We start from the raw sequence: 72,089 nt of genomic DNA on the forward strand, positions 1-72,089 counted from the left end.
TTAAATGTCTTGGTATGATATCATAATTCAAAACATAATTTCATATGGATAAAATTGCCATAATTTTTCCCCAATTGAGTCCAACTTTAGACAATTCATTTTGCCTGGAGACTTTAAATTTCTGTCCTCAGACCATTTACTTTAGAGGGGAATATTTGGCCTAGAAGAAGAGTGCCAACAAAAGAGATGAAGAAGACACAAGGAGAGGGTAGTAGAAGATGAGACTGAATGAACACAAAGTATAATGACATGTATGTGTGAAAATATGATCATTAAATATTTATTATTGTAAGTTAAAAAATAGTAACAATGGCAATAACAAAAAAAAATTTCACATTGATTCTTCTCTTTAGAGATGCAAATCCTTTTTAAAAGTCCTGCCAGATTTACAAATCAAGTGCTGTGATTTAAGTGAGAAATGTTCCCCATATGCTCAAGTATTTGAACACTTGGTCTGCAGGACGTAGCAGCATTGGAGAGGTTCTGTAACTATCAGGATATGAAGCCCTGCTGAAGGAAGTGTGTTTCTAAGTTGGCTTTGAGGGGTTGTGCTTCCTTCCTCTTCCTGCTGCCTCCACTTCCTGCTTGTGACAGAAATGTGATCAACCAGGATTGGGGATTTAGCTCAGGTTGGTAGAGCGTTTGCCTAGCAAGCACAAGGCCCTGGCTTCAGTCCTCAGCTCTGGAAAACAAACAAACAAACAACAACAACAACAAAAAAAAGAAATGTGATCAACCAGCTTCCTGTTTCAACCACTTGCTACTGTGCCTTTCTGGCCATTATGGACCATAACCCTCAGGAACCATGAGGTCAAATTAACCCATTCTTCCTTATTTGATCTTGAGGAACAATATGCATACCCATGCATGCATATTTTATGGCCAGAGGTAGAATGTTGATTTTAGATATCTTCCTCAATTATGGTCCACCTTATATTTTGAGACAGGAAACTTCACTGAATCTGGAGCCAATTGAGGGCAAGGATAGCTTATCAATGAGACCTCCAGATTCTCTTATTCTGCCTAAACTGCACTGGGACAACAAATATGACCAAAGCCTTGTTTTTAAAGCAAATGCTAGGGATCCAGCCTCTGGTCTTCATGCCTATGCAGCAAAAGCACTTTACCCACTGAGCCATCTCCCCAGGCCTAGGCATACAATTTAAAAGGTCTCAGAAGACCATAGAGAATATGAGGGTCTCTATAGAGAAAGATTAGCAACATACTTTTATATAAGTCTAAGCAGAAGTTTTTCAGGGTTTAGAAAGACAATGGAATGGGTTTTAGTTTTGTTGTTTAACAAACCACTGGCAAATCTGCTTACCTAATAGTTATTTGCTATTTATGGGTCAACTAGGAAGTTCTGTTTGATTTGAATGAGTTAAGCTGGTCTTGCAATGATCCACTCTTGCCTCTATAGTGAGAACTAACAGCAAGTAAAACTTTCATATTAGTTCTTTTACTGTTGCTTTGATGATATCATGATCAGGGAAACTTAAGGAAAAAGTATTTTATTTTGATTCATGTGGTGATATAAATGAAAATGGCCCTCATAGGCTTATAGGAGTGACACTATTAAAGGTGGTGGCCTTTGTGGAGTAGGTGTGGTTTTGTTGGAGAAAGTGTGTCAGTGGGGATGCACTTTGAGTTTTAAGATGTTCAAACCAGGCCCAGTGGCTTATTCTCTCTGCCTGCTGCCTACAGATCAGGATGTAGAACTCTAGACTCCTTCTCCAGCACCATGTCTGCCTGCATGCTGCCATGCTTCCTGCCATGATGACAATGAACTGTAAACAGCCCCAGTTAAATGTTTTCCCTTATAGGTGTTGCTATGGTCATGGTGTCTCATTACACCAAAAGAATCCTAACTAAGATAGTTTACAGTGTTGGGTGGATAAGAGACCATGTTGGCGAAACATTGTAGCTAGAACAGAAAGCTGAGAACCCACAATTTCAGACCTCAAGCACAGAACTGAGGGAGTGAATTCTAAGTGCATAAAGCCTGACCCAAGTGACAGACATACTTCCTCCAACAAAGCAGAATCTTCTATACCTCCAAAAATAGCACTACTCACTAAGGACTAAGTGTTCAAATGACAGTGTGTGTGTGGGGGGGACACATTCTTATTCAAACAACTTTAGTGTTAATCAACAAAAATGGCTTCTACCCATACACAGACTGGGGAAATGAAGACAAATGAAACTACATGGTCTCATTACTCACAAGCTGCATCTGGGTTCGATGACAAGAAATGACTGAATGTCCTGAGGGGAGAAACAATAGCATGCCTGTCTGCTATATACTCTAAACCTAGAATGTTAGCCCAGAATCAAAGGACCTATAAATAAACACCAATTTTTTATGGAAATGAAAATTAAGACAATTTAATACTTTGTATGTTTTTCTCTATTTTTGTTGAAAAAAAATGTATGATATATTCTGATTATAGTTTTCCTCCCCTTAACCCCTCCCAGTTTCTCCTTCCCCCTAACCTCTGCCATCTGGATCCACCCCCTTTCTGGTAAGGTAGATTAGAAAACAACCAGGCTTCTAAGGAGTAATAATAAAATTTAAAAAAATAATATAATTAGATAAGACAAAAACAAACACATTGGAAACAAACACAGAAAAGGAAATGAGCCTGCAAAAAGGCACAGGAATCAGGTATAGACTCAGAGATTCACTAGTTTGCATGCAAGAGTCCCATAAAAACACAAAACCAAAAGCCGTAATGTACTCAAAGGAACTGTAGAGTTAAAAAAAAAGAAACAGAAATTTCTTAATAAAAATTATTGCAGAAAGCTTAGCCACAGAGGACAAAATTACTGATTGTTTTGTAATCAACCACAGTGGTAATAAAAAGAGTCCCAGGGAGATTTTAGAACGGGCCGGCTTTAAAATTAACATCTTGTCAAGAACAGGCAGGATGAATCAGTGAGAAAAGACTCCAGAGTGTAGAGATTAATGAGATATGAGGCTTGGGTGACCTAGCATGGTAGTACAAACTCACAGAGAATAGATGGTGAAGAAGAAATATGTATAACCTTGAAACTGTGGATTATAGAGAGTGTAAAGTTCTCACGAATATTCATTTTAATTCAATTTTATCAAAATATCAATCAAATTCAAATTCATTTTAGCAGAAACTTAGTTCTTCAATTGCTATTTCTTTAAAGTTGGCCAGTTTTATTAAATACCCAGTGAGTTATTGCATGTTAGTTTTGGAAAAAGTCTTTACTTCCATGTAAATCAGCTGTCTAAGTTAACAAATGTGAAAGCAATATATTATTCAGTCATACATAAGCATGGCCTTCTAAACCTGAAGATAAAGAAATGATTCTAGAACCAAGGGGAATGGAGACCAAATTATTCTCAACTGTGTGTTCTGAGAAGAAACGTCAGAGTATGAGTAAAAAGGAAAGTCTACAAGAGTTAAACATTTGAATCTTAGTTATTACCTTCAAGACCTCCTAAGTCTTCAATAACTAATGATCATTTATCTTAAATCACAGCAAGTTGAAAACAAGGGGCACCTTGAAGAAAATTGAGGCATTGAGTAGAAAATATGTTTTAGGTTTTTACATGTGGTTGGATCCTTGTTTGGTGGGTTCCCCCACCACCACCACCCGCCCTCAAGTGCTCACAACTAACTGTAACTCCAATTGCAAATGATAGACAACCTCTTCTGGCCTCCACATACATCCGCACTTTCCCATTCTATACTCACTGCTCACTTCCTTACTTCAGAGCAGGTGGAGAAACTATTACAGTGAACAGAGAAAAGCAATGGAAGATACCCAAAGCAGAACAGGAATTATAGTGATTGTCAAAAAGCATGGTACTGACTGCAGACAGAACATACATTTGTTATGTAAATGAGTAGTAAACAGAGTGCCTCTAGTGAGTGCTTCCTTGTGAGCTCCAACTCATAGATCCAGTAACCGAATCAATCTGGAAATCTTGACATCGCATCCATATCTCCATATTCCTTTTATCTGGGATGATCTTAGAGTGATTAATCAGAGCTCAGCTTAATCAGGTATTCTGATTAATAGTAGATACATAAATTTTGCACATGATTGAATTTCCAAACATTAAAATTCAGTAAATGCATTTGACATTAAGCCTCTACCAAATAAAATATAATTTGTCTGTGTTGAGTCAACAGAGACAATAGTGCAGGGTTATTAAGACAAGTTTCATTGTCTTATTGCTGAACTACACAAGAGCCTGAAACAGTTGAGTTCTATGGATTGCTGAATGCAACATGATAACATGCTTGTATCTAAAAGGGGAATTTTCCTTCCTGCAGCTCCTGCATAGAATGTCATATTTTTGTTTATGAGTTTACAAATTGACAAATGCTCATTTTGGATTGTAAATAAAGACTGAGAGAGAAGAAACCCCCAAGCATTTTGGTAGTTACAACAGATGGTGGTAACCATGTGGGAATGCTTGAGATTCATCTGTAATATTGAGAAAAATAAATGGTTACACAGTGAGGGAACTCTGCTTAACCAAAACCCTGCTAGAATAGACACTAGAATACATCTTCCAGTGTTTTAAAATACTGATGAAATTTTTAGACACTTGGAATTATAAAAGAGTTGATAGAAAGCCCAGAGATCTAGAATAAAACTAAATTCTACTGGTCTTAAAAAAAAGGTAGTGATAAAATGACTCCTAATGATAATCTTCTGTACTCATAGATCAGTGCCTCATTCAGCCATCATCAGAGAAGCTTTCTCCTACAGTGTATGGGAGCAAATGTAGAGACTCACAGCCAGACATCATTCAGAAAGTTAGAGAGACAAAGAGAGACTGGGGAGGGAGACAACAGAGAGAGAGAGAGAGAGAGAGAGAGAGAGAGAGAGAGAGAGAGAGAGAGAGGGGGGAGCACTTGGAACACTCAACTATAAATAGGATGTTTCCATCAAATTCCTCCCCTTGGAGCTCATGGAACCCAACAGAGGAGGAGGCAAAAAGAGTGTCAAAGCTAGTAGGGACAGAGGACACTGGAACAAGGCCTTGTAAATCAACTGAGCAAAGCTCATTCAGACTCACACAGACTGAAGAGGCATGAACGTGGCCTTCATGGGTCTGGACCAGTTCCTCAGGAATGTATATATATAATGATTTTTCAGTTTAGTGTTTTCATGAGGCTCCTGAGTGTGTGAAAGACTGGGTCCCTGACTCTTGTGCCTGCTCTTTGGACTATTTCCTCCTGTTGGGTTGCCATGTCCCACTCTGATATGATAGTTTTTCCTTCCTTTCATTATATTTTACTTGTTGTATTTTGTTGTTATCTCTTAGAAGCCTGTTCTTTTCCAATGAGAGACAGAAAAGGAATGGATCCAGATGGGAGGTGAGGGGAATAGGAACTAAGAGGAGTAGAAAGAGGGAAAATGTAATCAGGATACATTGTATGAGAAAAAAATCTATTTCCAATAAAAGGGAAAAAAAGAAAATACTTTACCAAGATATTTTTCAAAGCAAATATTCTACATATATGATAAATATAGAAATTAGTGATTATTCAGTATGTTATCCACAGGAAAATATATGAAACTAGAATTAATTATATTAAACAAATTAAGTCAGTATTAAACAGACAAATATTGCATGTTTTTTTATGTGTGATTTCTGAGTTTTGTATAGATACATGAAATCATATAAATATATATATATATATATATATATATATATATATATATATATAATGAAAAAATATAAGGAAAGCTGACTGACTAGAGGAATAACAGAACTGATGGGAATGGCAGGAAAGAGAAAAGGGGTGCTAAGTGGTGTGGGAGAGTCTTCTCACTGTGCAATATATATACTCATATGAAAATGTCCTTTTGTGATGCAATACCCTGCACAGTGAATACGTTCAGTGATAAATTGTTCTTGTTTTATTAATTTTATTATTTAAGAATTACTACCACATCCAGAGCGCTTAGTCCAGTCCCATGGGGGCTCCACAGCCACCAGTCCACAGTTCATGGGTTTCCACTAGTGCGGCCAGTCATCTCTGCACGTCCTCCCATCATGATCTCTACGTCCCTTGCCTGCAATATCTCTCCTCTCTCTCATCAATTCGATTCCCAGCCTGGTGCCTGGCCGTGGATCTCTGTATCTGCCTCCATCAGTCACTGGCCAAAGGCTCTATGATGACAGCTAGGTTATTTGCTAGGCTGGTCACCAGAGTAGACCAGTCCAGGCACCCTCTGGAGCATTGCCAACAGACCAAGGTGGGGTCAATCTTGTGGATTCCTGAGAGCCTTCCCAGTACCTTGCCTCTTCCTATTCTCATGATGTCCTCATCTATCATGGTATCTCCCTCCCTGCCCTCCCACTCTGTCCCTGTTCTACCTTGACCCTCCCATTTCCCAATGTTCTCATCTCCCACTCCTCACCCTCTGCCACCCCTCCACACACATACCCAGTCCACTCGTGTAGATCTCATTCACTTCTCCTTCACAGGGCCATCCATGTGTCCCTCCTAGGGTCTTTCCCTGTTAGCTAGCCTCTCTGGAGTTGTGGGTTGCAGTCTGGCCATCCTTTCTCTCACATTTAGTATCCACTTATGAGTAAGTACATACTATGTTTGCCCTTCTGAGTCTGGGTTACCTCACTCAAGATGACATTTTCTAGATCCATCCATTTGCCTGCAAATTTCATGATATCATTGTTTTTTACTGCTGAGTAGTACTCCATTGGGTATATATGCCATATTTTCTTTATCCATTCTTCAGTTGAGGGGCATCCAGGTTGTTTTCAGGTTCTTGCTACTACGAATAATGCTGATATGAACATAGTTGAGCACGTGTCCTTGTGGGAAGATTGAGCATTCCTTGGGTATATGCCCAAGAGTGGTATAACTGGGTCTTGAGGAAGACTTATTCCCAATTTTCTGAGAAACTGCCATACTGATTTCCAGAGTGGTTGTACAAGTTTGCATTCCCACCAACAGTAGAGGAGTGTTCCCCTTGCTCCACATCCTCTCCAACATAAGCTGTCTTCAGTGTTTTTGATCTTAGCCATTCTGACAGGTGTAAGATGGTATCTCAGAGTTGTTTTGATTTGCATTTCCCTGATGACTAAGGATGTTGAGCAATTCCTTAAATGCCTTTCAGCCATTTGAGATTCTTCTGTTGAGAATTCTCTGCTAAACTCTCTGGATACTGAAGACAGTTGTTTGCCTCGAACTGTTTAGGGGACACCCAGGCAGGGGGATCGGGATCTGTCCCTGGTCTATGGGCAGGCTTCTGAAACCCGGTGCCTGTGATATGACACCTTGCACAGCCTTGGGGCAGTGGGAAGGGGCTTTGACATGCCTGGGCTTAGTGTGCTGGGCTCTGCTGACTTCCCATGGGAAACCTCAATTTTGGGGATGTGGGGATGCGGAATGGCTTGGGAAAGAAGGGTGGGGGTGGGAGGAGGGAGGAGGGAGGAGAGAGGAGGGAGGAGGGGTGATCTGTGGATAATATGTGGAATGAGTAGAAAAATTTCTTAATAACGAAAAAAGATATATAAAAAAAAGAACTACTACCATTACAAGGAGCCTACTAAATTAAGTAGAAATAAATCATGAATATATACATAAAAGTATCACCAAATGTCTTTCATTAGACCTTATTTTATTTATTAATGGACTTATTGTTTCCACCTCTAGTTTTGTAACAATAAACAAGGTATAAGTATTTGCATAAGTACTACCAATAATTCAACTTGCTATCTTTTTTTCACATAAAATACTTCTGTTCCTCCAAGGTTTTTTGTTTTTTGTTTTTTGTTGTTGTTTGTTTTTTTAATGTCCGTGAGAAACACCTTTTTGTTGTACAATGCAAAATATGCCAGTTTTATCATTAATACATTAATCTGACCAATTGCTTTTGACCCTATGTTCTGTGTATATATTGAGTTCCCATTGCTGTAGGGGCAAGATTAATACTATCTATTCCAATATATGCAGTTGCAAAAAGTATGTGACTATGATAGAAATTAAGAGACAGTAAAAAATGTATTTGTAGTGTTGACATATGTCATATTACACAAACATGGTAAAATCTCACACTAGGAACTGAAGATCAAAACACAAACAATTCAAGAATATCACTATGATTTACTTTAAGATATACAAGGACAAAAGACGTTAGTCCTCTTCATGATCAGAAATCATTGAGAAGTCTCTCATATCCTAAATCACTGTGAAGTAAGAAAAGCTGCCACATCCATAAAGGCAATAGAAAATAGCAAATAAAGGTCCACTCACTAAAAGCCATTGCTCTTAACTCTCAATATTGAATTATTTGATAATCTGAACTGGAAAATTGGTTAAGACACAATAACTAATGGTTCCAAAAGTTTCTTTCTCAAATATCAATCTGAATACTACCTCCATACCTGAACACTTAAGTACTTAAATGGTACTAAAGAAAAGAGAAAAATACCTTTGTTATTACCCAGGCCCAAAATTGAGCTCAGCTTTTTCAATAGGCTATGTTAGTGTGGGAAAAGGCCTGAAGTCATCATACTCTCTCAACTCTTAATTCAGAGTAATTTTGCAGATATAACAGAGTCCAGCAGTTGCTCTTACTGCAATGAAATCAGGTGAGCCTTGATAGTGGGAAGGAGGAGTTACAGAATTCTCTACATATGACAGTGGAAATCCTATTGAGCAAAATAAATATAAACCATGTCCATCATAACAGAAAGTTTGCATGATACACCAAAAAACAGGTACGTAGCCTCTCCTAAAGTTTGTACAACAGATTCATTCCCAACAAAAAACAAACAGGTTTAATGGATATTGGCATATTTAAATGTCACCTAAGTATTTGCCATATGAAATGATAAAACATTATTTACACCCCATCTCGGTGAATTGTGAGTTAGCAAAATTTCCAGAATTGAGTCATGTATGTCTTTTAAAATAATGAAAGGTAAATTATCTATTGTTTAAGCCAAGATCATTATGTAGAACTATTTTTGCTAATATATTCACATTATATTATCAAATAAGCAATAAAAAATATATTATCTATAAGCAATAATCTCAGTATTAAGTTTCAACCTCTGAACATACCTGATAATCACACATTATAGATACAGAGGTGTGCATATGCCTATGTTTTTGTGGCCTCTGCCTTTTATTCAGGTGATAAAAATACATATGTTAGTGTATATGTACATTATTTACACATCTAACTTGACTAATGGATATACCTATATAACATCTCACTATTTTTCATCATGTATAAGTTTCACTGAAAGTCTTTGTAGCTGCTTCCCATGCCAGCAGGAGTTATGGGAGATCTCTGGTCTACCTTGGATCACTGCAAGTAAAACCTATCTTTCCTCAAGAGTAAGGTTAGTATTCTTTTGCATCTGGCTTCTTTCATTCTGCATATTTTAAAGAATGCTGCCTGTTTTGGACACACTAATGAATTTGTCTTTAGTATTGAGATTATTTCACTTGATAATATCATAAAGTGTTAACCATTGGCATAAAGATTGACAGAAGTTTATGGTTTGAGAATTTTATGAATAAATTGCCCTGTGTACTTATATAAAAGTTTTAAATGGTTATATATATATATATATATATATATATATATATATATATATATATATATATATAACCTGGGAAAATCACAAACTGTAGAATCTTAGGATTTTGTAATAATTTTAAGTGGCTTTCTAAGCTGTTACAACACTTGCCTGCTAGTGTCATTTCTGTCTTCACAGGTACAAATGTGACTTCTGAGATGTTATATTGCTTTTAATTTTACATTTCATTATCCTAATAACTTTAAGACATCTTTTCAAGTGCTTCTTTGTCAGTTGTATATTTTCTGTGAAGTGTAAGCTGAGCAGTCTGTTGATGGTTTGTTTTGCTATCCAGTCACATTATCTTCACCTTTTATTTTCATATCTGGATGGAAGTAATATATGTGTTTCACAAATATTTTTTTCAAGTCTGTGGTTCTTATTTTCTCTCTTAAAAAAATTGTAGTATTGGAAGTTGACTCCAGGGCCTCATGTATGCTAGGCATGTGCTTTGACACTGGGATATGCCCATAACACTTTTTGTTTGCAAACAAAATATATCATTTCTAAGAAATAATCTCCATCCTGAGTTTTAGACTCTAAACATGTCTGATCATCCTATCATATAGATGCAGGTGCATATAGTTCATATTTATTATTAATATTTAAAGAAAGATCAAAGAAATGTTACAGATTCTAAGCACAAAGAAATGCTTGAAAATAATAAAATGTTAATCATCTTGATTTGTTCATTGCACATTGTATGTATGCACTGAATTAACACAGTCTCTTAGAAATAATCTATGTTATTATGTGTTGGTTAAGAATACTTTAAAAGATACTGGTGGTGTGAGTACATGCCTATAATCACAGTATTTAGGGGCTGAAGCAGGAGGATCATGAGTCAAGGGCAGCCTACACTACACAGGAAGAGTAATAAATAAATTTTAAGAACATCCTTGTTTCCATTGAACACATTGGCATCTTGATGAAAATTAGTGATTTTTGTTCTGGTCAGTTTTATTTTCTAGCTTGAGACAGTCATGAAACACTTGCAGGAAAAGCCTCTGAGAACATCTGTTAGGGACTACCTGAAATACATGCATTGATGTAGGAGGACCTGCCCACTGGGTGCACTGTTCTCTTGTCTTGGAGTCCTGGACTGAATAACGAGAGAAAGGGAACTCAGTAAAAAAAAAATGCAGTATCCACTTCTCTCTGTTCTAGCATGTTCTTGGGTGACTACAAAGAGTTCTCTCAAGCTCCTGCTGCTGTGACCACCCTGCTGTCATAGACTGTAAACTTGGACTTGGAGCTAGAAGAAAACCTTTAAACCTTTCTTCTTTAAATTTCTTTTGTCAAAGTATTTTATCACAACATTGACAAAAACTAAGGATAAATATGTATAAATGTATTATTGGTCTTTATTCTTTTCCATTTATCCATGTCTATGCTTAGGTAGACACTATATTATCTTGCTTCCTGTAACTTCATAATTAGTCTTAGAATAATAGCATTTCAATAAATTTACAATTGGACATTTCAAGAACTGATTGAGATTTTTATTTCATTGAATTAATTCTGTGATATAATTGGAAAATAGATATCATCAGAATGTCAAGAATTCCCAGTAATGTATGCTACTTTATTTTATTGTTTTAAATTCTTGACTAGGATCGGTAATTGTCACTATAGACGGGTATCTACATTTTGCTAAATTTGACTTATGTAGTCTTACATCATATTATACATGTGACTTATCGAGGACATTTGTCTTCAATTTCTTGTTTACTTTTCTAAACAAAGAAAAACAATATAAAAATAAATCACATAGTTAATTATATAAATATATAATATATAAATATATAACACTAATATATAAATAAATACAGCTTTTTATTTGTCTTGAATCTTGTAATAACATTAAATTAGCTAATTCATTTACAGAATTTTTGTAGATATCTGTTAGTTTTCCATGTGCGTAATCATATCATGTAAAAACACCTTATGAATGATTCATCTTTGCAAATGATGTGAATTGCTTTATTTTCTTGTCTTATTACCTTGACTAATGCAGACCCAATAGCAAATAGAATACTGAGGTATCTGGTCTGAATACCCTCCTTTGACTGTAGCAATGTCAATATATTTCATGGAGTATCTTTATTAATTATGAAACCTAGAAGAGCAGTTTAAATTGAACAAGAAATACAGGAAGTAAAATACTGAAAAGGTAAAACGATGACAATGATGAAAATGTTATGAAAAAAACAACCCCTCAAAAATTCCTGTGTACCTATTGAATATTTTAATTTTTTAAGTAACAAATGTTGTCAACAAAGTTCTTTAAAAAGCATATCCATTTAAAAGCTGCATGTACTCTCTTGCAATCTTAAAGAAGAAAATTACAATAAACAAATGAGCAAGATTAAGTATGATTTGTTCCTTCTCAGAGTTAATGCTCTCCCAATTCTTACATTATGACTGGTCACAAGATTGCAGAACCTCCCTTGCTTCTCCACAACTACATTTGCTGCTTTGGATAATTTGCACTTTCTGATGCCTTCTCGTTCTGACTGTCTGTGTCTGCCTGCCTTTTACCCTTCCTTTTTGCAGATTTCTGCTTAAATATCACCTCACCAGAAGTGCTTTTTTTTCAACCATTCCATAAAATGTTAAACCTCTCTACTTTTTCTCATCACTCCTACACAGTTTTAGCCTTTGTCACAGCACTTTTCAACACCTAATATATTACATCCAGTTGTGCCAAGAAATTCACTGTCAGTCCCCTTTGGCTAACCCTGGACTCATTGTGGAAATTAGTTACTCATGCTTTATTTTTGTCGCCTAGACTAGCACCTCATCCAGTGTGGAAATTAAGTTAACAGTTGTTGAGGTAAGCAATCAGTACTCTTAGAGAAATGGGAGATGTGGAAAAATTTAAGAATTCTTAATCTATAGATTAAAAATCATACCTTAGTGTTAATATTTGAAAATCCTGGGCTTATTTTTTTAATCTCATCTGCTCAAAAGTACAATTAGTTTCTCTCAGTTAACAAATACTACACAAATGGTCCCTAAATGATATAGCTTGGAGGTAATGTGAAGTAAAGACACAATTTGCAAACATTTAAAATTTATTTTTATTTAAAACTGTAAGATATTCAGTGGGTAGGCTATATGCTTAAGTTCTCTAACAGTCAGGAAATGGAAGAAACTATGAGGATCTTTGTCTTGTCTACTAATTATTGGAATTGGTTCTGGCCAAATAATAAGCAACACACACACACACACACACACACACACACACACACACACACACACACACACATACTTTCTCACACACATACATATGCAGATACAGTCTTTAAAATGCTGTTCCCTATCCTTTCTGGGAAATTTTGTGCTGAATATATAAAGCTCGTTTTCTACATTTAAACAACTCCATGCTCATTAGTGGTTGAGCTTCATAGTTCATCACAGAAAAATTACAGTTGTCTTGTACTCATAAATTTACAATTAAAGACAATTGCGAAATTTCACTGCTCTGAAAATTACTTGATTATCAGTGAGATATAGCAAACATCAGACTTAAACATCCCTTGGTGCACATCAAATTAAAACATAGTAACAACTTTTAAAAACGTAGTTATTCTTAGGATTTGTTAGAATTCAGACCTCACTAAATTATTTTTGCACGTTTGAATGTTTGCAAAATGTTAGTTTATAAGACTAGCTATACTCCGTTCAACTATATGTGTTCACTTTTATTTAGAACATATTAAGATGTCTTTTGTAGAAGTAATTAACTTTGATGTGCACTTGTGTGTGTATTTCTTCAGCAAGATTGATTAAGATTTGATAACATAAATAGTTTTTGAATGAGCTTAATCAACTCCAAATGTTCACCCAGGGACAAGGACTTGAGCACACATAAGCAAAATCAATAGGTTCCCATCTTGTGTCATTTTTGAGGGCTCTAAGAAAGTGGCGTCTCACCTTCCACCCATGCCCTCTACCAGTAAAATTTTACTCCAAATACCAATCAAAAATCTCGTCAATGAATATTTAGCTTAGTTACTTTTATTTGATGAGAACACGTGGTATATACACATGGGGATAACATATGGGAAGCAAAAAGGTATACTAATGAAAACAATTTAAATTTTAAGGAAAGAAAATATATTACCTTGATTAATGTATTGTACATGTATTGAATTACTCTCCTATACTTCTAAATATACCCATAAAATATAAATAATGAAAGCTCTTTTGTGAGATATAGGTATGTTTAATAAGAGAGCATCACTTTGCAGCCACTGGCCTCTTAGTACATCAATTTAATATGTTGTAAGACTTAAAAGAGTTTCCTATCACAAGGGCAGTTCTGGCAGAGGTAGAAAAGGAAGAGGTCCAGGAGACAGCGGAATAATCATCTTTAGACACTGTAGCCATTAACACTAAACAGTGAATGCTGAGCATTCAGCAGCAGTGGCACAAGGTTCATCAGACAGAATAGGAACAAGGTAAAGAAAATGCAAAAGGAAGGAAACGGAGACTGCATGGTGTATTTGGCGCATTCCACAACTGGGGCAGGTTTTACCATTGCAATGATGTTATCGAGATCTTCATAGAGAGGTTTCATCTTTTCAGTGTATACATTTGCAGGGTAATAATAGCAGAAAAGTTTGATTAGAATTTATTCTTGATTACATCTTCAAGATGATGTTTGGATGTGTGAAGCTGCTATCACAGAGAGAAACTAGTTTGCTATTTACTTCAACAGGCTGACTATGCAGCTAATGCTGTGGAGGGCAGCCTGCTGATCCATCTCTGTTATCACACTGGATCCTTATGTCCAAGGTATACTTGGTGTTAGTTGCTATAATCCATGGTTCTTGGTGACATACATACTTTATTAGTGTTTTAAATATAAATGTATGCATCAGCATCTGGATGAAGATAAATGAAACATGAGTCCAAATTTAGTTTTAAAATCATTTATTTTTCCCATCAATTAATGTTCCCACTCATCCTCTGAAAAAAGTTAGAAATGTTTGAAGGCAAAAGACAGTGAGCTACTATACTTATCTCACCTCTTCTCACACAATATCACGAGGGTCAGGACTGCCTCAGGCAAAATCGTCTCACTTAAGCATTAGCATGCAGGAGCTGAATGCCAGACACTCACTCCTGACCATTTTCACTCTTTTCTGGGGAAGATCAAAGCAGTTAAAAGTTTTATGCCAAATTCAAGGTGTGTATTGCACTAAAATGGGTAAGGACCAAACATGCCTCCCTCTCTAAACACTGCAGGAAACCACAAAATCATGCATTTCCTACTAGTGTAAGAGTATTTAATCTGAATGAATTATGATGTTAATGAACCAATGATTTTATTCAAATTATAAACATTTCTACTTGTCGAGTTTTTCTAGTTAAAAGGGAGAGAATATTGTTTCCCATTTTCTGTTTCTAAAAGCAAACTCTTACTGTGTCCAATGTGGAATCTCAAGAAAAAACTCCCATGAATCAGTGGCTGAGAGTGGAAAACCATGAGGAAAAACGCCCTTATAAAAAACTGACTGAAGTACTGTGCAAGCTATTATTTCCAAACTTAAAATTATCAAACAGTTTTTCTCTCTGCCTGATTAGGCTATTGCAGGAATGAATGAGAGTTTCCTTTCAAGATGGAGTCCTAAATCAACAGAGCAAATATTATTCATAGAATAATAGCAGTAAATAACTATCAACTAAACATGCAGAACTTTATACTCATAAACCTGTCAGGCTATCTTCCACATAAAACTTACTAAAAAAAAAATATCCTCTGGGAGCCCTAACTAAGATATATAAATATCACCGAGACACTACAGCTTCCCTAGACATTGTCATTTATGCTCATACCCTGATCCATGGACTCTACTACTTCTTTTTGACATTAGGTAATAGCCAATTGTTCCTGTTTGCTCATACACAAATCCCCTCAGTTTGCTAATTTGTTTTCATTTCTGTAAAGATTTTCTAGTGACTCAATTGTGCCAAGCACTATGTTATTATTGTTATTTTTATATATTATATAGCATTTTCTCTAAATAGTTTACATTTATCACTTACTAGTTTTCATAACAACCCTACTTACCATAGACATGGTTGGTAAGCTCATTTTATTAGAAAAGAGACTTAACAATAGAATAAACAATTAATTTTTTCTGAGTTATTCAGTTTATGTGAAGATGTCTATATCACCAAAGACTATTTGAATCTAATCTTCTATGTTTTACTGGTCTTTCATCACACAATGGAAAAGAACTAAGCCAAAAAACTACTGTAGCATATTTCTACATTATTCCTGGAAATGGATGTCATTTACTTCCCTGATTGTTGGCATAAAAGGTTTGTCTAAACAAAGGCTTCTTAAAATGCTATAGAAAAGGAAAGAATAAGACAAAGTACCTGGAGAGCAGTATGAGTAGACTGTGTGAAGCTCTGGGTTGACTCATGGAACCAAAATATAATATATGGATAGATAGATAGATAGATAGATAGATAGATAGATAGATAGATAGATAGATAGATAGATAGATAGATAGATATTAAACATAGAACAACATATTACAATACAGTTAATCCAATGAGGATTATGCAAACATAAAAGTCTGAGTTTTATTTCAGAAACCCAACTAAAAAGCCAGACCTAGTTACCCTTGTAATATCAGAACTTAGGAGACAAAGTTAGGCATATTCCTAAGGATCAAATTGTATTTGGTACCTAAGGAACCATTTATTATCATCTGATCTGCACTTGTACTTATGTGTAAGCATACCTGTACATACGTATATACCAACATACAGATGAATAGGCATATACACACATAGAAACTGTCCAAATTCTCAAACCATTGTTAATGAATGAACAGTTTAAAAAACAAAAAGATAGGAAGATTATGATAACATGCTTTGCATAAAGAAGAAATTTTATGTCTGAAGGCCCATATTTCCATGCTCACCTATTTCATGCTTGAGAAATAGCTGAACTGAACACGTTCTTAGTATGAGATAGCCATTCAATTTTTATGCAGTCATTAGTTTTACTTTGAAAAATTCACTCAGGGAAAAACTGGCCATGGAGGTAGTGCCTTTCTGAAAGTAATTCAAATGTGTTCTTCCTATAACGTCAGTCTTTAAGCAGACTCTTTACACCCAGGACAAGACTTGATGGCTGAGGAAGTTGTAATACGTTCAAATCAGAAAGTCTATTTCAGAATCTATATGAAGAGGCTGTCATGGGTCAACAAAAACAGCAAAAAAAAAAAAAAAAAAAAAAACCTTCAAATGGTGTTTTTGTTGTTGTTGTTTTTAAAGTAGAAACAAATGACACGCTCATTTAAAAAGAAGTGTTGGTAAGTTCTTTCATCCTAGTATAGACTTTGCAGCCCCTAATGCGTTTTCCTGAGAGAATGAAAGAGAAATGTGGTGTGTCATTATACAGCAGGTTTGGCCAAATCGATGAGTTGATTTCACATATGTACTTCTGTACTGTATTGGATATTTTATTTTGTTTTATTCAGCAGTCTTGTGCTTTACTGTCATGGCCTCCTTGTCCTTGATTCCATACTTGCACAGTCGATACAGTTGCTCCTTCAGCTACTGCTTCTTGGTCCTCAGCTTCTCTTGGTGCTTGGTGAGCTGGTAGCACATGGGTCTAGTCTTCTTGGGACACCAGTCCCGAGGCTTGTATTTCTTGTCCTTGTAGACTTTTTTGAGGTTTTCTTTTTGAGTCTGATTAATGATACTGAGGACACATACAATGAATTTGAGGTGACACATATCTTAGAGAACTTGGATATGACACTGCTTGTCACCTTGGTGATGCAAAGTGGAAACAGGTCCCCTTCAGATCATGCAATTGTTTCAACAGCTTCTTCTAGCCATGTAGGTCCTGAGCCTTAATCTTGGCCATGGCTGCATTGTCCAATACTACCTACATTGGATAGTTTAAAGATTATCCATCACTTTTGACCAATGCTTGTACATTCTTCATTAGTTATATGCATGCATATAAGTTCAAATACACACGCACGCGCGTGTGCGCGCACACACACACACACACACACACACACCACATGAAATATCTTGTGTGTCTTCTACAAACTTACTTGTTTTACTCTTGACACCCTAGAAAAATACTATCTCACACTCTATGTGCTTCCATCAATTCTGCAGTGTTCTATATTTACCGTTTTGATAATAAACAAATACTTCTCTCTTCTGGAAACAAGCCTAGCATATTTAGCAAAGATTCAAACAATAAGAGAGACCCTATATTAACAAAATGAAGATGAGACCTAATTCCTGAAGTTGTCTTCAGATACTGCTTGTCTGCATGCAAGTTTCTATGGCTAATATAGTTCTTAACATGTGTATGTACACAACACACACACACACACACACACACACACACACACACACACATATATATATTTGGAAGTTTTCCTGTAACCTGCCCATTCTGCAGCCACTCAGAAATGGCTCAAGCTTCTTGCTAGCTAGCTTTTATAACTTCACTCATTTCTATTAATCTGTAAGTTGCCACATGTTCCATGACTTTACCTGTGTGTCATTACATGCTGCTTTCTGGATGGCAGAATGGCATCCCTTCTGCCTCTTCCTTTCTTCTTCTCTTTCTCCTGGATTTCCCACCTGCCTCTAAGCTGCCTTGCCATAGGCCAAACAGCTTTATTTATAAACCAATCAAAGCAACACATATTCACAGCATACAGAAAGACATCCCACATCATTTCCTCTTTTCTGTCTAATCAAAAAGGAAGATTTTAACTTTAACATACTAACATTACAAATAATAGAACAGTTATCAAGCAGAAATTACAATTACAATATCTATTCCATTCGTATTTGGAAAAATTAAAGAAAATATTCTATCTATTCTATATTTATGATTCTAAAGTTTCATATCTAATTTCTTTTATCATAACCAGGGAAAATTATAATTATAACTATTTAGTTTTCAACTACATCAAAGACCCCAGAAGGATATAATATTACCTAAGAAAGCAGGAAATGCATTGTAAGCAACTTCCAAAATTCTGGAAATGACAGAAATATTTGCTTGCATGAACAGTCATCCCAAGTTTCTCTGTAATGTTGGGGCTTCCATCTTCAGCCAATAGGACTACAGCTTTTTAGTCACTTCTCCCTGTGTCCTATAAAATATTTGGCAATCTCCTCTGTGAAGCAAGAACCTGAAGAACCATTTTGCCTTGCAAAGTTCAGTGGTCACGTTCCTAAACATCCTGCATGTCCAGTTCATATAACATATTATCAGCAGTCCAGTGAAGAACAATTTCTTGCCCAAATGGCTATTTTTGCCAAGAGAAGATAAACTCCTTGTAGAATGTCTTCAATGCCCATCTTTTCCTTTGAAGTAAATCAGTGATGGTAGGAGCTGATGTGTCTCACTGTCCAAAAAGTCTAAGTTTTTAAAACATTTTAAATGCCATATTCTGTAGGTCTTTGAAGTGTTTGAAGATTACTTACCTAATTGAAATATATCTATGTATACCTAGAAAACTTAACTAACATGACTATAAGTTTGATTATCATAGATGACTAATTATTAATCTGTATTTCTTAATTATCCATTACAATTTCAAATGAGCTGTTGATACATATATGTACAAACATAATACCTTAAACAAGAGTAGAAATATATATGCAGTATAACAAAATTAACATCAAATTGTAAAAAAACTGAAATCTATAGCAATGTAAAACATTCTACACAAGTTGTTGCTCTTTAAAAGTAGATTAAATAATCTACCCTTTCATCCTGTCATAGCTATATCCTATCCCCCTTTTTTCTGTAGAAAGATATTGACTATGACCAATAGCAATTTATAACTAATCTCTAAACAAAGACAAATATCCATAATACAGTTTTGGGGAATGTGGGCATAGTTTTCTAGCCTACTTCCTTCTGATTGTGGGTGCTGGTAGTCTTATAGGGACACAAAGAAAATTTTAGGATTATGGTCAAGTCCTGACTGGAGGAGTCTGTGAGGCTGTATTCTCTGAGCCAGTTGCCTTGAAGGTAATTTTGGATGTTAGATCATCTGCAGACTTCTCAGGGAGTCTTGGCTGATCATACTGTGTTAGCCTAGAAGCAGTCCACAGGTTTTCATCTTCTGTGGAAACAAAAGCAGAACCTCTTTTCCAAAGCAATGCATCCTTAGACAAAAATTTTGAAGTCAAAATACCTTTAAAATTATATATATATATATATATATATATATATATATATATATATATGTATAACTCAGCAGCCTTTACAATCAAATGTCTTTCTGGAGTTAAAAATCCCAAAGACAACACAATCCAGTTTCTCTGTGTAATATCCATCTTTACATGGCTTATTTTTTTGTATTACATTTACTGTCTCTTTAAAAACTTCATTTTTTACAACTATCTATTTTTTTATATAACTGCGTATATTCTTTTTCCTCTCTCTTCCAGGCCTACATACATTTTTACATATAATGTAAACCATTTAGAGTTTTATTTCATTTGAATCTGACTTATTGTGAATCTATAATCCTTCTCTGACAGGGAGAGATTTTAAACTGCTAAACTGTGTGTTTAGGACTGAAGTGGCATCCTTGGCTGCTGACTGCCCATTTCAGCTTTTCAATATGGCGGCAGTAATTCACTTCCAGTGCTGGGAGCCATGCTCTCTTCTGACTCTGGGTGGCAGTGGGTCCATGCCTCCACTGCACAGCTTGCAGACACCTCTGTGTACCACAGCGAGAATCTGCCATTCTACAGGTCAAGTCCGCACGCTGTGAACCTGCCATAGTGTAGCTCAAGGCTTGCCTGAGCCTTGCAGTTGGGATGAATCTCTCCCTCCCACGTTCTGCAACCTCTTGATCCTAAGTAAACACATAGAGGTTTAGATTATTTGCAAACTGTAAGGCCTACTGGCTCCGACTTATTGCTAGCTTACCCTTATAACTTTTTCCATTTCTATTAATCTATAAGTTGCCACTTGTTCTCTGGCTTTACCTGTGTGCCATTACATGCTGCTTTCTGGATGGTGGGATAGCATCCTTTCTACCTCTGCCTTTCTTCTTCCTCTCTTTCTCTCTCTATGATTTCCTGCCTGTCTCTAAGCTGCCTTGCCATAGGTCAAACAGCTTTATTTATCAACCAATCAGAGCAACACATATTCACAGCATACAGAAAGACATTCCACAACATGTATATATGCATAAACATGCATGCGCGCGTGCACGCGCGCGCGCGCACACACACACACACACACACACACACACAAACACACAAAAAAAACCATAAAAATCAAGCAATGCTAAAACTGATGAGATCATGGGGAATACATTCTGGAAAAATAGACTAAATAAATAAAATGAAGAAGGTAAAATTGAAAAGTATTAGATTTTAATTTCTCTAATTATTTTAATTTTGGAAAACAGATGACAGAAAACTTGAACAGCTATTCCAATATAGAAAAACTAAACAAATCAAATTAAAAACAGAAGTTCAATTAGATACAAGTTTCTGAAATCATATCTGGAAAATTAAAGAATACAAAGTCCCAAAGAAAGCATAGAATGAAAAAAGCCAATCAACGTGGACTTTAAGAGACATAGTTCTTTCAAAATATTTTAATACAGAAATAAAGAATAAATAAATTAAGTAGAATTTGGAAGTTGTGAAAAATGGTAAATCACTGCAAAATACTCTAGAAAAGAAAATAAGACCTCAGATTTTTCTGTTCTGACAACCAAGAAAGTGGAATAGGCAATATTCTTTTTACTCATTCATGATGTAATAAAATATAGTGGCCACAAGTCCTCCGTGCAAAGGTCTTCAAGAGGATGAGCCCAAAGGAGAGATGAAAGAAAAGCCTGTGCCAAGTAACTCAGTCAGCACCAAATCCACTGGAAAATTTTATAATGTATAACTATATGAACTTTATAATTTAAACACTGAAGTACAGGATAGGTTAGAAGGATGGAGTAAGATAATAGCAAAGGTAATTTTAAAACTGATAAACTGGGTGTCAGAAAATACAAGCATGTATTTTTCACTCTAAAAGAAACCACTAGTGGGCTACAATAGTCATCTGAGAGCATAACAATTAGCCTCAAGAAGGTGAGGAGGGAAGCTGGAAGGGAGTAGAAGAATACTAATTAAGTCATCACCTAGAGTGAAGGATCAATACATACTCTCAATAAATGATTGTACTTTACAATCTTATCATAATAAAGTTAACCACAAAAGGACAATATTAAGTTGCCTGAAAGAAGCATTTAAGAAAATATAAAAGAAACACCATCCTATAGTCAAGGAAAAGAAGAGGAAAACATCAAAACAAGAGATCATAGGAGTGACCTCAAAAAGACAGCAGAAAAGCAAATATCTTGCCCATGTACCTCCATAGCAAGGATAATACAGATACTATATTATATAATATAGATAATACGCTACAGAAAAGTGTATCTTTGTGGGCAATAGTGTTCAGATAGGAGAGTGTAAAACCTTAAGGAGTCTAAGGCTGAGAAGAGTTTACACAAGACCCTAAAAAAACCTATAATTTTTATTTTGCTGACTGGACATGCTTACAGACTTCCTTTGAAATGATGATGTTTTTACAGTTACTAGTGCTGCTCAAAGTCTTCCTCAGAGAAGCTTCTGATTGCAGCAGGTGGCAGTGAGGGCAGAGACTTATAACTGAAACCACTGACAACACCAATTAATCGTTGAGTGACTGGCCCTAAAGAAAACATCTTCAGTGCCCCCTCCAAGGTGTCCACACTTAGGGAACCTCACAGAAGAGGTGGTGAGAGGAATCTAAGTCAGTGAGAGGAGAATGATACTGTAAAAGGTATCTTCTGGTCATGACATGTTATTTGCACTTATGAACTCATTACAGCTGTGGTTACTTGCATGAAACCTACCCATCAACATTACATTATGGATGAGGTAAGGCTCCCAAGATGCCATTTCTTCTTGGCATCCTAGCATCAATTAACAGTTTCTCTGGATTAAGGGAAGAAGGGATGTCATTTTCTTTGGTGACATAGCCATTAACAAGTTGCCTATGCTCCAGTAAATAGCCTCTCCCCACACTCATGTAAACAGCCCTAATTTAAATTCAGTGGGTCACACATATACACAATATAAACACAATATAGAGTGATTGAATGGCTTGTTAGGCTTATTTCACAGAGAGTCTGAGCACTAGAGGGATAGAGGGAAAGTGGTGAAAGAGAGTAATAGAGGTGAAACCCTTAAAATCCAATATATATGTATGAAATTGTTATAGAATATCTATTTTAAAAAGGAATTTTCACTTCCAGATGACAATCTAACCAAAGTAATCCGGGTACTGGGAAAATTCCCAACCACAGAGTTTCCTTGTTTATACATTAGTAAGATACATTACCATACTTAGAAGAAGCCATCCTCACCCCCATCTCTTTGAGTAACATGTCTGTCTATCAAATTGTAGCAGTGGATTCTGAAGCAACCCATGACCTGGTTTCAGAGCTTCAAACTCAATCTGGGAACAGTCCCGCTTGACAGACAGAAAGGAACACATACCCACCTACTGTCCCATAGACCACTGACCTTGATCTAACCACAGATCCTGAAGGATGTCAGAGACCCCATGCCTCATCAGCCATCCTTCAGGACAATGTAATGATTTGCTAGAAGGGATAGTTATCCTTGTCCTTTAATGCAAACCTGCATATCTTGTTCTGTTTATAGCCCCCCCCAAAAAAAAAACAAACAAACAAAAAAAACAATGACTTGGTTAAAACCCACATTATCCATGCTGTTGGACAAACCTGCTTTTTCAGGGACCCATTCAATGACTTAAAAAGAAGCTTTCTAAGTTCCTAGCAGAAAACATGCCAAAAACATGCATGAAGCTGCAAAAAAAAAATCACCTAAAAAATCATAATACAGCACCTTTTCTACTGTCATATCCTGGAGGAGTTTCCCTTTATCAAGGCACAAAGCAGGGTTTCCACCTATCAAAGGGTCATCAACAGCAGAGTTCCATATGCAGTCACAGCAAATGCATTTTGCTCACTTGAAACCCCGTAGGTAAATCTTCAGATTGGAGGCATGTATGAATACGTATATATGGGAAACCAGTCTATGAAGACTGGAAGTGGTATCTTCTCCTTCAAGCTCCTAGATGCCAAATCCAAAGTTCACACAGATCACACAGAATTTGGCAATCCTGACATCATCAAAAGAAACATAAAACTCCAGAAGTAGCTGACCCCAAAGAAATAGTGATTAACAAATTGAAAGCTAATACATCATTCTTTAAACATGTTTGATGTTAAACTGATACAGAACATTGAAAGACAACTGAGTAAAAGTGGGAAAACAACAGACAAAATAATAAAGAAATAGAAATGATACAAAACAATAAAACAGAATTATGGATACTAAAGAACAAAACCAATCTGCAGAATTCAATAAATAGCATCAATAGCCTCCTGAATAGCCAGATAAATAGATAATTACTAGAAATACATCTTTAGTATCTCAGGCTGCTAGACCAAATCACCACACATTGATGGCTTAAACAATAAGCTTTTATTTATCATGTTTCTGGAAGCTACATGGCCAAAGTCAGGATGTCCATGTGGTTGATAAAGGCCTTCTTCTTGCTCATACAGTCACATGACAAAGAAATGTCTCATTTCTCTACATTTTATAAGGACATTACTCATATTATTCATCCCCACTCTATGACTTCATCTCAAATTAATTTTTCTCCCACAAATTTACAGCTTCTACATCTATTTGAAGAAGAAAGAGGCATTAAATCCATAGCAAATTTTATGTATATATGTGATTGTATTTAATACACATATTCACTATATATATATATATATATTTGAGATATGCATATATATGACATACATCTCATATTAAACTGTTTCAGATCTATTGAGCCTGAATAGAAACCTGTAGGTGGAAGGAGATGATTTCTCAAGCGCCTATCCCCTTAAATATAGCTAAAACAAAGTTAAAATTAAATATTAAAAATTGATGAATAGCCTTATTAGGATGATACTGAGTACAATATCAAACATACAGACCACACTATAATGTCAAGGTTTAAGCTCAGGGCAAAATACATCAGATACAGTCAACAAAACTTTTAACTGTAAAAGTGTAATCCATAATAAATTTAGAACACTAATGCTCAATGTCCCGTCAGTTCCTGAAAATCAAACTCATATAAAGTTATAAGCTGACCATAAGGTGAGTCATCAAAGCAGAAACTGTAAAAATGGTATTATATGTTCATCATGTTTGGAAACAAGAAATCAATACCATAATCGTAGACAAAAGGAAATGAATATAACCATTTTGAAATCCAAGGTCAGTGACAACATTAAACTTTCTTCCTTCAGTTATAGGCCAGAGAAAACAGAAATAAAATCACAAAATATTTTGAAACTTTCAGGCACAACTGGGTTTAGGATTTTATGCAGTATACTAATAAGACAAAAATTATTATTAAATAGTGATCAGACAGATTTACTAATTCTAACTCATCTTGAACGCAGAGTCCAGGCCACTGGATGATCAGTTGTTAAATATTATCACCTGTGAGTGAAAGTAAAGTTAGGAAAAGTAAGTGAAATTTGCCTCCTTCTTAGTGGATGAATTTCTGTAGTTATGCATACTTGTCATTTCAGATATTTGTACTTGTGTTAGTTAATAAACTGCACTAGAACAAAGACAGTATATTAGTCACTTTGTCTCTAAGAAGGAACATAGACTCCAGTAAGGAAAGAATGACTGTTTTAAAAACTGACAGCACATTTTACTATTAAGAATGACTATAAGGCGAAGAATTAATTTGCCATCTGGAAAGAAGACATGCATTTAGAGTATCCTATTGGTTTAAACAATGGAATGAAATCCCATGCGAAGGAAAGTGGGACAATAATCACCAAAAATGAAAACCAGAAAGTGCAACTCTACAGGTTCATGGCTTTCCACTTTGAGCTCCCACCACCTTGGGTGTGGAGGTCCAAGACAATGTAGATGGCCAGGAATATTTCTGGTCTTGATCTTAGTACATAAGATTGTTCCAAGCACCTAACAAGAAATTGGACAATCTTAATAATAAAAACTGAAGAAAGGAATAATGTTGGCCCTGGTGAATATACCCAAAATATTAATTCCTAAAATAAATTGTGCCATTGACCCTTTTGTGAAAGAAGCTGACTTCTAGCCAAATTTCGCATATCTAATGAGTAAAATTTACCCTAAAATAATTAATAAATGTTTTTGTTGTTTTCAATTACAATGAAACCAACTTGCCCAGTCAAGTTAGTCCCCTGTGTATGTAATGCCATCTTGTATACTATCTCTGAACCTGACCCAAAAGGCCCTCATAGCCAGAGCCTCTTACCATTTTAGTTTGATGTAATTTCTGACATTCACTGTTAATCTTTGATATTGATGATCTCCCTGCCTGGAATTATAGAAAAAATTTACCAAATGATGAATGAATGTTACTTGAAGAGGTAAACTCAATGGATAAAAATATATTCAGTTCCTTAAGGTTTTAAAAGTATCTATCTACCTCTTAGGGTCTGTGCACTTACTATTTCATCATACAAGAAACAAACTAGAACTCTCCTTCTAAGGTTAAGAATGCACACTCCAATTCCAGTCCATTTTATCACGGTGCAGTTACCTTATTTCTTCCCAACTTTACACAACAACTGGGTGACATTTCAATGCAACTATCAGAAAATGTGAGGAGGGAAGGTAGGAAATGATTTAGCAGCTGTCTGGAACAAAAGGGGTCCCTTGGGTTCAGGACTACTTTGATAACATTGTAAAGAACTTCATCATGCAACTATTGACATATTTCAAGAAAAGAAATAGGTAACTTGTTAGAGTCCCCAAAACTGAAATAGAAACAGTTTTTCTCTTTTTGTTTCCTTTCTTTTTCTTTTTCTTTAAATCTCCACCTAGGGGAAGAACTCAATTAGTTTTGCAAACTGCTAGGGTACATTTTTGGTATTTATTGATATAAAACCTTTAGTTAAAGCTTGAAATACAGAACTGGCTCTTAAATTTTTAATAATTAAATCACGTTTTAGGACTTTTAGTTGAGGTAAAATAATAAGCAATGCTAATCTCTTAAAAATGACTTCAGGTTAATAATGAGTTTTTTCTCCTTTCTTTTATTCATATTTATATAGTAGGAAAAATAGTGTATATGGAGGGCACCAAAAAGAACTTAAATTATGGGATCCATAGCATTTATGATCAAACAATTAAATGCTAGAATGAGATATGGATGTGACCCTATGTAAAATTATTTAGATCTGAGCTCAGCCAAAGACTTTACTGTCTAAGCAGCAAAACATCATATTTTACAAATATTTTTTAAATCAAAGTATAACTCTTATCCTATCAGAAATGTCATATTTATATTTTGGTAACACCAGCTGTCCATTTAAGATAAGCGTCATCATAATCATTATTAGAGAGGAGCCTTAGGTTGCTTTCAGTTGCTGTAATGAAACACTGGCATGGCAATATGGTGAAGGAGAAGATGTGCATGTCTTTCAAGGTTACAGTTCATTATCAAGGGAAACCAAGGCAGAAATCCAAAGCAGGACCAGAAGCAGAGACTATGTAGGCACACTGTGTACTGACCTACTTCCAGTGACTCACTCAACTACCTTTCTTATACAGTTCAGGCCCATTAGCCCTGCGATGGCACTGCCCACAGTGGGCTGTTCTTGATTGCTACAACAATTACTAATCAAGAACATGCTGCAGATGGAATCGCAAGCCAATCTGTTTCCCCAACTGAGGTTCTCTCTTCCCAGGTATGTTGACAGCCAGGATTAGCCATCATGATGAGGGTGAGCAAACAAATAACCTGATATTGATAATAGTATTACTAAAAGCAGGGATACTTGATATTTATGGACTACTTATACTGTGTCTATTTTCCATGAATTTTATATGTACTACTATTTTTTATTTTGTTTTTACAACACTTTGTTGAAGCATATTATTACTACTCTGTTCCAGAAATCCTTCAGTATTACTTTATTTTCAATGTCACAAAGCTAGCAAGTAAACTATTATTGGCATACAGAACTACTCTCTTGGCTTTTCCTCACAACTACTGCATAGTACTTGACTCTAGCAGTGCGTACATATTTGAAGACAACACAGGAAGTTAACTTATTCTAGAAGACTCATGAGAAACAGTTGCTAATTGCATTATTTGATAAGTTATATTCAACTAACAGTAACGATTATATACAAAATCCCAAATTAAGTTGAATCACAATTGTTTTGTGGCTTTAGAATCAGAATAAGGGAGGTTTATTGATATTGGATAGTATTCTATAATGTTTCAGTAGTATAACACACAGATCACAACAGGGTGTTCTTCAAGGAATAGCTCTGTTCAGTTACAGTTATTTGGAATGGTGTCCATTTACCAAACACTGTCTTTTGTTCCTTACAATAATGGATTTGTCACTTCTGATCTCCCTTAAACAAATGACTCATGTTTCTTTTTCTTTCTTTCCTGAAGAGATTTCCACATAGGCTAAAAGAATATGAAATAATTGTATAACTAATTTGAGTTTTGACTTTTTCTTTAAATTGATAGTCAATATTGTATGTGCTCATCATGAACAAAATGATATTGTAAAACATATACAAATCAGGAAATGGTTAGTTCTTATTAATTAACAGATTTTCTTCACAGATATCATTTTTTGTGCAAATATCACAAAATCCATCCTGATTTTTTCAATAATACACTGTACCATCAATAATTATAGTCATCTTAACTGTTATTTCTACAGTACAAAAAAAAAACAAAGGATTTTCCTTCATGCCATAGAAAGTCACTGTAACCCTGCATATTCTGAACAAAATTCATAAGAAAATATTGAATGTGAACAGAATAGAAATTATACACGAATATTAAACAAAGCATCTCTTAGTAGTTTGTAATCTTCATACTCACCTAGAATGATAATTAACTGGAATTACAGAAATTCAAAGTTGCAAAAAGAATAAGAAGAACAGAAAGTCTTGTTCCCTGTAATAATTCAGAGCATGTAAGTGCTTATTACCTTTCTTATGCTCATGCCTAATTTTGACTCACTTTGACACTGAGAGCATGTGGTTGAGGAAGACAGATAGAAGGATCACCGGGGATGACGGGGGGCAGAGTTAAGTAGCTTCTATAAGGTTACCATGGACGTTTCTTCTTCTTTCTAAATTTAGATGCACTCTCCAAAAGCTCATGGGCTTCCAGGCACATCTATTAATAATTCTAGCCTTTGTCTCTACCAGTCCCTCAACTGTGTTTGCTACTTATCTTCAGTGCATTTTATTACCTTTGCCAAGTGTTTTCATTTTATGAAAAACAATACATATTCAATGTTTAAAACAGATAAACAAAAAAGGAGTTTCAATTAGAAGGTTTTGAACATTTGTCTATCTCAAAATAACCTCAGATTCTTTTTAAAAATGTATCTCAGCCAGGTGGTGGTGGCGCATGCCTTTATTCCCAGCACTCAGGAGACAGAAGCAAGCATATCTCTGTGAGTTTGAGGCTAGCCTGGGCTACATAGAGATTTCCAGGACAGCCAGAGCTAAACAGAGGAAACCTGTCTCAAAAAATCGAAAAATAAATAAATATATAAATTTTAAAAAGGTATCTCTTATTTTATTTATTTGTGCTTCCTATATTATGGCTTGCTGTTTTGTGTGGGCTAAATATTTTCAAAAATAACAAGCATAATGCCAGTGTTTCTCACAGAATGACAAGATCATTCACAGTGTATTTGTGTAGGGTATTTGAACTAAACAGAAATTTAAAAGCTATAACTTAATATAGAATAGCATTTCTTCAATGATGTTACTCTTTTAGAAATGATGTTTAGTAATATAATTATTGGGCTACACAAAACATAGTTTAGATATCCTGTTTTGTATCACTATATGAAACATATGATTTTACATCTTGCACTATTTGAGAAGTCTTCAATCCTTGAGACTGTTAGAACAATGAGTATGCTTTTTTATTCAGTTCTAAATTAATTGAAGAAAATTGGCCTCATATAATCCTGAATTCATTTTCTTATATTATTATGAGAACTTCTTGTCTATTCAGTTTTCCTTATTTTTCAGGCTTTACCTTTTCTTTTTACCAAAGTGATGATGCTCTGTATATTTTTATTAATTATCCCATATTCTAAAAACAGATAGTTCGTTAAATGTTTTTAAGTATTGAGTTTTCAACTTATTTAATATTTTAATAATTACATATATAGTTACAACTTATTATATTTTAAATGCAGTTACCCACAACTAAAGAACATTTTTGTTCATTCTGTGTGACTGCTGTGAGAAGGGTAACTATTACTTCTTTGTGATTATAGCCAATTCTAATTATGAAGTGTTTTGACTATTATTTTGCCACTTATTGGCATCATCTCTACATTTCTTTTATTTCAAATTTGTTTTTAGCCTCCAGTTAATAGCCTGTGGTATCCATGTTGCATAAGCTACTTTTAGTATGGACTTAAACCAGCAACAACAAATAAAATGTGAACAAAGTCTGTTGAGCAAAAAAGGTTTGACAGAAGAACAACTAATTTGATAGGACAATTTAATTTCTTTCTAAGGAATACCAAATGAGCAAATTCAGTTCTTCACACTAAACACTTACCTTGCCTTCTACCACATTTTATTCAGCTTTCTAATTGAGGGACAAACACATGCTCTCTCCTGATAATGTTCTTCTTTATTTCAACAAAGAAAGCAAGACTTACATGAAGAAATACATATCCATGTTTGTTTTATGAAATCAAGTTGAAGTTTGTGTCTGAGACAAAACATGAGGTAGTATAATACCTAAAGATGCAGAACACATTAATCCTACTGTCATTGCTTATGGTATATAAATTTAAGTTTGGCCACAATAAACACATCTGTGGCTTTCCATTTTGTCCAATTGTGGCTTTCTGTTATGTCCACATACCTGTGATGTATTGTTGCTGCAGTCAAATTCCCAGCCTGGACCAGTGGTCTCTATTTACCATGCTGCAGTATGTGCAAGAAAAACACCACTGGAAATACTGTTATAAAATTGTCTCTGATACCTATTATTTATCCTATTCATTTTCCACAGCTTTCACTGAAGCCTCTGGAGCCACTCCAGAGGAGACATTTGTCATAGCAAAGTCTTAATGAAATCTAGGGAAGGATGAGACTCTAAGGAAATGACAAAAGATACCTAGTCTCAGGGGACCTGTGGACTTATTTGACAGGTTACCTGTAGAAGTTCATTTTAGAGAAAGAAAACCTTGAAAATGTATTTTAATCTTTCCTTTTATTTTAAATAACTGCCTATTGTTACGGAAAATTGCATAAGAAACACCATGGGTTTTTAAATAGCTGCTAATGGCCTATAACAACTTCCTGATACAATCTGAACCATAGAATATACTTGAAAACGACATGTAAGAAGTCTTTGTCCTTTGATAGATAATCCAAGGAAACTTTAAGCATTACCTTAATATTTAAGACAATAAAGCACATAGCCATATTGCAATGTTTTTTTAATGTTTCTGTAAAGAGACAGTTATAACTAACTATTGAAAAAGCACTACACTACTTGCCAGAAAAGATTATGCGTATGCCTTGATATGGCATGAAGTCATATTGTCAGGAAGTGACATGCCTCTCCTGTGTTAATGTCACACACTTTAGTATGAAATGTGCAGCTTTTCTTTTAGTTTAAATGAACTTCAACCTTTCCCTTGTCTTCACATAAACACTTAACACCTGGCGTATCAATGGAGTCCCTGCCTAGCACTTTAGCAGTAGCATCTATCTAGTTTACATATGTTTTCTTTCCATGTTCAAAATGATCATGTTGCACACTGTTCAAACCTGGACACTTGTGAGAAGAGAGAATACTGGGCTGATTATACAAATATGAAGACATATTGACATCATCTTTGGGAGTCTCCATTACTCCAATAATTCTCCCAAGGGAATTTCTCTATTCCTTTCCTCATATCACTGATCACTTTACTACATATTCCTATTAAAATTAAATTATGCCCTTCATCCAGACATAGCCAAGAAGCAAATTCATTTAAAGTCCAAGTTCAAGAGGAGCTCTTTCTGTGCAAGTACAAAACCTGGTGCATAACTGCTCAAAAGTGACACAATATGTTAAATATACATTTGCCTCAATAGAGCTGCTTAGTAAATAAATTAATAGGAACACCTCATTCATTTATAACTATGAGTTATCTGTGTCAAGTGATTAATGTGTATGTCTAGTATTCCAGACAGAGTACCAGTGAAGAGAAGAAAAAGAAATGTAGACACTGGATGACAGGCAGGAAAAGAAAATAAAGAACTTTTTAAAAATAAAAAGTGGTTCATTATAATATTGAGTCCAATAAGATCTGCCTTCTTAACCTTTTCCCAAAGTCTAGCCCATCCAAAGCTAATCACAGGGTCCCATGAGTTGTTTTGCTTGCGGAATGAAGTATTTTGTTCTAATTGAATGAGCCTAGTACACATTCTGCATGTAGAATAGATTTCTAAATTAATTTTTCACTCCTCTTGTCATCTGAAAGCATCTAAGGTAACACAATTTTCAACAATTTAAAAACAAATGACTTCAATTCAACTGGCCTATATTTTATGCCTTTTAAAAAATTAACTGTTATCACAACTCAATGTGCCAAGTGTCAACCTTATCAAATTTCTCAGTGCCCAAGAAAATGAATGTAATTGCTTCCCCTGTATGATATATTGTACATAATTGGCTTCCTATCACAAAGCAGCTGGAAAATATTCACAAAATCTGAAAGAAGCCTGCATTTGTATTCAGGTCACAGACTCCAAAATGTGTGTTTCTGCTTCAATGTAGGCTGTGACAAAAGCAACAATAAAATTTCAGTTGATATAAAGAAACTAACAGAAACAAACATAAAAAGTCATCAATTATGTTGTAGATCTCCATTGTTATAAGTAAAGCTATTGAGGTCAGCTCAATATTTCCTTGACATTTTGTATTCTTATTAACATAATCACAAATTATTATTTTCTTAAATATTTTAACATCAATAGAAGTGTTAGTATTTAGTTTTAAATATTTTCTGTGCCTCTTACAAATCCATGTGAAACTGCAATAGCATTTCTGATATCATTTATTCCAATAGATTGTTGTGTCCAGAAATTTCTCCAAGTTACTTGAATGTGCTTCCATCATGTCACCCCCATCACAAAGCACAGGGAACCAAAGAGGGAGCACAGGGGAGCACCTCTCCCCTCTGTGATGAACAGTGCTCAGCACTACTTATATGTGTTATGGGATTATTAATGATTTCTAAAAAAAAATGTGTGTGTGTGTCTGTGTCTGTGTGTATGTGTGTGTTTGCATGCATGTCTATGTGTGTGTCTTCAAGAATATGACATGAGCTATTTGTAGAGATCTGAAGACAACTTTTAAGAGTTGGTTCTCATCTTCTATCTTGTTTTGATGCAGAGTCTCTTTGTAAGATTCTGCCATTTTGATTCTGACCTTTCCACCTCCTATTCCACCATAGGAGCAATGGAATTACAATTGTACACTACCATGTTGACTTTTAACCTGGATTCTGGAATTTGAACTCAGGTCAACAAGATTGGGCACCAAGCACATTAGTTCATTGAAATGTCTCCCCAGACTCATCAATAATGTTTCTTAACATTGATAGTTACACTGAGTTTAACTCAAGAGATGTACTTGTTTATAGGAAAACACTGAAGGATTTAGGAGCACTGTGTCTGCAACCTACTCTCAAACATTTAAAAAAAACTTTAGAGATATGTAATAGAGAAAAAGGAGCATGGAGACATAAAGATACCATGAAATACTAACATTTCATGTAATATTGGGTGTTATGAAATCTTAACATTTGGCAAATCTTACTAATCTCACAGCTATCTACAGTCTTATACATTAAAACATCAATCTCAAATGCAGACATTGAAAGTATAGTGTAAGGATGCTTCATAGACACTTAAAGAATGTTAGGATTACACCAGGCAAAGAAGATATATTTTCACTGCTGTGAAGGACAGCAGAAAGCCCAGATGAGCCACTGATTTTTCAAATTTCAGTTACTTAAGTGTGTGAAGATATGTGGATCTTATAATATAGATTGAAAGTGGTATAGCACTAACCGTCTTATATACAACACAATTGTTATTGAACATCTACTTGATGAAACTTAAAAAAAAAATTATTGAGATACCTATGCTATAGTGAAAACAAAACAAAAAGCCCTACCCTGTGGCTCAGGGAAAATCCTGAAAGAAAGGAAGGAAAGATTATTAGAACCAGAGATTATGTTAAACTGATATGAAACAGTGTCTTCTGAACACTTCGATATCATTGAACTTACAGACTCATAGTGGTTGTGATTGCCTACAGAAGATCTAGCCAACATCAAGCCAGTAAAAATTTCACCATAGACTGGGGAAGACATTATGAAGCCCCACTCCTACCTAAGGAGATTTGGAAGTTGAAAGCCACTGCATAACAAGAACCAATCTTCTTCAAGGAACTGGCCCTTTTAGGATGTTCATGGCTTTAGTAGATGTCACTACCCATATACATTTTTTTTTTTATAAGAACAGCACTGATTTGTCTCAGTGGGCTATGAAAAGAGGACATGAACTTGGGAAGTGAATATATCAGGAATGTTTGGGAGAAGTTAGAGGGGAAATAAAAGATTAATATGACCAGAATATACTATAAACATCTCTGAAATTACCAAAGAGTGAATAAAAACACCAGATAATAATTTTGTAATTAGATTATATGGAGATCTATTTGGTAAATCAGTCAACATGCATGTGCGTGTATGCATGCACGCACACACAAACACAGATGGGGGAGCAGGGAGGGAGGGGGGAGGGAAGGAGGGAGGGAGGAAAGAGGGAAGGAGGGAAGGAGGAGGGAGAAAGTTTCCCAAGAGCTTACAACAGTTATTTTCTGGAGAAAAAGATCCCATGGTAAACCGCCCTTTTCCCTGTAGTTGGCCAGTCAGAAAGCAATATGGATCAATGTCTTCTTACTGGCAGGATGAGAGGGAATACAAATAGAACTGAGGATTCTCAATTTCCTCCATACATCCATGTATCTTATCTGTGTGACATTTTGGAACTGTTCAGTAGGAGCCTTGAGTGTGAGAGTAGAGGTGATGATTGAAGGGCCAGAGTACAATGATGAGGACAGAAATAAAGGAGAGCAACACAGGGTAAGATGATAAGGGGCTTAGGGAGACTCATAGCTCTCACGTCTAGCAGTTAACTGGACAGAAATGAAATCAGTCATCAGATTCATTGGCCTGGGTCAGAGAGAAATTCCCTTAGACGCTGTATAAAGAAGCTTGAGAGAATTACAACACCAATCTGAAGGTAAAGAGCTCCACAACTGCTCCAATACACGTACACAAAACACACACACACACACACACACACACACACACACACACACACACACCAACCACAAGAAAGTGGATGATTAAACTATTCAAAGTGAATAATTGCCTGTCCTCTACTGAAAAAAGTCTTGATATATTGGTATTTTTACCTTCATTTCGTTATTTTCTCTAATATTTTAAAATTCTTATTACTAAAACTGAAGTGCTTACTCTTTTTATTTAAGGCATTTATATCTCTCTACATGAGAGTAAACTGATGATAAGAACAGGAAGTATAGTGACTGGGCTGCTTTAGGGTAGAAAACTCAAAAGCAAACTATTTTTCTTAGAAACCATATGCATAACTTTAAGTCTAAATGAGAAAGATAATTTTATAGTACATTTCTAAATAAAATTTATTTATTCATGTCAAAATAATTTTGGAATATTGAGAGTATCTTCACTGATCAGATATGCCTGATGAAAGAGAAATCATAGTTATTGGCTACTTCTCAGGGAGCTGAAGAGTGTAAACTGTCGTTTGGTATTCTAACCATCAAACCACTCAGCCATATCATCTAATGTCGGCATTTTCCATTACTTTCTCAAATTAACTTTCTTGTATATCCCATCAGAAATGAACAGGGTGATAACAACTTACTTGAATATTTATTAGTTCTAGTAGAACTATGTCCTTAAGTTTTAATGCAATATTGACTTGAAAGAGATCTCTAGGTTTCATGTGTTAAGTGAAAAGACTCATAGCCTAGTGGACTGCAGCAAAACTAAGAGAAAAGAAAGCCTTGGCTCTAGGTCCTTTGGCAAATGACTACAACTCTACATGGTTCATTTTCCTTGACTTTAAAATGGAGATCATAATAGTTCCTAATTTATAAAGTTGTTACAAGAATTAAATGAGTTAATGTATGAAAACACTTAGCCCAATGCCTGGAACATAGTAAATGTTCAATAAATATTATCATTCAATTCTCAGTTGAAAGAATGTGAGGATTAAAGATCATGCTCATACCTGTTTAATGGGAAGGAACAAATAGTTATTGAAAAGCCAATGTTATTAGGCGCTACTCCCCCTCTTCTATATTCAGGATTCATTAACTCTTTAATTCAGATTTAAAAACTGATAACTATAAAGGCCCAGGAAAAACCACACAGAATAGGAAGATCAATGAGAAATCAAGCCCAGTTATTTATGCAGCAAACCACCTTCCTTTTCACTATTCACAGTCTAATGCTTTTCAGCTTAGCTTTTGACAGAGATAGAAATTACCATGAATAGGGGGATTTTTAAGTACCAGGTTTCTTGACTATGAGTTTCAAAATTATACATTTAGATTTTTCTTTTTCATTTTTTTCAATTAAATGTTTTTCTTTCTTTATTTTTCTTTTCTATTAAGAAAATTTTTTCATTCATTTTATACACCAATCAAAGATCCCCCTCTTCCCTCTTCTCACCCCCAGCCTCCCCCTCCCAACCTACCCCCACTCTCTCCCACAAGAAGGCAAGGCCTCCCATGGGGAGGCACATTCAGTAGAGGCAAGTCCAAGCCCCTCCCTCTGCCTCAAGGCTGCAAGAGGTGTCCCATCATAGGCAGTGGTTCCATAAAGCCAGCTCATGCACCAGGTGGATTCTAATCCTATTGACAGGGGTCCTCCCAAGCAGATCAAGCTACATAACTGTCTCACCATGCAAAGGGCTTTTACTCTTCTTCAAGGCAGATAATTTTTAACTTTTTTGTGGGCCTAGGAATACATTTAAAATCTCTCTCTCTCTCTCTCTCTCTCTCTCTCTCTCTCTCTCTCTCTCTCTCTCTCTCTCTCTCTCTCGTGTGTGTGTGTGTGTGTGTGTGTTTACCACAGCACACATGTAGACAACAGCAACTTTTAGGAATCAGTTCTCTGCCACTACCATGTGGGTCCTGGGGAGTAAACTTAGGTCATCAATCTTAGCATTGAAAACTTTTACCTGCTAAACCTGCTAGCAATCCCAAGTCAATTAAGATATAGTAACTACCTAAGGCAGAAGTATCATGGAATTTTCATCATCATTTGGTTCCCTTTTCACCTTGTCCTTTCCCCACAACAAGAAAGATGAAAGAGACGAGGTAGGGTGAGGAACTAAAATTCAGCCCCATTTCTCTTCAGGAGATGGGGAAGGCAAAACTAGGGGTTTCTGGACTCTCATGCATTCTGAGCTGCTGGGGAGAAAACTATACATATAATGCTCCATAACTAATTCCCTGGTTGAAAATGTTTCATGAAGTCTCTGAACCCTCTGAAGCTTCAGAAAGCATGATATCAAGCTGGGTTACTCACTCTTACCTTTCTGAAAATCCCAGGCTCACCTAGGCCTGCCACCCACATAGTAGAATGGATCTTTAAGATTGACATACAGTTCTTGCATTTTCCCTCATCTATCTAAAAGAAATGAACACCTTCGGTAGCTCAGTTGAATGAGCAAAGGGTGAAATAGTAAAGGCTTTTGTGATTGAATGGACACATACTCAAGGTGTGCATTTATTCATGCAGAAAGAAAGCAAAAAATAAAGCTATCTGCATGATCATCTGTAAGTTCACAATAGCATATCATTCTCGACTCTTCTAGAAAATGGAATAAATTCTAGTGGAATTCTGAAAAATTATTTCACAATGTGGTTGAGGCTTCACGAAAAACAAATTATATCCTAAATGTAAATTTAAAATCTAGTTTTCATGAAATATTTTCAGTCATGGAGCCAATTTGAAATATCTAAATAGATAATTGCTAAATTTCATTTTCTATTCATGGAACAGGGTGTACAGGGTATTTATCATTCTGTATCAGCTTATCCAGGGATCATCTGGATCCAGGGAAAAACAGTCAAAGGAAAAGAAGGAAAATTTGTAACTGACATGTTTCTTCTATCATTTACATAAATAATGAACAAAATTAGAAAAACCATTAGTGGTTTCAATACAAGCTGCCAATTAGAGTGCGAAGACCAGTGGTCTTTTTTCCAAACTACTCGCTGACTGTAATTGCTTTACTTGCACACTCTACATTATCCTTCAGAGAGTATGGAAACACAGAACTATTTCTTTATGATAGCCAATAACAAAGTGATCTGACAAGTTAAATTCTAAATCAAATAAAGTATGACATATTTTTTAATCTGTATCCCACAAAGTAACATGTTTTGTCAGATAATTTACTGATATCGCTGTATAATTTGTCTCTCTTACTTCTCTCGAGGTTCATGTCTAGCTTACCCGTTTCAGAGACAACCAATACTACTGGGAAAATTCTACCAAATAAAGGAGAAACATTCCAAGTAAATGCAGTCTGCAATTCTGTGATTGTGAAGAAACAAAAGACACTGTCCAAATCCCTTCTGGCCAAAGACATAGTTCTGTACAAGGAAACAAGAATTTACTCAATCAGTGCATAAAGCATGTTCCTCACTTGGGAGTGGAGAACCACAAGGCATGCATGAGGAGAAGTGCTTCAAATGCCCTCCAAATCCTTGGTTATGGGGTGTTGGGCTCATTTTGGTACACTCAGTTTGGCTGAGTTGCTTGTGACATGGGTCTGTTCTGTGGTCTCCAGGACCACCTTGGAATGTTGCCCCTAGACCTCAACAAGTGAGATACATAGAGACACAGAGATGGGAACTGAAGCAAGCATCTTTGTAACACAAATTGTTAAACTGTCTTATTAATAAAAAACCCAGAGCCAAATATTGGGGTGAAAACTGAAAGATCAGAGAAACTGAGTAAGCCAGCCACAAGTTCTTAACTATGAAATCCTGTCTCAAGAGAGTGAGTTCCTGTTTCCTCATGCCTTATATACCATTTTCTGCCCTGCAATCTTACTTCCTTGGATTAATGGTGTGTGTGCTACCAAAGGATGAGATTTCAAGTGTTGGGATTAATGGTGTGTGCCACCATGCCTGGCTCTGTTCCCAGTATGGCCTTAAACTTGCAGAGATCCACCTGGATCTCTGTCTTCTGAGCAATAGGATTAAGGGTGTGTGCCATTACTGTCTGGCCTCTATGTCTAATCTAGTGGCTGGCCCTGTCCTCTGATCCCCAGATAAGTTTTATTGGAGTGCACAATATATCATCACACATCTTGGGAGAGAGTCAGGAGTACAAAATGATTCTTGTTTGAACTGAACTGACCTAAAGATGGGAAAAGGGAAGATTGTTGCCCAGTGTTCTCTTGCTGCTGTTTCTGCCTACAAGCAGACTCAAAGGAGAAAATCTCAAGTGCTCAAAGAGTGGGAGGACTGTGGCCAGCCCAAAGTGATGGTCAAAGCCCCAGATGGAGACAGCCTCATTGAATTACTGACCCATGCAAAAATATTGGGACTGACTGTAAATTTAATCCAAGATGCTGGTCATATGCAGATTGAACCAGGCTCTTAACTATCCTGGGAAGTGGGTCAGGACCAGTAGAACTAATTGGTGGAGTTACTGGCCACCTAAAACTTTACTAGATGAGCTTTTTGTGATGGTGATACTGTCTGAAGAGTATGAAGCCTGTCAGTACAATAAAGGCTTAATTCTTGTCTCACTTTTAAAAAAGAAAGAGTTTACTGAATCATACAGTGTTGTGGAATATTCACAGTATATGTCACCATGATTGGTTTAATAAACAAGATGACTGGGCAATAGCTTAACAGGATAAAGTTAGGCAAGAAAGCCAAACTGAGAATGATGGAATAAGGAAGGGTAGAGTCAGAAGTCTTTAGCCAGATGCAAAGGGAGCAGTAGATGAATGTGCCATGTTAATAAATGGCACATGGCCTAGCATAAATAAGGAATATGGGTTAACAAAATATAAGAGCTAGTTAGTAATAATTCTGAGCTACTGGCTGAGCATTTACAATTAATACAAGCCTCTGTGTGGTAATTTAGAAGAGGCCCTCAGTAAGGGAAAACTTTGCCTACATTCCAGGATACTGATAATTAATGGTTGATATATATTATCAATGTTGAAATTCTATAAGTAGCATGTTGTTGATAAAAAAAACTATTGAAATTTTGTATTAAATATGTCTTTTTTTTTTCAATAATTGTCCTCTGCTCCTCGTGTGTAGCTCTTAAAACAACTACTAAGGCCTCTCTCTTCAATAGTGTGGTCTCAAGCACACCAGGTGCTGACCTGCTCTGTTCTCTGTGCTCTGCTTTGAGCCTGTGCCTGCTAAGCACAGTTCTCAAAGTGTCTTTTCTAAGGAGGAGTGTGAGCCTTGTGCAGAAAGAAACTGTCAACTCCTCATGATAGCCTCGTTCTGTGAAACCACACACACCTGCCTTCTTTCCTGAGGTTCTGTTTCTACTCAAAGCTCTAACAGACATTTCTTTTCAGTTTTTTAAACCAGCTAAGTCATGAAGAAAACTCTAGAAATCCATAGGATTCCTTTTCCTCCTTCCTTCCTTTCATTTTTTTTCTTTTCTTTTCTTTCTTCCTTTTTTTTTCATTAATTCTGATTATGGTAAGAACATCAATAGGGAATTTTAACAAATTTGTAAGTGTACACTCAGGTGGTGCGAACAGAAACTCATGAGCTCTCTACAACATATTCATCTTGAACAACTAAATTTTATTGCTACTGGACTCCATATTGCCCTTTCTTAATTCTACTTCTGAGTCTGCCTATTCTAGGTGCCTCATATTCATGGAATCCTGCAGCACTGGCCTTTTTGAAAGGCTCTGGTCTATTTTACTTACCCATCAATATTTGTCCATGTCGCCACTAGTTGTAGAATTTCCTTCCTTTAAAAAGTAGAATTTACAGTTCACTCTATGAATATAAAACATTTTCTCATCAATGAGTATTTAATTTAGTATGAAGTTCTAGCTCTTATGAATCATGCTAAAATGAGCACAGAGTTTTAACATGATTCTGAGGTGCTGATTTCATTTCTGTTGGAAAAATACTCAAAATATGTCTGCTAGATCATATAGTAATTCTAGTTAAGTTTTTTTGAGGACATGCTGTATTATTTTCCATACCCAATTATACAAATTTCTTCCCAAATCTCCTATCTTTTTCCTTTCTTGTTTACAATTTTAGATATTGTGCATATTTTTCTCATGAGAAAACTATCAATTTCAAGTTTTCCTAGTTTATAAAGCAGTAAAGGGGAAAGTGGATTGTCTCTCAGCTCACATATATTTATATATTATAAAATATTAGGTTGTACAGCACTCTGTAATTCTCTGGGTTGGCTCAGGTATAATGTAAGAATTAACATGTGTGGATCATTTTATTCATAGATAGATCATTTTATTTTAAGACTCTTACTTTCTTTACTCACAAAAAGAAAATTCAAGAATTTCTAGGAAGGCAGGAAGGCAATGGACTTGTTTAAATATTTCTCAATGAAAAAACTTTCAGCTCTATATGCTATATTAGTTTCGAGAGATATGAAATTGTATCTGAATTACCTGAATTTTTATAATATATTTCATAAGAACTTGTAAGTCAAAACATAATAAAATAAACCACACCTTAATGTTTGATTGGCAGGCCTAGCTAAAGCTCATTTGTGTTTTATTTTTCTGTTTCAAAATTAAAAATAAATCTCTTTTATGCACGATAATGCTAGCATATGATGATTTCTTATGAAATAACCATGAACATGTAATCCCACTCTCATACTAAGAACTGTTGATTTTTACCTTAATAACTTGAGGTTCAGAGTCAATCCTGAATAGGCTTTGTAAAACCTCCAATTAGATGGAAAGATTTACAATGCTTTTAGACACTGAACTTTTCTATTCTTTTCACCTGCTCACCTCACTTATGAAACAGGGGCACCACTCTTAGGTAAGCTGCCCTGAGGACTTTCCCACCTCCATCTTTGCCGTGTCTCCGTCCTTGCCCTCATGGTGACTCTTTCCCTGGATGCACACAAGTCTTTCTTAAACTGTCCTTTCATCCACTCTCCATGCTGACAACCTGCACCAACCTTCTCCTCCAGGAAGACAGCTCATCATATTCTAGGTTTTCTTTTCTTCATTTGTTCTACTTCAACAGGCCTCTGACTTGTCCCAATCCTTAAAAATCTATGCAATAAATTGTTTAAAGCTAACAAAAGATTTATAACCCTATAGAGATGTGAATTTTAATCAGACATTATTATAGATAGAATTTAATTGAATTAAATTTTGGTCCAGTAGTGCTCTTTCTGCCATCATGGCAGACTCCTTGGGAAGATATTGCTGATTAATAACCCAAAGCACTATGCGGCTGGTCTCCTTAGCAACCACGGCTGTAGGTCATGGTGTTTCTTTTTCGTTTTTTTTTTTTTTTTCTAGCAAGTCTAAACTTTGACAGAGATCTTGAATAAAAACTTGTCATATAAAGATGTTAGTGGAATTTTTTTTTGAATTTGAAATCACATATCTTGGGGTACAGAGGTAACTTCAAGCCCACTAGCTCAATTCTTTAATTTGGGTTATAGAACATGAAACCTATGTAGGTTGAGATGACTGACCCAGTGCAAAGAAATTTCTTAATGGACCATTTGTCAGCTCCTCTCACTCTAGTTCTTTCCTATAGTCAGAACTAAAACGTATGGTCAAAATACAAAACTCTAAACAGTGCTGTAGTTGGACAGTTCTCTCCTGCCCACCTGTTCCCAAATACCGACAGCTGCTTCCTAAATAATTGACTCAGATGCCTAATATAAATTGTAAATAATCAGCCAATGGCTCAAGTTTATTACTAACTAGCTCTTACCCTTAAATTAACCCATAATTCTTATCTATGTTTAGCCACATGACTTGGTAACTTTTCTCAGTATGGCATTCCTCTCTTGCTTCTTGGGCAGCTCACTCACATCTCTCCTGACTCTGCCCTTCTTCATCCAAGTCCTCAGTTTGATTGTCCTGCCTAAATTCATCCTGCATTTATCCCTATAGGCCAAACAGCTTTATTATTAACCAATGAGTACATATTCACATTGTACAGAAAGTTCATCCCACAGCACAGTGCTTTTGGGGGGCTGCAAACTGGGTGTCCCAAGCTGCAAGCTCTTGAAAACTATAAATTAGTAGCAATTGTCCCTGGACTGCAGCTTCAGTATCGGCATTGGTTGGATCATCATTGACCTGAGATTCCTTATTCAGCATCTCTATAGGCTGCACAGTGACAACAACCTTTTGGAGTCTGACTTTCAGCAGCCAGTAGCCTCAGCTCTGTCTGCAATCAAGAAACATGAATATAATCAGAGAGAATTTCCCAGGGAGTCAAGAAGACATTAAATGTAGCTTGAGAGCAGGTGTCACAGCCTTGTTGGATGTAAAGAATAGGCAATAAACACATTCCCTAGGTGTAAATAAAAACTTAGGGAGCTTTTTATTTCTGATGAAAAATTAGCATGTTTGTAGTTTTAATATAATTCTGAACTGTTTGGGCAACAACTTGCTATTTCAGAACACTATACTCAACTAATGAGGCTACAGTCACAGATCTGTTCCAGGGAGGAAGAATTTTCTTTCATTCTGTCTGTGGTTTCTGACTGCAAACAGCAGTGACTCTTAGAGAGTTGGCAGAGCTTTGTAATACAGGAAACAACTAGAGAGGGGGTGCTTCTGTCTGAGTAAAGACAGAATCATCTACATACTGACGCCGAGCACTTTTCTCTAAGTCATTTAATTTTATACCCAAGCTTACATGAGATACATAGGTTACTTTACTTCATTTTAAATAAGCAATCTATTTGCATAATATAAAACATATGCAATAGTTAAATAAAACTATAATTCTTAAAACAGGAACACTAGATGAATATGTATGTACTTACAAATTTTACACTGTCTGAGGTTTCAGGGTCACCCTAACATTCCTATCCAACTCTTCAGCAGTTCAGGCAGAACTGACATGCAACTGGATAGTGAACATTTTGTACTTTTTGATTGACACATAATATTTATACATATATAGAAGCTGACTATTGTATATATTTTCTTTTTAGATAATCCAAAATCATTTGCTAGAGATGAGGAAGATAAACAGAAGAGAATCTTTTTATCTCACAATTTCATAGTCTGCCTCCATTTTATCTCCATGTCTACTCAATCTAAAGTCTAGTTCTGCTATAATGGTATGTAAAAAGCCGGAATGTTTATTGAATTGGTTTTCCATCAATATCTTATAAATACTCCAACCTTTGTTTTGCTATTTACACCTATTTATTCATCCATTTGTGTTTCAAATTATCAAATTTCAGTAGTGTAACTGAAATATTTCAAATTAATTTTGTAAAACTTGACATATTTATAAAATTAAATCATGGGATGAATGTGTCTCCATTTATTCAAAGCACTTTCAGTGTACTTTATTATATATTTTCTAAATTCCTCATTCTGTTCAATAATCCCTGCTGTTTGCTTTATGCAAATATTTATATTTTAATATTTTAATATGAAAATATATTTTTTCTGTCACCTTTAAATTGCTTCCCAAACTCCCACACACTGTTGGCACAATTATTAATGCAAACAAACGTAGAGCACCCTTTGGATGGTGATTGCAGAGCTCACTCCAATGTGTAGACTCAGCCTTCAAACTCTTTGCCTGCAGCTCCTGAGACAAATCCCTGCATACCTCACAGGCCTTCACAGGGATGTTCAGTTTTTATGGCTTAGAGAGTCGTAACTAATAGCTAGACTGGGTGGATACTTTATTGCCAAATTATAAGTGAATTAAAACAAAGAAGTGGAAAAGAAATGGAAGGAAAGGAAAGGACATGAGTGCTCCTAGATATGGTGGCGGAGAAAGTTTATTATAGATATATGGGAGAATGTAGTCAGAGGTAGGGATATCTACCTGGGAGAGTCCAGAGTGGCCATGTAGGGAGAGGGGGAGAGGAGAAGGCAAAGGGTAGAGAGGAGAACCAGGTGCTGCAGCCAGGAGGCTAAAGGCACACAAAAAGGAGGGTACCAAAATATCTGGATTATACAGGAAAGAGCCTCTGAGGGAAGGGTGGCCCAGCCACCTTGCTGGAAAGTTTAGGGAAGGGAGCAGGTATGCAAGCCATACTGTGGTAATGTTTTATTTGTGCTGAAATGTGGTGATACTTTATTTGTATGTTAATAAATAAAGTTTGCCTGGAGATCAGAGGAAATAGCAAGCCATTTTAAGTAAACACAAAAGTCAGGCAGTGGGTATCACACACCCTTAATCCAATTACTTGGCAGACAGAGTCTCTGTGTGTTCAAGAACACACTAGGGAACAGAGCCAAGTGTGGTGACACATGCCTTTTATCCCAGTACCAACCATAGAGATCTGGAGGTCTGTACAGACAGGCAGTGACAAGGAAGTGAGGCAGCTGGGCTAAGATAGGCAGTGAGAGGCCAGAACAGCAAGGCAATAAAGGCGCGGGTGAGACAGGCAGTAGATGGCATTTGGAAACTGCAGAGCTGGTGAGGTAAGGTTGGCTGGTGGCTATTTCTATTTCCCTGATTTCTAAGTCTTTCGCCCCTTTATTTGGCTCCATGTTTTTGTTTTGTTTGTTTTTTGTTTGTTTTTTTGTTTGTTTTTTGTTTGTTGTTTGTTTTGTTTTTTTTTTTTTTTTGGTTTGTTTTTTATCTAATAAGACCATTTAGAAACTCATCTACACCATACCCTACATCAGGGACTGAGGGATGTTGGAGAACCTGGTGTCCAGATATGCTTTGATATTTTAAATAGGCTCCTCAGCCTTTTGTCTAGGGATTTGAAACTTAACAAAAATCATATTGTGATCCAGAGTTAAGAAGAAAATATATTCCCTGTATAAATCATATAAATGATTGACAATGGCTCAGAATAGATACACTAGGAAAAAGAAATTAATAAATCTATATTCAAAAATGCATAGATAAAGACAACCAGAATTTACAACTAATCAGAGTATTAAAGCCAGGTGCTTCCTAGAAGAAAGGCATTGGATACATTTGTTAGGAACCAGGTGCTCCCCCAGCATGCCACCAAATATGCATGCACTATACCCCTTTCAAAGGTCCCTGTCACCACAGCTGGCTCTCTTGTTCTCTCTGTCTCTCTTCTCTCTTTCTCCTCCATCTTCTCTCAGAGGCAGCCTTGTCTAACACCCCCTACCAATAAATTTCTTGGGTGAGATTGATTGTGTGATGTAATCTCGTGGCTTTCCTTGCCGTTCCCACCCCTACTCTGCAAACAGTCTGTCAAGGTACCCTGCCCTCGCAGAAACCCTAACAAATTTTATGCTTTAAAAATATACTAATACAAATTAGCAATTCTAAACAGAAACAACAAAAAAATGGATCTGAACCAAACTCAGTGCTGCTAAATATCTGAATCAGTAGAACTCATACAGGAGTGCCTATTCTTAGCAGAAAGCAGTGAGTGCTAGAGTTTTTCAATTGAAATAAGACAATAGCATTCTCAACTTTAAAAAAACTAAGTCAAACATGTAATTAAGGATATTAACCTCAAAATCTCCATGATTCTGAGATACTTCAATTCTTTTTCTGCAATTTATTTTTTTTATTGCCATCTCCATTTAGTTTTTTAATTGAATTCAACTTATTCTAGTTGAAATTTCATTCCTACAGGGAATTATTATTAGTTAGTATTTGTGGTAAAACGGTGTGCCAGGACCTTGGAGGGTTTAAGTCAAGGTGAAAAGACAGCCATGCCCTGCATGTGCTGCTGCGGCATGGCCCGGTGGAAAGTTACACCATGCAGACATGGTATCCACATGGAAAGTTTTATTATTAAAGGGGGAGGGGAGAGGGAAGAGAGAGACAGAGACAGAGACAGACAGAGACAGAGAGACAGAGACAGAGAGGCAAAGAGAGAAAAGTGGAAGTATGCACAGCCTCGTGAAAGGAAAGAGAGGGAGAGAGGAAGAGAGAGAGAAAGGGGAGGGGTATTCTCTTGAAGGAGAATTTACCTAAGATAACATCAGGATGTTGGGCAGATCCCCAAGGGACAGGCCAGAATGCTAACAGTATTACTCATGGCCAAGCATCAATCGATGTTTGTTTAAGGAATGGATGAATGGGTGCTCATGGGGAAAGTCAGCAGCTAACTCTGGACTCTCTCTTTCTTTTCTCTGCATCTCCTTTCTCATTCTGTGCATCATGTTATCTGCTACCATGATAGGTCTCATCAGGTAATGTCCAAACTATTTGCAAAGCTAGTTAACTGTGTTGATATCATTTTGAAACTCCCTTGTGAAATGTGGGACAATTATCAGAACAACATACCATTTACCTTTTAAAAGTAGTTGAGAGCCCAGCAGAAGTGGTGAATATATCAAAGTGAGCTAAACAAACAGGAAGCAGAAGGTTTCACTTCTACTGCACAACTTCAGTTGTCATGGTGACCAAATGTCTGACAGGAAGCAACCTAAAAGAGAAGGTGTTTCTTTTGGCTCACAATTTAAGGGGATGTAGACTACTATCAAGGAGAAGGAATGTTACCAGATGTCTGTCTGTGGTGGCAAGAGTGTGTGGCATTGGTTTCTTCACATTCAGCAGAACAGGAAAAAAGACTGTGTGTAGCAGTTGGGGATGCTGTCCATTGCATGTTACCTGCTACTGTTTCAGGGCAGGTCTCCCCACCTTACTAATTTTCACTGGAAATGCTCAGGAAGACACATTCAAAGGTGTACTTCACTGATGCCCCAGGAATTTCTCAATACAAACAAATTGAAAATGGAAATGAAACTTAGACCTCAATGAAAAAGGATCTTGAGTTTTAGAATTCAATAAAGTTTAAGAGACAAATATTTGGGGTATCAAGAAATAAACAGATGTCTTACACTGCTTGTAGGGCAGCTAATGTTCTAGCCTATTCTGTCTAACACAATGATATGCTATGTTCAGACATGACTGTTGAGAGACAATGGAGTTAATTTACAATATCAGTGGGGTTTTTTGTTTGTTTGTTTTCAAGGAGGATGGTTGTCGTAGGCTCATATGTTTCGATACTTGATCCCCAGTTGGTGGAACTGTTTGGAAAGATTAGGAGGTGTGGCTTTACTGGAGGAGGTATGTGACTGGGGACTAGCTTGGGTATTTCAAAAGACTAGTGCCATCCCCAGTGTGCCTCATTTACTCTACTACTTTTGAATCAAGATGCCAGCTCTCAGTTGTTTTGGCATCCAAGCCTTTATGCCTTTGGTCTGGCTGTGTGAACTTTAATCTTCTGAAACCATAGGTAGACTCAAATGCTTTCTTTTGTAAGTTGCTTTGCTCATGATATTTATTCAATGTTATAAAAGTAACTAAAGAAAAATATACCTCAAGAAAAATTCTGATGATGAATGTTGTCTTTAAGCATATTTAGTTAACTAAAACATTTATTGTAAGACATCTAAATAAAATATTTGGTAGAAATACCCTATTTTAAAAATAAAGAGGTTATTTGGGTTATATGTTTATAAACTAAGGAAAAAGTAATTGTGATTTAGAAAGTAACATTCATGGCATATATAGAATTTTATCCACCTTTTTCCTTCTTCGCAGATTTTCCTCTCTTATCAGTCCTGCACTTTCTTTCCTAGTAACATCTCCTGGACTCTAAGGAACTGAGTGTACACATCATATTCCTCACAATGAGAACCTCTGTCCATTCTTGACCCAGGGTTGTATTGGGGTAAAAGGCTGGCTTGGAGTTCATACAGTTTCAAAAATAACAGCAATAGAAACTCATTATAAGGTAAATTTTGGTGATTCATAAATTATACCTAACTAAACAAAATTTGCAGATCATGAATTCTAGTGTACCTCAGAGAAACCCTAGGGAGGTATTAGCTTATTTCTGTGTAATATCATGTAACGATTTTCCTTATTGTTGGTAGAAATCATAACCAGTTTGAAAGTTCAAAAGAAAAAGCAGTAGAATCAGAGAAAATTGTGAATACTATAACTATATTATAGAAGACGAATAGATTTGAACACTTTTTTTTTTTTACTTATAGAACACATTACTTCACTCAGTAAAACCCAAATAAAGCAATGTTAATTACTTGCCATCTACGCAGAATACTTCAATTTGTTTTTTATAGTATTACATTATTTTGGTACCTGAACTGAATACATAATAGAACATTAACTCCCCATGGTAAATTAAGAAGGAAATCAGTATAATAATCCTTTTTTTGTGGAGGAGGAGATGAAAGCAGTTATGCAACCCATTAGTGAATCATATTTATTAGAGTCCCAGAAGGAGCCTTCACTTAAAATTCAATACTTTCTTCTTAGCACATACAGTCCCTTAGAAATTAGTTATGTTGTATGTGAAGCATTTTGTCAGAGGAGGCTTCAAAAACACATAGCAGGTAAGTACTTAATTTTGTAATCTCCCTTCCTACGCTATACTCTTGTTTCCTGTAAAAATCTAGTTAAGGGCCTTCCTGCCTCCATTATTAAAGGACTGCCAGGGAGTTCGAGCTTTGAGGTTCAGATCCCCAAGACCTAAATAAATGCCATTAGGTATGACAGATCTCCTACAATTCAATACTCCAAAGAAGAGACAGTGATCACTGGAACAAAATAGCTAGCTGGACTAACTAGCTGTATGGGTGAGTTCTAGGTCTCCTAGGGAGACCCTACCTCAAAGAATAAAGTAGAGAGTGATCAAGAAAGATTCTCATGTCAACCTTGAGCCTCAACATGCGTGCACACGTGTATACACACACTCCCACACATAGCACATGGGGAAAAAATTAGGCAATCATCTTTATATATACACATAAATATGATAATAATATGCTCAGATAGGATGGGGGAAAATAGGTTGCATTAAGTACTCATTACAGAAACTGGCACATAAATCAGTCACATGTGACTCCCATATTATCATCACTGGCCTAGTGAACCTAGCTGGGGTATTGTTACTAATATACAGCCAAGGAAATGAAGCTTTGAGAAGTTAATTGCTCTGTTTCACATATATACATAATGAGAAATGAGATGATTGCCAAATATCTCCTATATCATTTTTAAAGCCAGATTATTAGTTTGAAATTTGAAAATGTATTCATAAATGTCTGTAAGTAAACATGATAAATACAACTTAGAGGAGATGCCAAAAATCTTTCAGCAAATTAAAAGATGTCTCTGTATGATTGGACATATTTTTAATTTTAACTTATCAACACAAATCAAGGTCTAATTCTTTTCCTTTTATTGAAAATAATTTCTTTTCTCACACATTTTATCCTGACTGTAGTTTTCCTCCTTCTACTGTTTTTCAGCTCCTCTCTACCTCCCCTTCCCTCTAAATCCACTCCCTTTCTGTCCCTCACTAGGAAAGGACAGACTTATAAAAGACAACAACCAAACAAGATAAAATATAATAGGATAAAGCAAAAGCCATTATACCAAAGTTGGACATGGCAACCCAACAGGAGGAAAAGAGTTCCAACAACAGGCACAAATGTCAGAGACTTACTCATTCTGACACTCAGGAGCCCCATAAAAATATAAAGCTAAGAGCGATAATATATAGGCAGAGGATCTGGTCCAAACCCATGTAGGCCCTGTGATTGCTGCTTCAGTCTTTGTGAGTGCATCTGTGCCTTGCTTTGTTGACTTAGACAGCCTTCTCCTGGTGTCCTCTAATGCCTCTGTCTCTTACAGTCTCTATCTCCTCTTCCACAGGGTTCCCTGAGCTCTGAGGGGAGGGATTTGATGGAGAGGTCTCATTTAGAGATGTATGTTCCAAGGTCTCTCTCGGCATCCTGTCTGGCCATAGGTCTCTGCATTTGTTCCCCTCTGTTGCAGGAAGAAAGTCTTTCTGTTGGTGGCTGAGTAAGACACAGATTTATGAGTATAGCAAAATATCATTAGAAGTCATTTAAATGTTAATTTTTAAAAAAACAAATAGCATTTGGTTTTGTTCTAGTCCTCTGGGATGTCTAGTCTCTGGTTCTTGGGTATCCAAATAGTGTCAAATATGGGTTCTGTCTTGTGAAATGGGCCTTAAGTCAAATAAGACATTATTTGGCAATTCTCACAAATTCTGTGCCACCATCGCCCTAGCATATTCTGCAGATAAGACAAATTGCGCCTCAAAGGTTTTGTAGCTATGTTGGTGTTTATGTGTAGTTTGGTAGTCTGCAGGGTGCCTTCCTGTACCAAAAACTCTAGAACAAAAGTGTGAAGCTCCATATAGGCACCAGCTTGACTTCTCCATGTTCAATTGAGCTATGTGGGTGCTGTCCTTGGCAGTAGGGACCCTGCTTTCCAGTTGCAGAGAACAATGCAATGTCTTAGAAATGGCCTGGCAGTTATCAAATTTCTTAATTTGAAATTAAACTAGGTGCTAATAAGAAGGAAAAAATGGAGAAGAAAAGAAGAAAAACAGAACAACAACAAAATATCCTTCAATCCAATGATGGATGTTTATCCTAAACTAAATCTTTTATAAGCCCTGAGGGTACTAATGCGTTTGTGTGATATGTGTCTGCATTCATTAATTTGTATCCATTCTTTAACTCTGACATGACTAAGTGAAGAAAAGTTTACCTTAGAGGTACTCACACAAGTTCTCATTCTTTATTACCTGTTTTCCAACAATACAGAAAACAACTCACAATAGATGTAATGGAGCTAAGTGCATGCTTCATTTCCTTCACGACATTGATGTCTACAGAAGTTGTGCTAGCTAAGAATTTGGGTTTAAAAAGTTATAACATTATCTTAAAAATGTGAGGATCAAAAATTAAGTGCTATTTTCAGAGAAGGGCAAAATGTTGACATGAGCTACATAATATATGTGTGAAAAATGATGAAACTGACATAATGATGTTTGAGATCATATGTGGTGATATTTCACTTGTGCTCTAATAAATAAAGGTTTCCTGGAGATCAGAGGAAAAAGCCAGCCACTATATTAAACGTAGAAGTCGGGCAATGGTAGCACACACCTGTAATCCTATCATTCGGGAGGCAGGAATCTCTCTGAATCTCTGTGAGTTCAAGGCCACACTGGGAACAAAGCCAGACATGGTAGCACGTGCCTTAAATTCCAATACCAGTTAACCACAAACTTTAGAGGTCTGTACAGACAGACAGGAAGTGACAAAGCTGGACAGGAAGAGGAAGTGATGTAGCTGGATGGAGAGAGCAAATGATATAGCAGAACAGAAAGGCATATAGGAAGTAGGTCTCTTTGGAGACTGAGGTGTGGGTGAGGTGAGGTTAGCTTGTGGCTTTTCCTTCCTCTGATCTCTCAGGTTTTCACCCCTATATCTGGCTCCAGGTTTTTATTTAATAAGACCGTTTAAGATTCGTGTTACCATCATACATCACTAAGGGTCCACATTTAAGGTCACAGAGTAAAAATGTTTAAAGTTAAGAATGATATGTTTAAATTTACTTTCATAAAATAATCAATATTGTTGTCATGGCTTGAAGAAAAATAAACTTGAACAGATCTTCCCAAACACAGTGCAACTCTTTATGCATTCATGTAGCACATAATGGAGGTTCAATGAAGAACATAAAAACCATCTGCTTCCTCTCTTCCATCTCCATTTCTTTTTCTTATTCTTCTCTCTTATTCAAGAAATGTTTGACAAGTGTTTAAAACTGATATAAACAAAACTGATAGCAAAAATATTGTAGTTTAGTTTAATTAAAAAGTGACAAAAGGCAATCTTGGTGGGTTGGAGCCAAGGGGCCCCAGAAAGTCACACCACATTACAGAACTCATGTGTGAGGGTTTTTGGGAGATGGGAGAGAAGGGGCAGAGAAGGGAACAGAGCCCTGTCCCTGGGGACAAGAGCTACTAAGAGAAAGAGACTGGAGGTGGGTAGGCCTGCCTTTTATAAAGGGATGTAGTGCATGTGCACAGGGACTACATAGCCGGCATACTCTGTCACGACCCTGAGCAGGCCAGTATAACTGCCTGAGTACTGACAAGTGCACATGAACGGGGTGGGGGTGGTGATGGGGGGGAGTGGAGGGTGGTGTTGGGGAGTGGAGGGTGTTCTTAGTGTCTGCAGCTGAGGGCCTTGAGTAGGCCAGCATAATGCCTGAATGCTTCAAGCACATGTGCACAGGGAGTGGCTGTGGTTGATGATGCATCCTGCGAGGTCCCCAAGAGCAGGCTGGTGCAGATGCCTGAATGCTAACAAAAGTGATCTGGAGGAAAATAAAATGGATTCTGTATGAAATGATGACTTTGAGGGTCAGGGGAGTTGGCTTAGGCTCCAAAGTGTTTGCTGTCCAAGAATAAGAACCTGAGGTCACGTCTTCAGCGCTCACTTAAAAAGCCAAGACATCTGGTGTATACTTAGATTCTCAGTGTTGGAAAGGTGGAGATAGGATGACTGCCAGCTGGCCTAGCCAATCTGCAGTCTTCAAATGCTGTTTTACAAAGATACCATTATTTCTTAAAGAGTATCATGAATTGTACTTTTTCATACTATGAAAAACTATTTGACAAATTCAAATTATGAACAGAATTTTTCATCTTACTAATAACTTTTATTTCTATATTAGCCACTAGCTTCAAAGCTGGAACATCATAGATACGTCGTTTTCGTCCCTTCTTTTCCATTTTTGTCCACTTATTCTCACTTTCTCACTCTACCTTAAGCAAAGTTTACTTAGTTCATCACTCAGTTCATCACTGCACAAGGGCACAAGAGAGAGGAGTGAAAACTGGGTTCCTATTGGGAACATAATTCTACTTTTAATTCTGGCTTAAGAACTTACCCTCTTTTAAGTGAAGTCACATCTTCTTGCTTCATCTCCTTGTGTGCCACAAAGCAGTAGGCTACTGACCATTAGTGAACCAAGCATGAGGTATCCCACATTGTATAGGTGTCCTTCAATGGATGCAGCTACACTTTACTTCCTTTCCATGTTGACATGAAGGCAACACATTTCATAACGGCAGCAGGAAAATGTTCAGAATTCTGACATTTGTGGAAAAGCAATGATGGCCTAAATGGCAGAGAACAGGACAAACCAATGCAATTTGTTTTTCCCGAATGTCATTTTTTGAAGGAGGGAGGAGGTCTTAAATACAGGCTTACAGCACAATGGGAGATTCCCGGAGGGCAGAAGTTTGCTACTGATATTTTACAATCTTGCATCTAAGCTGTTAACGCCAATTATGCAGGATACACAGACAAGGATTTTTCCTTAAGCATTCAAAATGGTGGAACCCAGCAGGGAATTAGCATAGGGAGGATATTAAGGTCAAGGTCAGCAAGCAAGGCAATGGTTACCCAAAATGGGGGCCAAGGCCCTACAGGTCCCCCTTTTACTAAAAAACGAGCTTCTGACTTAGGTTGTGTGGGACGTCAGCAGGTCACCTTACCTGTCATGGAGACGCCTGCCCAGGCCACACAGGCACTCTGTCTTAGGTTGGTGAGTGCCTCCCAGGCATTACCCATCTCTAAATACTCATTATTATACAGGCTCAATCGTGTGTGAGCTGCAGTTTTAACTGCTGCCAAAGATCTCAAAGTGGTGCTGGGCTTGCAATCTGTATGTTTGACACAGAAAAGACCAACAGAAGTCCTAACCCACCCATAGCCAGTAGGCTAAAGGCAACTGAGCCATTCCCTTCCTTAATGAGCCTTACTGCAAATTGGAGTCCTTGTAAGATGGTATCCCAAAAGCAAATGGAACTTGAGTTTAGAAATTTATAATTTTCAAAGCCAATTGAAATGTATATAACTATTGAATTAAATTTATCATGCCCAATAGAATGAAAGATTAACTAACTGTGGTAGCTACTTTTGCTGCCAGGGTCTCCACTGTGCTAGCTGTAGTAACCAATTATGAAATGGTAAACACAGAAACAGCAACAACAGCAACAACAGCAGCAGCGATGTCAAATTCTTTTCTGGAGCGTGTGGGCATCCACTATCATGGATACAACTCCAGGAACACGAACCACCAAGGCCCGTTTTTCTTGATCCCAGCACGACTTAAGCTGGCAGTTCTGCAAAAGAACAACTAAGAACCATAAAGAAATATCAGCAGCTCACAAGGAGCATAACTAATGGTCTTATAATGGCTACATTCAGGCTCATGAATTTTAAAGTATCTTCAAAGTGGGGCTAAATGAATTTCAGGAGGCCAATAAATGTTGCACAGAGCCACTCCTGAAAAGTAGGTACTACACCATCTTGAAGAGGGTTGTGAAAATGAAAAGGCTTAGCTGGCATGCTACTGTTAACAAATGGAGGTCAGTGACCTTCAGGGTTATCCTTAATCTCCAAAGTGTCTGGGTGACACGTTCTCAAACATACTTGAAAAAGCAGTTACAATACATTACCTTCTGGAAAATCCAAAAGCATGGCTACAGTTCCTAGGCTTATGTTAATGCTTGCCAAAGCTGGCCATATTGGGCTTTGTGTCTCCATTGGCATCAGAAGGGGAGAGTTTTTCATGAGGGCCCAATAGGTCTCTGCCATGTTGGGCTTCAGCAGCAGCCACAGGGCACACACAGTGCTCAGGAATCCAAAGAGAAGCCTCATTGTCCTCCCAATGCAATTTTGTAACTTGAAAAATAAAGGAACTTTTCTTGAGAAACGAGTGTGCTTTTTAGTCTAATTGAAGGTAGTAACCCAGAGAGAACAAAGATGTAAACAAAAACACAAAGTGTAACCACTACTGATTCACTGAATATTTGATAGCTTATATCCTCAATATGAATAGCAATATATATATATATATATATATATTATGTATATATATATGTTTATGTATATTTATGTATATATATTATATATATATATATGTTCTCTACATGGAGTTTAATTAACTGACCTACACTTATATTAAACTATTTTCTTGGTTCACGTTCAATATATCATTCATGCTTGTGTAACCTGTCTAAAATGTGGTGGAAAGATGGTCAAACTCCATAATTTATATTGGCTACACACTAGTAAGTCAAAACACTGGGCCAAGTGTGCCTGAGACTTGCTTAGCCAGGTGTTCAGGCCCCAGAGAGGATGTGTGGAGCAGAGGTGGGGATGAGGGTGGGATAAAATTGGGGGATGGGGGTGGGATGGGGTTGGGGGGTGGGCAGGTCACAAATACAATCTGAAGGTCAATCAGGATGACTACTAGCAGCATTTACTGAAAAAAGAATACACTTTTTATACTCTGTAGTTGAGAAAGGGGCAAGCGTGGCTTGAGATCAAGGGTTGAAGAATTTATCATTGACCTTGACAGTAGACAGGGATCATATCTTAATGGAAGGGCCAAAGTTCCTCTTTCTGGAGATAAGAATGACTGCTTTAACAAGCAGGGAGTTTCCTCAAGTCCCCCAGGGGAGTGGAGACCCTTATCCAAATGCCTGACCTTGGGAAAAGGACTTCTTCTGGGGACCAGACACTCCACTACAATTTAAGAGTAATTTTTATTCCTCAAGGGGATAAGCACTGAGCTGTTCCTAATTATGTCCCTTTATGTCTTAGTCTTACTATATGGGCCTGTTCCTCTCATAATGCTCCTACAAGGGAAGGTCCTGATGCTTTACTATTTTCCCATTATACCGTACCATTCTGATTTCTCTACATTTACTAACTGAACTCTTGCCTTTAATGGTGTCAGTCTGTGGATCTGAATTGTATGCATTTCATCCTTGGGGTCAAGTGTGTCTAATAAATCTCTAACTTTCCAGTTCCTGGTGTAATTAGGGGGTACAATGAGATTTCTGGTTTCAAATTAGCAGGGTTTTTTTTTTCAAAAAATTATTTGTTTAGAAAGGCTGCCATTATATACATTTTCATCTTTTACCAGAGTCCACCCAAAATTTCCCAATGAGAAAGGCATTAATTGTGAGAATCATTTAAAATGAAAGTAAAAAGGTGCTGGAGTAGTGTGGTCTGCAATGTTGGAATGCTGGAACTTTCTCAAGCAACAATGGTTGCCATGTAGTTCATGACAAGAGTGCACAGGAGGTTAGCTTGTGTAAGGTAGCCTCTTCTCTATTTTAGATGTTGTCAACATTTCAAGCAACATTTACAATTATTTGGGTCATGATAATTGAGTGTAATTTTTAATAACTAATGTGGTGTTTCAAACATATATGAAGAATGTATCAGCCTACAGAACATTCTTTGCTCTGAAAGTAGACACAGCACACATAAATAAAACAACTGTTACATAGGAATGACATCATTTATCACTTCCTTATTCCCATACTAATTAAATGTAGCCTCCAAATCATACTTGGATGTCTCTCTTCCTCTTTGTAGCAAACTAAAAATCATTAGTTAATATAGTTTAAGGATCAGTCCAATTCATAATTATTCTATTAAGAGTTCCTATAGTAAGTTTATTTTTCTTTTGACCATCTAGTCTGGGAATATAGCCTACACTTAAGAGTAGATTGATTCCCCTCCAATCCAAGGAGGAAACTAAATTTTCATTTGCCCATGGTTATCAACAGGAGTTAGGGATACGAGCACATTTCTTCTTTTGCTCTCAGATGTAGGAATCCATCTGGTGCATATCCATTTAGGTCCTATGCATGCTGCCCTAGTCTCTATGAGATAGTGTGTGTATTGATCATGATGATTTAGAGCGTCTTATTTTCTCTTGTCCTCCATGCTCTCTTATATTCTTTCCATCTCCTCTTCTGTAGTGTTTTCCAAACTCTGAAAGGATGGATTTGATGGAGACATCCCATTTAGGGCTGGTTGTACCAAGGTCTTTCGTGTTCTGCACAATGTCTGGCTATGGGTCTTTATTTGTTTCCATCTGCTGCAAAAAGATTCTCTGAGGGCAGCTGAGCAAGGCATTAATCTATTACTATAGCAGAATGTCATTTTATTGCTACGGTTTTTATAACACTAGCATTTGTTTTACCTAATGTACCTGAGATACATAGTCTCAGGTTTTTGGTCACCCAAGTAGTGTTGAGGATATGTTTTATCTTATAGAGTGGGCCTAAGTTAAGTCAGATAGTCAATTACTACCACAAACTTTGTGTCACCTCAGCACTAACACATCTTGCAAGCAGAGCACCATTGTATACCAAAGGATAAGGAGCTAGGTTGTTACTGACATTGCTCCATTGGTAGCATGCAGAGTACTTTCCTTACCAAAAACACTAGTACATAGGGATGAAGGCTCCATGTAGGCACCAGCTTGACTTCTCCATGTTCAATGAGTTCTGTAGATGTTTTCTTCAGCAGTGGAGGCTTGTTGTCCATTTGTGGAAAGCATATAGTCTTGGTAACAGCCTGGGTTGTTTGGGGCTTCCCTTTGGTCAAAAACCCAATTAGATGTAACCCAATCCTAGTACTAGAAGCTTCATGTGGTGACAAAAAAATGTCCAGCTGAGGCTCTGTCTCCCTCATTTGATTATTTTATTTAGATTACCTTCATATGTGTATATATTTTAGGAAGCTTCTACTATATTAGGTTTCAATATTACCCTTCAAATGGCCCTTAATTTTAGCTGTCTCTCACTGTATTTCCTCCCTCTTCCCCCTCTCATCCTCCTCCCCATTTGCTCCTCACATTCTTATCCCCCATCATTTTTTTCACAACTACCTATTCTATTTCCTTTTCTAAATGGATCTCTCTGCCACCTCCAACTCAACCCTTACTCTATACCTAATGTTTGTGGGTCTTGGTTATCATTGAATTAACAGCTAATATCCACACATAAGTTAATGAATACATAGCATTTTTGTCTTTCTGGGTCTGGGTTATCTTACTCAGGATAATTTTTTCTAGTTTCGTCCATTTTCCTGCAAATTGTTGTGATTTCATTTTTTAATAGCTAAGTAATATTTTATTGTATAAATACACCAAATTTCCTTTATCCATTTGTCTGTTAAGGGACATTAGGTTGTTTTCAATTTCTGGCTGTTATGAATGCAGCAGCAATGAACATGGTTGAATAAATGTCTCTGTGCAAGATAAAGTGTCCATTGGATATATGCCCAAGAGTGGTAGAGCTGGATCTTGAGTTAGATTGATTCCTATCTTGCTAAGAAACTGTCACATTGATTTTCATAATGGCTGTACAAGTTTGCACTGCCACCAGCAATGGAAGAGAGTTCCACTTACATCTTCACAAGCATGAGCTGTTACTTATTTTATTGATCTTAGCCATGTTGACAGGAGTAAGATGAAATCTTAAAGTAGTTTTGATTTGCATTTCTCTGATGACTAAAGATGATGAACATTTCTTTAAATATTTCTCAGCCATTTGAGTTTCCTGTTTTTGAGAATTCTCTGTTTAGATCTGTACTCTAATTTTAATTGAGCTATTTGCTTTCTTCAGGTCTAGTTTTCTGAGTTCTTTATACATTTTGTATATTAGCTCTTTATTGGATGTGTATGTAGTTGATAAAAATCTTTTTCCATTCTGTAGGCTATCACTTTGTATGAATGACGGTGTCTTTTGCCATACAGAAGCTTTTCAGTTTCATCAGGTCCCATTTGTAAATTGTTGATTTTAGTGCCTGTGTTAATGGTGTTCTGTTCAGAAAATTTTTTCCTATGCCAGAGTCTCATGCTATCCACCGCTTTCTCTTCTATCAGGGTCAGTGTATCTAGTTTTATGTTGTGAGGCCTTTGATCCATTTGGATTTGAGTTTTATACAGAGTGATAAGCAGGGATCTATTTGAATTGTTCTACATGGAGCCGTCTAGTTTGACCAGCACCATTTGTTGTAGATGTTGTATACTTTTGTCTGGGAGTATATTTTTGTCTGAGTCTTCAATTTGATTCCACTGATCTTTATGTCTAGTTTTATGTCAATACCCAATACCATTCTGTTTATTACTATAGCTCTGTGGTACAACTTCCAATCAGGGATGGTGATACCTCCACCAGTTCTTTTATTATTCTGGATTGACTTACCTATTCTCAGTTTATTATGTTTCCATATGAAGCTGAAAATTGTCATTTCAAGATCTGAATACTGTGGGATGTCTTTCTGTATACTGTGAATATGTGTTGCTCTGATTGGTTGATAAATAAAGCAATTCGGCCTATGGCAGGGCAGGATGGAGCCATGTGGGTAAATCTAAAGGAGATAGTGAAAGGAGAAAGGAGAGGAAGAGGAGACACCAGCCTGCTGCCCAATGAGCAACATGCTAGCAGACCAGTAAGCCACGTAAAAAACAGAGCAATGCATAGATGAATAGAAATGGGTTGATTTAAGTAATAAGAGCTAGCTAGCAAGAAGCCTGCCATATGCCATGCAATTGGTAATTAATGTGAGCCTCTTAGTAATTATTTTATAAGTGGCTTCAGGACCACAGAGCAGGACAGGACACAAGAAACTGCATCTGAAAAGAATTGTGGTGGAATTTTGATGGGGATTTCATTGAATCTATAGATTGCTTTTGGTAGGATAGTCATTTTTACTATATGAAACCTACCAATCTGTAGCAGGGAGCATGAGAGAGATTCTCATCTTTTGATATCTTCTTTAATTTATTCCTTCAATTATTTGAAGTTTTTATCTTTCATGTGTTTCACTTGCTTCATTAGAATTAGCCCAAAATACTTTATATTTTTGAGGCAATTGTAAAGGTTCTGTTTCCCTTATTTCTTCCTCAGCCCATTTGTTATTTGAATATAGAAGAGCTTCCGATTTTTTTTTTTTTTTTTTTTTTTTTAGTTAATCTTGTATCCAACTACTTTGCTGAAACTGTTTATCAGCTGTAGGAGTTTCCTGGTAGAGTTTTTTTGGGTCACTTGGGTATACTATCATATCATCTACAGATAAAAATAATTTGACTTCTTCTTTTCCAATTTGCATTTCCTTGTTTTCCTTCCATTTTCTTATTGCTCTACCTAAGACTTTAAGAGCTGTATTAAATAGGTATAGGAAGAGTGAACAACCTTGTCTTATTGCTGATTTCAGTGGAATTGCTTTGAGTTTCAGCGGCACCCTTTGAAGTCTCATACTTTCATGTCAGGGCTCTTCCTTTATATAAAAAATGATAAATCTATTCGATAATTTTAATTTTTTTAAATTTTATTTAATTTATATTTTTCTCTCCTCTCTTTTCACTTTATAAGTCCTTTGCATATATATTAAGGCTTCTAGTTTACTGTTTTATGGGATTCCCTAATGTATGAACAAGTAGATCTCTTTCTTGTTCCTTTTCTAGGGCTATTTCCCTTCTGTTTGTGTGTTTTGTTCTATTCCAATGTGTTAGTTTTTGTTTTATCTCATTAGATTTTATTTTATTTTATTATTAGTCCTTAGAAGCCTGATTGTTTTCTAATGAGACACAGAAAGGGAATGATCCAGATTGGAGTAGTGGTGGGGGGAACTTGGAGTAGTAGAAGGAGAGAAGCTATAATCATATATATTGCATATGTCATTATTATTATTATTAAAGGTTTATTTATTTACTATGTATGCAGTGCTCTGCCTACATGCATGCCTACATGTCAGAAGAGGGCACCGAATCTCATTATAGATGATTGTGAGCCACCATGTGGTTGCTGGGAATTGAACTCAGGACCTCTGGAAGAGCAGGCAGTGCTTTTAACCCCCAAGCCATCTCTCCAGCCCATATTGCATCTATTATATGAAAAAATTATTTTAAATAAAAAGGTCTTATATTTTCACGAGCACATCAATTTATTTTTATTTATTTTATATGAGGGTCAATATTATGTAAAACAAGACACTAAGTTTTCCATTGATATAAAGAGGTGCAAAGCACTAAGAATACAATTCACATGTACTAATAATTTCCATCATGAGACTATATAAGCAAGAGATAACTACAATGTGTATTTCATTAAAGCTAGAGATAGGTCAGAGTAGTTTGCACTACAAAGAAATGACCAGTGTTTGAGAGCACAGTTATGTCCACCTGCTTTCAATATTTTACAGTATATCCATGTATTAATGGAGGATTCCTCATCATATCTGTATTCTTCACATTTGATATATTAGCACAAAATTTAAACAAAAAAGACAGTTATTAATGTGAACAATATAAAATAAAATTTAGAAAAGAGTAAGAAATTACATGCTTCAATGATATTGGAGGACACCAGAGAAGTCATGATTGCAGCAGAAGTCAGTGAAAAGCACTTTAACAAATACAAACTCAATTCAAGCAAGTTAGTGTGAAAACTATAATAAATAGCATTGTTTACAGAAAAACTAAGCTTAATGTTATATAAGATGTAGATGTAACCAACCGTCTTATTAAATAAGATACACAGAGCTGATTCAGAGAAGAAAGCAAAGTGGTCAGAGCTAAGAGCCTCACCCTTCCTGCTTCAGTGATCCTCTTCAGCCAAGAGAGCTCTCCGAAAGAGACCTACTTCCTGTGTGTATGTCTTTATATAGTCTAGCTGTTCTGCCTTCTCATTGGTTGTAAACCCAAACCTGTGACTGCCTCGTCACTGCCTGTACGTACCGTCCTCCAGGTCCTTAAAGGCGTGCGCCACCACCGCCATGCACTAGCTATGGCTCTAATAGCTCTGACCCCCAGGCAACTTTATTTATTAACGTACAATTAAAATCACATTTCAGTACAAGTAAAATACCACCACAGTAAGATTTGATCTTTATCAACTTACAAAAACACAACCAATGGTTGACAAATATCCAAAGAGTACAAGAAAATAATTTCTATAGCAATTTCGAAGTAAGTAACCTCCCATGATGGAAGACTTTCATGTAGGAAGTGAAGGCTTGGATCAAGCTTTGAACAGTGGTTGCGCTTTGACAGAAATGGAGCACTTTAGGTACAGGAACAGCTTTTAGAAAAAAAGTTTTGGCTGAGCGATGGTGGTGCATGCCTTTAATCCCAGCACTCAAGAGGCAGAGCCAGTCGGATCTCTGTGAGTTCGAGGCCAGCCTGGGCTACCAAGTGAGTTCCAGGAAAGGCACAAAGCTACACAGAGAAACCCTGTCTCGAAAAACCAAAAAAAAAAAAAAAAGAAGTTTTATTAATTTAAATGAAAGGCTTCTAAAAATAGCATTTGCCTTGGAGATAATAGCAAAGCCTAGGGCCTGAGATTAGTTTCATATGATCAGGATTTGATTTTGTCAGCATTTCCAGAGTGGGTCAATTGCTGTGGACTAAACTCACATTTATCAAGCTTGCAAAGCATGATGCATAAATGAGAATATCAATTTATTAATTTATAATACAAGTAGATCTAGGGAAGCCAGTTTGAGAAGTCTGCATGGTAATTAGGCAAAGAGAGCTAGAGTTTCAGAGTGTTAACATGTTGCACTGAATGTGTAAGTTAAGGCCATGTTAATGATTTACTTCCATTCCCAGAGTGAATGACTCTCTGAGTTAGCTGAGTCTTTATATTTTCTAGTTATTTCTGCGGTCAAAGAATGGGTTGTAGTAATACTAGTCTTTGACCTGTTTACTTAGCCGTACCATGTCCGCTTAAACTGTCTCCTGAAACAGTATACCTTCAATAGCAAATATGTTTAATTTTATTCCAAAATTTCAATTCTGTTGGGACTAAAAGGCATTATGGCATTTAACTCACCTTTATATATTCAGTAATCTTTATTAGAAAGTAATATACAGACCTGGTGGTGTAGTTACTCAAACACCAGTATTTGAGAGGCTGAGGCAGGGGGATCAGTATGAGTTTAAGACTAGACTGAGCTATACATTAAGTTCCAGGACAGTGTGGAGCAACAGAGACTGTGCCTCAAAAACAAATAAACAAAACTGGACTTATTGTGCTAAGCAAAAAAAAAAAAGACAGGGAGGTGGGATGGGAGATTATGAAGGGAACTTAAGGGGTAACTTGGGGTAGATATAGTTATATTTTATTTTATACACATATATAAATCAAATTTAAAAAATAAGAATTCCTCATGTGAAATTCAAGTACTCTTAGTTTACGGTATTTTTTCGTCTCTTTTTTGCGTGTATATACAAATATAAAACCATGTGAAGATGCTATTTTAATGTAATAAAGATTGGTGTACTGATTTCCAACTTCCTATTTTCACTTAGAAATATAGCTTCCACTGGAAAAGCTCATAGTTAAAAATCAATCAATCAATTCCTCTATTTTACAGCATTGTAGAATGCTCCTAATGTATACCTGCATTACAGTATCACTATACAGTATCACTATACAGTATTTTTCACTGTTATCACAATGAATATATTTGCATAGTTAGTAAATATTTGATGAGTTAAATTCATTGTACACTAAACACCAAGGGTTAGAATGTAGTGTAGTGGTGAACAAAAAGAAACTAAAAACTTACCTAGAACACTTGAAAATTTGGATTTGACCCTAGCCTTGCAATAAATAAATAAATAAATAAATAAATAAATAAATAAATAAATAAAAAATAAATAAGCGAACTTTTACATGACGTGGAAGCTCAAAATAATACAAGTATGTCATATTTTGCAAATTTTTAATCTTTGTCTATAAGCACTGTTAGTAAATATATTTATACTTCATCAGACAACTTTTTTGATTTTGGTTTCCCATACTTTAAATAATAGAAGTTTTTAATACAAATCTGTGAAGTGTTTGTCAGTTTTAATTGATGAAGAAGTACAAAAACCAAGATTACAAGTTTGAGAGGTGACTGGGAGAATTACCTATTTAGATAATGGAGCCATCAGGAATAATAGCAACTTATGACTACTGAGAGATGGAGAACTAGTCTCCCAGGTATGAGCTTCCCAAATACTTTCATAGTATCAAGTGATGAGCCATGAAATCATGTATGTACAAGCAACACTAAATGAACTCAGCTGGTCATATTTGTATAGTTATGTATGCATATGCATATGACAACAATAATCATAGAAAATAATATATAGATTTTAGAAGGATTAAGAGGGGACATAGGAGAGGCTGGAGAAAAGAAAGGGAAAGAGAAAAATCTTGTAATTATACTTTAACTTCTTAAAAGAATTATGGTAGAAGAAATTTTTGAGAAAATAATAAGGGACCATGCAGTAAAATATTTAATAAATGAGAAAAAAAACTATTGGTGGTTATCAGAAAAATAATTTCTCAAACTGTGACCAAACATTGTATTACATGCCTACTTTAAAAAATTATATACGTTAGAAGTAGCTACTCACATAGTTTTGTAGTAATTTGGCAAAGACTTATTTATCCATTCAATCTAAAAATATTTTTAAATTTCACCTTTCATGTGCATTTTTATTCATGGATTGATTGGTCTAATAACCATTGTGGATGGGCCTAGAGAACTGGTTAATCAGGTATAAGCATTTGTTGCTCTTCTAGAGTACCCAGGTTAAGTCTCAGCACCTACCTGGCTTCTCACAAGTGCCTGTAACTTCGTTGCCAGAGGGAACCAATGTAGTCTTTTACGTTGCATAGTTACAGGGACTAGTAACACATGTGGGTGCACACATTTGAAGTCAAAACTCCCATTGCACATAAAATCAAAATAAATAAGTCTTTTCTTTCAAAAGACTGTGGGGTGAAAAGATGGATCCTTCTGAGGTTAATAAATAAAATAGTTCTGCATTTGACTGCATCAAACATTAGATAACATAAGAAGCTCTTGGTTTATATGAGAAAGAAAATGTGGACTGAGGAGGTGGCTTAGCAGGAAAAGGCAATGATACCCATACTGATGATTCAAGTTTGATGATGGAAGAAGGGACCCTACTCTCATAGCTGCATACTGTCCTCTGACTGCATATACATGGAGTGGTACCTGTGCACATGAGCATATACTTGTGTACATGCTCTCTGTCTCTGTCTTTCTGTCTCTGTCTCTATCTCTGTCTTTCTGTCTCTGTCTCTGTCTCTGTCTCTCTCTGTCTCTCTCTCTCTCACACACACATAAATAAATAAATAAATAAATAAATAAATAAATAAATAAATAAATAAAATGCTCATGTGTACTCCAAAACTGGTCACAAAAGAGGATGGTGGACTTGTGTAGCTAGAGTTTTCCTGCCTGGCCCACAGTCAGGGCAAATCTCTGTCACCCGCCAGTCCCACAGCCACTCAGACCCGACCAAGTAAACACAGAGACTTATATTGCTTACAAACTGTATGGCTGTGGCAGGCTTCTTGCTAACTGTTCTTACAGCTTAAATTAATCCATTTCTATTAATCTATACCTTGCCACATGGCTCGTGGCTTACCGGCATCTTCGTATGCTGTTTCTCATCGTGGCGGCTGGCAGTCTCTCTGACTCAGCCTTCCACTTCCCAGCTTTATTCTCCTCCTTGCCCCACCTATACTTCCTGCCTAGCCAACGGCCAATCAGTGTTTTATTGATTAATCAGCAACACATTTGTCATACATCCCACAGCACTTCCCCTATTTTTTTTTTTTCAAAAAGGAAGGTTTTAACCTTAACAAAGTAAAATTACATATAATTTGGGAATTTGGGCGTAGCATCTCTTACTACTTCCTGCTGGAGGGGGGCACTGTATCTTATGGGGATACAAAGAAAATTTTAGGATTATGGAATAGTCCATGAGGCTGTATCGTCTGAGCCAGATGCCTTCAAACTGTTCTGGATGTTGGATCATCTGGGCCATGGTGTCATCGGAGACCTTTCAGGGGGGTCTTGGCTGGTCAAACCTGATGTATCTTAATCTTGAACAAATCCATAGCCTCTGGCGTTCTGTGGGAACAAAAGAGACTCTTTTCCAAAGCAACATATCTTTATATCCAAATTTTGAAGTCAAGGTACCTTTAAAATATACATATTGGCATAACTCAACAGCTTTTACAATCAAATGTTTTTCTGCAGTTAAAAATCCCAAAGACAACACAATCCAGATTCTCTGTGTAATATTCATCTTTACGTGGCTTATTTTTTATATTACCTTTACTGTCTCTTTAAAGACTTTATTTTTAAAAACTATGTATTTCTTTATACAACTGTATATATTCCTTTTTCTCTCTCTTCCAAGCCTACGTACATTTTTACACACATTGTAAACTATTACATCTGAATCTGTCTTATTGTGAATCTATCACTTTAAACTGCAGCAGCTGTGGCTGCTGGCTCTGCCCACCTCAGCTTCCCAACATGGCTACGTTTACCACCAGCTCTGGGAGCTATCGTGGGTCTATGCTTTTATCCAAGCAGCGTGTAGTCCAGAAACCTCTTTTTTTTTTTTTTTTGTTTTGTGCTAGCAAAGTCTAAATCCACCATGCAGCTTAATCTGCCACTTGCAGAGGCCTCATTCCCGCCATACGGCAGGTCAAACACACAGGCCAGGAACCCACAAGTAGCTCAAACCGGCAGCTGCAGCTCATTTGAGAGAGACAGTTAGGAACTGTTTTTAGCTCCATTTTAGAATCTTTTCTCAGGTTTTAGATGGAAACTCTTGCCACCTCGTTGGACGCCATTTGTAGCTAGAGTTTTCCTGCCTGGCCCACAGTCAGGGCAAATCTCTGTCACCCGCCAGTCCCACAGCCACTCAGACCCGACCAAGTAAACACAGAGACTTATATTGCTTACAAACTATATGGCCGTGGCAGGCTTCTTGCTAACTGTTCTTACAGCTTAAATTAATCCATTTCTATTAATCTATACCTTGCCACATGGCTCGTGGCTTACCAGCATCTTTATATGCTGTTTCTCATCGTGGCGGCTGGCAGTGTCTCTCTGACTCAGCCTTCCACTTCCCAGCTTTATTCTCCTCCTTGCCCCACCTATACTTCCTGCCTAGCAAACGGCCAATCAGTGTTTTATTGATTAATCAGCAACACATTTGCCATACATCCCACAGCAGACTCGTTCTCAGACTTCCTGGTTTTAGCACTGAAGGTATAAAGCCAGCTAGGATGAGAAGAAATGAGACATTTGTCACAACTCCAGGCCTATGGGTACAAGTGATGAATGAGTCAGAAGTTTCAATCTTCCAGTAGTAGAGTAAGATCTAGAGGTGGGGACAGTTTCTTCTGGAAAGACAGGGACTGTATGATACTCTCTTCAGTTCAGAAGCACAAACACTTTGATACTGTGCCCTAGAAATACTAAAATAAATAAATAAATAAAAATCTTTCTCCATGCTGTGTTTTGAATGTGCACACTCCAAATCTCATGTTGAAATTTCATTTCTATATCTAAAATAGTTAGAAGAAGAACTTTCAAGAGGTAATGAAGCCATGAAAGCTCTGAGTTTATAAATGGATTAATGCCAGCTATAGAAGAGGGTACATGATAAAAAGAATGAATTGCACTAGCTCCTCCTGTATCATACCTGCTTGCTTGCTCTTCTACCATGCTATGACACATGAGACACCTAGGCCCTTGTTGGAGATTGCTGCCTTGCACCTTAGCTTCCAGAAATGTGAATCTAATAAACTCCTATTGTTTATGAATATCTACTTTTCACAATTTTTTTTAGCAACAAAATAACACCCAAAATATCCAGTCCTCTCTTCACTGTAGTCAAGTACAGAGTCAAAGCTGTTAAGGAACTATTTTACCTGGAGCATGCCTAATATATTTTCTCTTCTTAAGACTCTGCAGGTTAAGGTGGGGTCATAGGGATCAGTAGAGTACTTTACTAGCATGTTTGAAGCTCTTGCTTATATCCTTAGTCCAAAAAACAAGCAAACAAAAGACTGTAAAAATGTACAGTAGTTCATGATTAAAATTTCAGTGTTATTACAGATTAATATAGACTATGTTAGGCTAACCCTTTTAGAATGCTGAACTTAATTATAACTACTCTTTATCCAAGTTATAGCATCTTTTTTTAGTAACTTTCCAGTCTTTAGGTCAACTGCACAGAGGTTAACTCCACCTCCATTTTCTGAAAGAGAGGTGCAACAAGCTATTTAAATAATTTATAACAAGGATTGGATTTATGTTATACCTGCTAAATGCATTTTACCTGTTGGAACACTAATCTAAGTGGGTGAATAAAAATTAGAAAATTTGAGTAGCTTCAAAGAGTTAATTGGAGAGGGATATGGTTGATATATTGTGCACCCCAATAAACTTTTCTGGGGGTCAGAGAACAGAACAATCATAATATTAAATATAGAGGTTAGGCAGTGGTAGCACATGCCTTTAATCCTAGCATTCCAGTGGCAGAGATCCATCTGGATCTCTGTGAGTTCAAAGCCACACTGGAAACATCCAGGCATGGTGACACATGCCTTTAAACCCAGGAAGTGATGGCAGAAAGCAGAAAGGTATATAAGGTATGAGGATCAGGACCTAGCCTGGTTAAGTTTTTAGGCTTTTGAGCAGCAGTTCAGCTGAGATTCATTCTGGCTGAGGACTCAGAGTCTTCCATTCTGAGGAAACATGGATCAGCAGAGAAGTTGGCAAGGTGAGGTTGCTGTGGCATGTTCTGCTTCTCTGATCTTCCAGGTTTAACCCCAATATCTGGCTCCAGGTTTGATTTTATTAATAAGACCTTTTAAGACTCATGCTACTGAGGGAGTTTGGGAAGTGGCATGGATAAGGGACACATGAAGGAAGTAGGAGGGAAAAGGCTATACAGAAATTATCTAATCTAATTGAGAAATTAAAACAAAACAAAATAAGAATTTTAAGGGTAATGTCTACCATGACTAGAAAATACTGGCTCCCAAAGCAGTAGAATACCAAGAGTCCCAGATCCAGGTATGGGAATCTGCAACTGAACTTGTTGGTCATGGAGTCCCTGTAGACAACCATAATAAAATAGGCTTTTGTCTTTCTTAGTTGTCCACCAGAACTAGATGATACAACCTTTTCTGAAGACATCACATATCATAGTTACAAAATATGGAAGACTCAAACGGAAATTTTACTGGAAATATCTTCCTTGATTGAGAGCTTTAAAACTGCTGGAAGGGGCTATTCAGGCTGATAGGGAAAAAAAGACATCAATGGTTTTGTCTAGCAGTAAACTTTGCAAACTCTAACAGCAGCCTGCCAGACAAGATGTAGCCACATGTGCAACAGTGGTACAACTGTTACAGAGTAACCAATTGCTCTCTGATTGAATATGAAGCTCACACCTCAAAATTCAATTTGTGTGTGAATTATCTGAAATTTTTGTGCAAGTTATAAAAACACTATTATAATGCAGATTAATGGAACTTGAATGTGCCCTTTAAATCCCAGTAAATTTATACCAAACATGAAATTACTCCAAAGAACACACTTTGAATACAAATGTTAGAGGATTTGTAATAGATTTTGAAAGTTTCCCAAGAAAAGTTACTTTCAACAGGGAACCTTTCATATCTATGCTTCTCAACAGTAGGTGTCTTATGCACCGCAACAGTAGGTGAACCCTATTAGAGTATCTTCATACGGACTTTCAGTGTGTGTCTTTCAGCCTGCCTCTGAAAAGCTCCTTTCAGCAAGTGGCCAGCTGAGGACAAGACAGTGGTTAGGAATCTAGAAACTGCATTTAAATGCCAAGTAATATGAACAATTTCCTTAATTTGTGTAAAACTCCATCCCACTAACTGAACAGAAGAAATATTAACTCCTAGGATCATATATGTAAATTATATTATCATTGGTATTATTGGTGATTCACTACTGATCATCTCACTTTTTACATTCTGGAATCAAGGCTCCTCACTACTTGTCTCAGTCCCTAGCCTCTTACCTAATTTAATTTATGGTCAGATCTGTAATTCTAAAGAGGCTATGTGCATTTCTTACACTGTAGCACATATTTATGACATCTAAATTCAGACATTCCCAAAACTTAGAATAAGCTCTAAAATGCTCTAGGAAGTCTGAACCAATCTAAAAGTTAAGGAAGCTCTATGAACTGAATGAAAAAAAAAAATTCCAAAATTTCTGAAAGATACCTAATTCAGCTCATTAAAAATAGAGCACTATGCTTAGAACAGAACCTATCATTCAAGACACCTGTTGGTAGGTGGTAGGTGGTAGTTGGATGTTAAGTGAGATGGGTGATTTAGTATGCCATAATTCTCGAAGTGCTTGTCTATGATTAGGTCGATTTTTTTTTCTATATTTGGCAACTGAAAAAGAACTTCAGAATGGCTTAATTAATCCTTGAATCACATCAATTTTACCCTCCACTGGATAAGCACTAAGAATTTGTATTTAATAAAACCCTGTTCGCTAATATCCCCTGTTGGCTTGTGCAGGGGACCTACTAAACCCAGCAATTTGTATTCCTATTTTAAAATTATGTATTAGTAACAGCTAGGTGATGCCTATTAATAATCTCCAGGTGTAGGAACAAAGAATTATCATTTAGTTTAGCCACCTGTACATCTTTGCTCTTACTTTAAGAACCTGAAGCTTACAGATTAGTTCGTTGATATCCTTCCTAAGGTGTTTGTACATCATCCTAAGATAAAAATACTATAGGGAGTCTACAACATCTTAGATTGAGTGATATATTGTCTTCTAAAGTTCCAGTCCCAAGAAGTATAGTAGTCATTTTTTTTATGTGTGATAAATTCCTAAGCAATCCTAGATACTTTTCATCTAAATTAATCACTTACATTATTCTTTTGCTTTACAAGATGAGTGGTGGAAATGAATACTATTAAGTAAGAGGCTTTAGGATTTTGACTGGGGGTGGGAAAAGTGCTCCAATTCCAAAAGTAATTGAGGCAATCCTGAAGTAAGTAGCTTCATTGTCAGAAGTTTCTGTTCAGACTTTCTGGGTAACTGATGAAATACAGAGTTCTGTCAACTTCATCACAGCAAAGTAATCTAGCAAATCACTCATGTGTAAGATAAAGTGGCTTTTCTTCTGCCTTCACCTCCATGGCCAATTTCCTCTCCAATCAGTTCAGCAAATGAAGTCATGGGGAGGCATGTTAAGAGAAGAGCATTATGAAAGACAAGAGAAAAGACTCAGAAAACTCTTCACATACAGCACCTTTCCTTGTGCTGATGGCTGTGCATCTTTAGGATTAGAAGCTCATAGCAAGGGTCCAAGTCTGGCTCCCTCTCCTCTAGCCAGCTTGGTTGCTCAGTACAACTTAGGGCATTTTATCTAGCAAGAAATTTAAATCATTTTTAGGACACCATGTATCAATTAGTGCCATAT

At 36.5% G+C, this 72,089-nt stretch overlaps 2 pseudogenes; one reads left to right on the plus strand and one right to left on the minus strand.

Annotated features, from left to right (window-relative positions):
- Nucleotides 1–17,116: 17,116 nt before the first annotated feature.
- LOC131906232 (large ribosomal subunit protein uL29-like) lies at nucleotides 17,117–17,516 on the minus strand (annotated as a pseudogene).
- Nucleotides 17,517–38,651: 21,135 nt separating this feature from the next.
- On the plus strand, nucleotides 38,652–39,620 carry LOC131906233 (peptidyl-tRNA hydrolase 2, mitochondrial-like; annotated as a pseudogene).
- Nucleotides 39,621–72,089: the final 32,469 nt, after the last annotated feature.

The sequence above is a fragment of the Peromyscus eremicus genome, chromosome 3 (genome assembly GCF_949786415.1).
Source record: "Peromyscus eremicus chromosome 3, PerEre_H2_v1, whole genome shotgun sequence".
Lineage (NCBI taxonomy): Eukaryota > Metazoa > Chordata > Mammalia > Rodentia > Cricetidae > Peromyscus > Peromyscus eremicus.